At 33.7% G+C, this 72,089-nt stretch overlaps 3 protein-coding genes across 3 annotated transcripts in view; 2 read left to right on the top strand and 1 right to left on the bottom strand.

The window, feature by feature from the left end:
* The first annotated feature begins 22,432 nt into the window (after positions 1–22,432).
* LOC114386243 lies at positions 22,433–22,831 on the top strand. The gene has a single exon (XM_028346208.1). It carries the CDS (start codon positions 22,433–22,435, stop codon positions 22,829–22,831), a length of 399 nt encoding a protein of 132 aa, XP_028202009.1.
* A 24,435-nt stretch (positions 22,832–47,266) lies between these two features.
* On the bottom strand, positions 47,267–48,844 carry LOC114386242. The gene is made up of 3 exons (XM_028346207.1): positions 48,780–48,844; positions 47,765–48,107; positions 47,267–47,644 (listed from the first exon to the last, which is right to left on the bottom strand). The coding sequence occupies exons 1-3, from the start codon at positions 48,842–48,844 to the stop codon at positions 47,267–47,269; spliced, it is 786 nt and encodes a 261-aa protein (XP_028202008.1).
* A 19,639-nt stretch (positions 48,845–68,483) lies between these two features.
* The window catches only part of LOC114388328 (polyadenylate-binding protein-interacting protein 9-like), a 6,831-nt gene continuing 3,225 nt past the window's right edge, over positions 68,484–72,089 (top strand). Inside the window, exons 1-3 of the mRNA XM_028348749.1 lie at positions 68,484–69,145; positions 70,026–70,136; positions 70,446–70,490. Of these exons, the coding sequence (XP_028204550.1) occupies positions 68,894–69,145; positions 70,026–70,136; positions 70,446–70,490 (408 nt within the window). The 5' untranslated portion in view covers positions 68,484–68,893. The remainder of the gene's footprint in view (positions 69,146–70,025; positions 70,137–70,445; positions 70,491–72,089) is intronic.

The raw sequence follows: 72,089 nt of genomic DNA, 5'->3' as shown, positions 1-72,089 counted from the left end.
AAAGCCGGATAAGTTTCAAGTCATCTTGGAAATAAGAATTCCTAATAACTTGAAAGAAGCACAAAGGTTGGCTAGCCGAATAGTCTCCCTGTCAAGATTCCTGCTAAGAACTGTCAAGAAAGCCAAGTTGGTTATGAACCTCCTAAAAAAGACGAAGCACTTTAATTGGAGTGAGGAATGTGAGTGTGCCTTTCAAGAGTTAAAGTTGGCACTGGTTACCCCCTAATACACGCAAAGCTAGATACCAACAAGAAACTCATCGTATACCTTTTGGTATCTGCAAAAACCCTCAGCGTAGTCGGAGTCCAAGAATTGGACAGTGAATTGAGACCAATATATTTCATTAGCTGAGTATTGCAAGACCTTGAGACCCGATACTTATTGATGGAATATGTGGAATTAGCATTGATTAATGCCTCACGATGCCTCTAACAATATTTCCAAAGCCATAGAATTATTGTCCAAACTAATTGCTTGGTTGCTAAAATATTGCAAAAACCCGAACTGGTTGACAGACTGATGGCATGGTCCATTGAACTACCAGAATTTGAGATATAATATGAGTTGAGGGGAACAATCAGAGTTCAAAACTTGGTAGATTTTGTGAATGAATTCCATTCACCCCCGCCTGAGCCCATAGATGATTGGTGGAGATGGCTCATCTAATTGACACGGCAACGGAGTAGGAGCCATATTAGAGGGACCAAACAATGTAGCTTTAGCAAAGTCACTAAGTTTTGGATTCAAGGTCACCGATAACCATGATAAGTAAGAGACGCTACTTGCCAGCTAAGGCTGGCAAAGGAAGTGGGGGACTGGAGTGTCAAATGCCGAAGCAATTCTTTGTTTGCATTTGAACAGATTAACAAGGACTTCCAAGTGAGAGACTCTTAATTGCTGAAATATGACCATGCATTCTCAAACCTAAGAGAAGAATTTGATGAAGTACGTGTGGCACATATTAACCGAGATTGCAATGATCGACTGATGTGTTAGCACAATTAGCAAGCTCGCTGAAACCTGGACAATTGATAACATTCATATAGCAAATACTCCTCACTCCTAATGTATTGGCCAAAAGGTGCACACAAGTGGAGGAGGGGGAGATGGAAACATGGATGGTAGACATCACTAAATATTTGACCAAAGGAACACTCCCAATAGACAGAGGGAAGGCAAAAAAACTTAGGACCCAGGCAATTAGGTATGTCATGATAGCTGGAGAGTTGTATCGGCAAAATTTCTCATCACCATCACTCAAATGCCTAAACAAGGAGTAAGCTGACTATGTCCTAAGAGAAATTCATGAATGTGTGTGCAAAATGCATTCGGGGGGAGATGAATGGCGACTAGAGTGATAAGAGCGGAATACTACTGGCCAACACCAAAAATAGATTGTTTGGAATATGTCAAAAGAATGGGAACTTAATCCATCAACCAGCCAAAGAGTTGCACTCTATCACTTCCCCATGGCCTTTCGCCATACGGGGAATTGATATCTTGGGACTTTTCCCTATAGCCGCAGGGCAACGCAAATTCTTGCTAGTGGCAGTAGACTACTTCACTAAATAGGTTAATGTCGAACCCATGGCCATCATCAATGCTCAAAATGTCCAAAAAATTATTTGGAAAAATATCATTACTTGTTTTGGCATCCCATGTGTCATTATAATAGATAATGGTTTACATTTTACAAATAGAAAGCTCAATGAGTTCATGATAGGTCTTGGTATCAAGCATTGAGTTACATCCATCGAACACCCTCAAACAAATGGTGAAACTAAAGAAGCTAAGAAGGTGATTTTGGTTAGAATTAAAAAAGTGTCTTGGACAAGACAAGGGAAAATGGGTTAAAGAGCTTTTGGAAGTCTTGTGGGCATATTGGTGCACTCCCCATTCTGTTACACAATCAAGGAACTCGTGTGTCTCTAACTTCATGTTTTAAGAATAATAATACAAATTTAAACTAAGTCATAAGTCTTATGTTATTCACACACACGCACACGCGCGCGCGCGCACACACACACACACACACACACACATATTAAAAAGTCTTTGACTTTTTAAGTTAAAGGATATGAATAAAGCTTAATCATTAGATTTTATGTTAAATGGTCAAGTTTAAAACACATTAAGTCGTGAGTTTTTTTTAAAAAAATTATATGACTTTCTAAGTCATCACATAACATTAAATCTTGACCTTCATATATGTCTTACAAACTATTTTTCTCAATCCACAATTTTTGTCCTTTCATTTTAAAATAGAAACATTTGGTTCTCCTATTTTAGAAAATCTACAATTTTTGTCCAATATAATGTTCAATTTTGCCTATGTTTTATTTTTTTATTTTGGTTCAATTGAATCCTAAACCTAACATATTCTTTTGAGGTACCATCAATAAATTATTTAATTAATTAAAATGTAATCAATAAAAAAATAAATGTAGGAAAAATTGAGAATTTGACCAGAATTATAGATTTTTTTTTAAAAAAATAGTAGACCAAGTATCACTATTTGGAAATCGGAGGACCAATGTTAATTATGAATTCGACAAAATACGGAGACCAAAGTTGTATTTAAGCCTAAAAATAATACTTTATAATACCTTGCATATAATTGTTCAAGCACCTCCCATCCTTGGCATATTTTTGGAAGCTTAGATGTTGTTTCCCAAAACTAACAATATGAAAATCCTCTATTATTTTTCGGTTTTGCTACTTGTCCTTTCCATTGGTTTTGGTATGCATTGCTTTTTGCAAATTGAAGACATTTGGTTTGTTATGTCATTGGCAAGCATATCAAATTACACAAGTAATAAAAAGAAAAACTTAAGTATGATTTCCCAAGAAACTTGTCTAATATTAGGCAAATTGCACAAAATCACTATCTAGGCTAATAAATATCACAAAAACAAAAGACAAATTTTTTGGTTGATATTTTGGGACATAAAAACATAACAAAGTAAAGGAAATGTAGTTAAAATGCATTTTTGGTGGTTTTCTAGTTAAAAACAAAGCTTCAAATAGAAGGGTTTTCAAATGATAATGGTATTTTTGGGGTCAGACTTCACCAAACGTTAATCTCTTCTGACTTTATTGCATAAAATATACTCCATTGCAACTCAATATTAAAATCAGTCAAAAAATGCTTTCTTTACTTATATAAAGACCTTTGATGAAAGCAAGTTTAGTTTTAGGTGTTAGTGAGAAAAGATTGTTTGTTTGTGTTCAATCAAAATAGTTAATAGATCTATTCAAAATAAAAGCAAAGAGAGAAAAAGAAGAGCACACAATGATTTTTATATTGGTTCAACCCAACTTGGGCTACATCCAATCCTCACCCTTCATGATGAGATTTAACTATATGAACCAACCACTGTTGAACCAGCAACCACTAGATTTCAACAAACTGCAGCACTCCTACTGGACTTCAAATCTAGCCTCAACTAGGCCAGTTACACCATTGGATTTCAGCTTTGTCAGCCACTTTTTGACTTACAATAGTAAAAGGTATCTATGTTTTTGACCACACAAATTACATATCTTCACCTCAAAGAGGGATTCCACTCAAGAAGTGTTTTCTCATTTCTATCTAGTAAATATTATAGTTTACAAGCTTAATACAAAAGTGGGTCATTCTTAAAGAGTGTTGAAGCAGAAAATGCATAATTATCACTCAAAGATTTGCTCAAGTTGTTTTTTTTTCGAAATGCTTTGACTTATTCAAGATGCTCTTTGAAAAAGCCTCATAAAGCTCACAAGAAGATCGTTGAAGTGGGCTCTACTCAATGACAGACTTTTGGAGCCAGTAGGTAGACTTGACAGTTGTCATGAAGTGACAGCTTGCAAAACCATTATGAGGTAGTCATTCTGAGGAACCTTTCTAATGAGCATATTAAAGTATCATTAGAATAGTCATTGTAATGTTTGCTAAGAAAGAATCCATACTTGATATATTATGTTGATGAAGTTTAAGATGATATTCCATTCTAAAGTAGCACAACTTCCTCAAACTTAACACTTCTACCAAGCTCCAGGCATTTCGAAGTAGATTGCTTCATAAACATTAAGTGAAGGTTTAGTGCTAGTCTGTTAGTGTTTTGTCCAAGGTCAGACTGTGTAGTATCTTCAGTCTTTTATTTTGATGCTTCTCATTAGTGCTTTTCATGGACAAATTCAGCTTTCAACAAGTTATAATCTTCTTGTGTAGTTAGCTTTTACTTTTTGATGTGCGCTCAGTTTGTGTGGAACCATGTCGAAAGTAAAGTGTTGTCAAATTCAGTCTTCTGAAGTGTCCTTGTTAGGGAGATTCGAGGGGTACACCTGTGGACCACGAGCCACCACATAAGGAGACCTGACACCACACTCTAACCCAAAACCTTAAGGCTCAGGTTTATGGGTCTTCTCCTCACTTATATGATGCTCAACCTTTCCACTTTTACCCGATGTGGGACTTTACCTCACACTTGTACTCAACACATCTCCCCCTCAAGTGTGAGTCTCTTCCACATCGTAGCCTTCCCCTCAAGCGGAAGCTTTTATCATCCACAAGTATAGCCATGGCCACCTGCGGTACTTGCCCTGCCCGCTAGCCATTCTGGCCACCCCGCTTCACCTGCGGGGCACGCTGTGCCGCTAGCCATTCTGGCCACCTGCGGTACTTGCATACTCGTCTGAGCCGGTCACCAACTTGAACCATCGGCTCTGATACCAATTGTTAGGGAGATTCGAGGGGTACACTTGTGGATCACGAGCCACCACATAAGGAGACCTGACACCACACTCTAACCCAAAACCTTAAGGCTCAGGTTTATGGGTCTTCTCCTCACTTATATGGTGCTCAACCTTTCCACTTTTGCCCGATGTGGGACTTTACCTCACATTTGTACTCAACAGTCCTCTGTATGTGTGGCATCATTTGGAAGACTTAATGTTGTTCCTTGAAAATCATTCTGAGGTGGTCATACCATTTTTAAATCCAGTCTTCAAAGTCACGCTTCTACATCATTCTGTGGCAGCTTTATTCTGATGCTTGATGCTCTCTATGTGATCTTCTTGTTTCAAGACCTAGTTGTTCGATAAACTTATCAAGGATGAGTACTATGAGAGAAGTTTCCTTCATCATGCTGACGTGTTCAGGAAATCTCCTGAGTTCATAAATCACTAATAGTTGTTCTGAGCAAACCTTTATGAGCATCATTTTGAGAACATGTATAAACTTTTAATAATTTTGTCACTAAAACATTTGAACAAAATATTAGTCATTTCATAAACCCATCATCCTACCATTTTTCTTAACTAATGATTTGTCATAATTAATACTAGGGATATGGATTCAACAGATTTCAAACTAGGGTTAGCTCTCATCTCTCCCATAAATGACAACTAATCCATTTATACACATAAGCAGAGTTTGTATTTTCAGTGGCTCTTTGCTTAGCTAAAACAAATTGCTTAGCCAAAGTGCAAAATATCCTATGTAAAAAATATCCTATGTTCAAAATATTTTGTGTACCACTGCCTTGGAGATTGCTTCAGCCCACAAAGAGATCTTTTCAACCTACAGACAAAATTTTTCTCCCTTTCGCATCGCAAAACCTTCAAGTTGTTGCATCAGAACGTCTTCTTCCAATCTTCCATGGAGAAAGGTTGTTTTGACATCAAGTTGCTCTAAATCCATGTCCAAAGTAGTTATAAGAGCCAATAAAACATGTAATGAAGTGTGCTGAACTACTAGAGAGAAGATCTTGTTGTAGTCCACTCCTTCTTTTTTATTGTAGCATTTCGCTACCAAACGTGCTTTATACCCGATGACTTCATCATTGGACGACACAAATTTTTTCTTGAAGATCCACTTGAGCCCCACTACTCGTCTACCTTAAGGTAATTCAACTAAATCATAAGTCTATTTTTTTCTAAAGGGATTCCATCACTTCATTCATAGCCATTGTCCACTCTTCAGCCTCAAAAGAAGAAATTGCTTCCTAATAAGTGGTTAGTTAAAATTAACTGATTTCTTCTACTAACTGTAGAGTATAAGACACTATATTATCAAAGCCATACATATCTTTCAAATGTTTTGATTTGTCTTTGACACTTTCTGGGTGTTGTGGTTTTCAGCTGTATCGAATGGTTCTGACTCGTCCAGTCAGACTCCTCAACTGGTGCCAAATTCACATGTTGAGGTTGTATTTGAAGTTCTTGATCAGTGTAATTAATTGCTTCAAACTCCTTCCGATCACTAAAGTTTCTGATTATGGGGCATTCAAACTCCACCTACTTAGTGACATCCTTAGCCTTTCCTGAATCTTCTTCAAATTTAAAATGCAGCATAAAGAATTCATGAAAGATGACATTTCTACTCAAAATGACCTTTCTTTTCGATGGAGACCTAATTCCGAATCCTTTGAATCCATCTCCGTGGCCCATAAAGACACTCTTCTTAGCTCTAGGCTCCAGCTTACCTTCACTTACATGATAGTATATTGGACATCCAAACACCTTCAGTATTTAGTATTCAATAGGTTTGTTAGACCATATCTCAATAGAGGTCATGAAATCTACAGTAGTGGACGAGGAGCGATTCACGAGATAGCATGTTGTATTGACGGCCTCAGCCTAAAAACTCCTATTCAACCCTAAATTGGATAGCATCCATATAGCCCTTTCCAACAAGGTTTTGTTCATTCTTTCAGCTACTCCATTCTATTATAGAGTATAGTGTATAGTTCACTATCTTACAATGCCTTCATCTTTATTGAATTCATTGAATTTCGTAGAACAAAATTCTAAGCCATTGCCAGTCCTAAGACACTTTATTGTCTTTCTTGTTTGATTCTTCATAAGAATTGTCCAATGCTTGAAACATTTGAAAGCTTCACATTTTTTCTTCATCATGAATACTCATGTCATCCTGGAGTAATCATCAATGATGGACAAGAAGTACCTTGCCCCTCCTAGTGATGGAACTCTCGAAGGTCCCTAGCAGTCAAAATAGACATAGTCCAATATGGCCTTTGTAGAGTGCACAACCTTTGGAAAATTCATAGACATGGTGCTCACAAAACTAAAGAGGTCTCACGTTGTGATTTCCAACTAAGCCTTAATTATTAGAATTTTAAGTCATTTTTTATTCATGTGGCCCAGACACAGATGCCATAGAGAATTATTATTAGGCACATGGCTCCCAGCTTGTAAAACTGTTGAGACAGAGTCTGTCATAGTGGACCCTTAAAGGATGTACAAATTTCCATGCTTGATTCCCTACATTACCACAAAGTTCCATTTCCCTCTGTAGAACTCCACCTTTAGCCTAGCAAGAAAATCCTTTTGAATCGACGACACCCATAAATACTTGATTTTTCTTAAGCTCTGGAACATCATAAACCTTGGTTAAGGTTCTAACAATCTCATCATGCATTCTGATTTGTATAGAACCTATATCAATGACTAGCAAAGAGCGTTGTTAACCATCAAAACATTACCACCAGAAGTTTCCTCATATGTTATGAATCAGCTTCTGTGTGGGCACATATTTTAAAAACAACCTTAATCCAATACCCATTGTTCAAAATGTTGTTGTGGTTGTTCATCAATAGTTAGAACCAAATCTTTTTTTGATGAGGAATCATTCTGAACCACAACAGCAACAAAATCTTTCTTTGCTCTCTTTGGGAAATCTTTCTTCCAATGAACAAGTTCTTTGCAATAATTATATATGCCCTTTGGATCTGCTTTTCTCTTCTAGCTACCTTGGCCTTTCTTTTTGTTCTTCCCTTTAGCCGAATCAGTCACCGATAATTTGAACACAGAGGCTTCATCACCATTCTAGATGCTTTCAGTCAAAGCTCTCTAGAATAGAAACCGGACTTGACTTCTTTAAGTGTAATGGAGTCCTTTCAAACACTAAAAGAACTCACAAAATTCTCATAGGAAGGAGGAAGAGAGGCTAATAGAATCATTGTCATATCTTCATCTTCTATCTCAACATCAATGTCACAGAGCTCCATTAGAACAAAGTTTAACTCATCAAAATGTTATTTTAGTGGCATACCTTCTCTCATTCAAAGGCCAAACAAATGTTCTTTTAGAAGTAACTTGTTGCAGATTGATTTTATCATGAAAAGTTTCTCTAGCTTGAGCCATAATGTAAAAGCAATTTTCTCTTCAGAAACTTTATAAAAAACTTCAACAAAAAACAACAAGAGAATCTTGGAATGAGCTTTCTTATCTTGCAACTCAAAGACTGACTTATCAACCTTCATGGTTGACCAAAGACAAGTGCCTAGATTCCATGTTCTTTCAACAAGGCACGCATCTTGTGCGTCGGAGATTAAAGTTATTCTTCCCTGTGAATTTCTCAATCTTGATTGTGTTAACCATTTTCTTGATCAAATCTTGAAGACACAACACAAACAAAACATAATGGTAGATCTATGATGTCTTAAAGCCACCACGAAACAAAAGCGAAACCGATATGAACCAAAGCTCTAAATACCAATTTGTTGGGTTTAAGAAATACACAAAGAGATAGGGAAAATAGAAAATAAAAGGATAAGAGACATAATGCAACAATGGAAATTGTATTGCGATTAAAAGAAATAACAGATACAATGAAATTGGGTTCAGAAGCTCTCTCTCTAACTCACTCACTTGAATCTTGTTAACTATCTCTTCTTATACGAGCGCACAGATAACAAAATAACCGAAAATGGTTACAACAACTAAAATAGTTACAACACAAAACATTATTAATGAACTATCCAAACAAACTAGCTAAATAGACTAGACGATGCATAAGTAGACTAGATTGGACATGCGATTGGACAGAAGACAGATTCCCACACAGAGGGCTAGAGTGCACAATACAGATAATGTTGCCCAATCACCTCTTTCAGTGTCACCCACTCCTTCAAGCATGAGACACATTGGCTGAATTTTTACTAAGAAAGAAGGAATGTGATAGGGACATCATGTTGTGTCCTCGTTGTAGTGCTATCTTCGATAGACCTAATGCAAGAGCTTTCGAATCATTTGAAATTCAAAAGAATTTTTAAGTTCCTCAAGAATCCATTGTTCAAGATAAGAGAAAGCAACCCATTCAAATGTCAGTCAAACAAGTTCAGAAACCCTCACTCATTTCCTAGGGAAAACTACTTATTCGCCCAACACTCGAGTGCCTCCTAACTAGTGAATTAGGCAGTAATACATACCTAATAAGCCCAAGTGGAAGACTTTTGGTCCTGATAGAATGAGATGAATCGTCAAATGAAACCATTCAACCCTTATGGTTCATATTTTCCTAAGAAAGCTGAGAAATACATATGTTGTAGTGGAAGGGCGAAAGCTGAGAAAAGTCCTTAATGATGGAAGTGCTACGATAAAAATACTGCCTAGGTCCATGTTGAAGAGGTTTGGAAGGTTTGGAAAGTCACTAGAATATTTGATACCTAATAATATCATGGTTGTTGATTTCAGTGGAAAATCGTTAAGCTCTGATGGGATGACTGCTTTAGAAGTTATTTTTGGGAGTTGTAGAAGGCCCACAATATTTATGGTGGTTCCTTCCCAAGCCACTTTCAATATCCTTTTGGGAAGAGAATGGATTCATGGTGTTGGCATAGTCCTTTCTACGGTTCATCAAAAATTATTTTTCTGGAATGAAGATGGCCAAGTGGAAGTTGTCAAAGCTGACCAAAATATGTACGAAACATAAGTTTTAGTTGCTAAAGAGTCAACAAAAGCTTTGGCCATGAGTTCTTCGGTTTGAATTGAAGATATTTATGTTCAATCAAAAGGCAGAGACTCTCCTTATGTCGAACGAGATTCAAGAGAGGGCGTATATTGAAGAATGAGGTCGTCAAAACAACCAACATTGAGGATGACAATGAATGATGTATATTCGATCTATTATGCTCGAATTTTGGCATAAGCAACCGAAAGTAGGTTAGTAGCGACCACTTTTACCGCTTGTTCAAATAATGCATCGAACCTAGTAGAAAATACGACTTTCGAGGTTGATCAAAATAGAAATATACAAAGAAAAAAGTCCTGAATCATGAATGGATAACTTGGCTAATAAATAAAAACAAGAAGTAACTTTAGATGCCATCAAAAAAAGCCCCACGAGGCTCTAAGTTGGGACTAATCAGTTTGATAATGCTTTTGCAGGTGACCTCGAGTAAGGAGAGATCGTAGAGAACCCTCCAATAGAAGATTATGAAAGTTTTGATTGCATCTACGACAACTTGCCACTGTATTTGAGAAGTCCATGTCTCCACCAATAAAAAATATGAAGGCTCAAGACCCTCTTAATGAAGTGAATTTGAGAGACAAGACTAATAAAAAACCAACTTATATTAGTAAGTTTCTCAATAGAGATCTCAGAGGGAATATTATTGCCTTGTTGCATGAATATAAAGATTGTTTTGCATGGGACTATGATGAAATGCTTGGTCTTAGTAAAGATTTGTCACAAAACAAAATTGAAGAAACAATGAATTTAATCTTTTGCATGGGACAATCATGCCATAAGGCTTAAGAAATGCATATGTGACTTATCACAAAACAATGAATTTAATCTTTAATGATTTGATAGGTGATTACCTACAAGTATACATAGATGATGTTGTCAAATCAAAATTGAAAAGAATCATTTATATAATTTTAAAACATTATTAAAAGAATGAAGAAACATAGACTGAAAATGAATCCCACTAAATGTGTTTTTAAATGGTAGAAGGAACACCATTATGCCTTCAAAAAGATCAAGAATTATCTTATCAATCCTCCTGTAATGGTTCCAGCAGTTCAAAAAGGACCATTGAAGTTATACATTTTAGTATTTGATTTGACTATTGCTAGTATGTTGGCCCAAGAGGATGAGAATGGGGTCGAATATGCAAATATATTATCTTAGTCGAATTCTAAATGACGCAAAAAGTAGATATAGTCCTATTGAGAAACATTGTTTATGTTTATATTTCTCTTGTTGTTATCTTAAGTATAACAGGAAACCTCATGATGTATTGCTATTTTCCAAGAATGATATAATAAAGTTCATGTTATCCAAGTCTATTATGCACAATCGAATTGGCAAATGATCTTTAGCTTTGACTAAATTCTCTTTAATTTTTAAACCTTTGAAATTTGTCAAAGGATAAAGTGTTGCTTATTTTATGGTTGATTATGATGAATTCTATGTTGATATTAAACCTTGGGTGCTATATTTTGATGGATCTCAAACTAATGAAATTCATGAGTTGAAATTTTAATTATCTCTCCTAATAATATTCCTACTAAGTTATTGTTTGGAATTAAAACTGCATGTCCTAATAAGAGAATATGAGGCTTTAATAATAGGTTTAGAAACATTGATAAACTTGGGGTCAAGGAGTGTTATGGTACAAGGAGATTCCAAATTAGTTATTAATCAAGTTATGTGAAAGTACAAATGCATTAGTTAAAATTTGATGAAATATTTCCACTCAAGCATATAGGTTAGTCAAGAAATTCAATGATATTTCTTTTGAACATGTACCTAAAGATCAAATTGTTGAAGCCAATGACTTGGCTCAAATAGCTTCAGGTTACATATTATCAAAAAAGAAATTCAAATCTCTGATCCAAATATGAGGTAAATTACTTTATGAATATGAGGATCTTAATATTGATGCTTTAACTTTGGACGATTGGCATAAACCCTTAGTACAATATTTAAGAAACCCTCAATTACCAGTAGATCGAAAAATAAAGTACAGGGTTGAAAATTTTGTAATCCTAGGTGATTATTTGTTCAAAAGTAGCATTAATGATACATTGCTTCAATATTTAGGAGAAACAAAAGCTTATGTAACATTAGCAAATATGCGTGAAGGAATATGTGGTTCTCATCAAGCTAATGAAAAAATGAAGTGGATGCTATTTAGATTAGGAATCTATTGGCCTATAGCCTTAAAAGATTGTATTAATTATGCAAAGTCTTGTGAAGAATGTCAAAAACATGATCCTATGCAACAAGTCTCAGCAAGTGAATTACATTCAATTTTAAAACCTTGGCCTTTTTTATGTTGTGCAATTAATCTAATTGGTCAAATACATCCTCCTTCCTTGAAAGGACATAAATATATATTGGTAGCAATTAATTATTTCACTAAGTTGGTAGAAGATTTTCCTTTGAAAAATGTGAACCATTATATGTTGTTATGGTTCCTGACAGTTGACACTTGTATCTCCACACTCTATGTCGAAAAATCATTGACAACTATCTTTATGCACTTGATAAAAAATTATGTCTTCAATGATTCTTTGTTTGCTCTTTGAGGAGTTTATAACTTCAACCATTTGTCCTCATAACTTGTTTTAATTTTCACAATGTTGTTATCTCCATCACACAGTCGAATCCATTTAAATCCATATCCCTTTCGATCAAGCATCAACCATAACATTAGTATTATGTCCTTTGAATTAATTCCACTTCAATAAACTTTCTAAGTTCTCATACTTAGAAAATTTTAATTGCACCCCTAACACTTTCATATCAACTTTTTATTTCAAAACCTCAACAAAAGCAGTCTCTAACTATTTGTTGTCTTCCTTAGCCTTTTCAACACTCTTTTGGTTTTGCTCAAGTTTGAGAATTCCACTTTGCGTACTCCGGTTTGCTTAAACAATAACCCCTTTGGCAAAGTTTTGCCTTTGTTTCAGTTTGTACACTTTGTTGAGAAGTTCAACGAACTCTTCAATTTCATCCCTCAAATATTACTTTTTTAGTATAACTAGCGGTGTCAAGATTTACCTCAAGAGACTGAGAATACGCAAGCTTTTGAAAATCTATGATTGCTTGTTCAAGAATTTGATTTGAGGTAGGCTTTGGCACACTAGTATTGGATCCTTTGGAGATGTTTGAAGCACTTGATATAAACTTGAGAAGTGAAAAGGGATTCTTTGTAATCTATTGTACTATAGTTGTTGCTCCACTACTGGTATGAGCAGTATTCAAAGGTTCTTCTTCTGTTGGCTTCGATTGAATTGCTGAAGTGGAAGGAGCATATGTTCCTTTTGGAAGAATGGGTGAAGGATTAGATTGAGCTTTCACGTTAATTATTGGAATACAAGTATGAGATGAAGTCCCACATAGGGTAGGAATGAGAAGGTTAAGAACCATATAAGTAAGGAAAGACTCATAAACATGAGCCTTAAGATTTTGGGTTAAAGTGTGGTGTCAAGTTTACTTATATGGTTGTTTATGGCCCATTGGTGTAAATCTCTCCAATATATACCCCCTTGATTTCCCAAAAATTGGTATCAGAGCCTGGTTCGACTTAATGACTGGCTCAAACAAGTAAAAAGGTGACGATAGATCCATGGCCTGTGGATCTCTTGTATTGAAAGTGACGATAGATCCATGGCATGTAGATCTCTTGTATTGAAAGTCTTCTTGGCAATGGGTCCAAGCGACGTGTCCCATGGGTGGAGTCATGGTGCAAGTATCTAGAGCATGAGGACTTTAATAGCCACCATGGAAATACTCGTGGATGAAAAATGGTTACTGCTCGAGGGAAAGGCTATCATGTGGGTGAGACTCATACTTGAGGGGGAGATTGTTGGAGTACAAGTGTGAGTTGAAGTCTCACATCGTGTAGGAATGAGAAGGTTGAACATCATATAAGTGAAGGAAATACCCATAAATATGAGCCTTAAGGTTTTAGGTTAAAGTGTGGTGTCAATGATATCAATTTTTGTGCAACCGAGGGGGTAAACTGGGGAGATTTATGCCAAGGAGTCATAAGCAAACTTAAGACTCATTATTTATTTCTTCTTCACCTTCTTCATCGGTCTCGTGTTCCTTTTCCTCCTCTTTTTCCTTAGAATCTTGGGGTGAAATAAAATTTTTTAGGACGAAAAACTTTTCAAATGGCATAATGTTGAGCTCTTAGAAATTGCAGGAATCTGAGTAACTCATTCCTACTACTATTAACCATGAAAAATCATAAATAGGTTTTTGAAAGTATTTTATATTTCTAAGAAGTCACTTTTAACTAGTGGTTCTATTAGCAAATAAATCTTTAAGAGTGAGACATAGAATCCATATTTGATTGTCAGTTCTTTTTAGTCAAAAAAGCATTTATAGTTTTCAACTTAAGAGAATTGTCTAAATATTGATAAAAATGGTGATATTAATTTCTATAGTAATATCCATTGTAACAATTCTTATAAAAGTAATTTCAATAGCAATTCAAAATTATAATAGTTTTGATAGAAATTTTTTTCGATAATAATAATATTGATGATAATTTAGTCATACATGTTATAACAATTCTAGTAATAATTTTGATAAGAATAAGCAATAGAGATTGGATAAAAACATAGTTCAAAGAAGAAATGGAGATTGGATAGATGTCAAGTTCAGAGAAGAAATGAGGATTGAAAAAGGTTAAGGGTTCAGAGAAATGCAGAAAAGTAAACGAAATCAAATTTTATTAAAAGTGGGATGAATACATACACTGCGACCTTCAAACTAAGAGCCATTTTTGTGTGTGGCATTATTGGTGTATAAGGATTTGAGTGGTAGTAATTCAATCCAATGAAAAAGGATGTCAGAGGTCTTATTTATGGACTTCTAATAATAACAGACGAGTTATATGATTTTGACATGTGTACAAATATATTTCTAATTGCTTCAATCTAACGGCGTCTAATGTCCTTGAGTAATCCTTTGTCACCAACTGCTTGTAACTTCTATCTTGAATTCTAATTCAAACTTCTTATCTGAGAATCCTACCCCTTCTATGTGCGCATTGCTTTTATTGAAGTATCTTCATCGACATAACAACATTCAACCATGTAAGACAACATTGAAATGAATTTCATCAAAACAATTTTATTTAGATGCACACACTTCCCCATCGAAATGTCCTCATAGAAAACGAACTCAATTTCTCATAACTTGGAAAATTTCTCAAACATAGATATCAACTAGCTTCATCCAATTCAATTTCTGTTGTTGGTGAAGGATCCACATTAATCATATTTTCTATTTCTACTTCGACCATATTTTCCATGAGATCTTCTGCAATGGGATTGATGGGATTCTTTAAAGTAACATTAACATCTTGAAATAAGATGAAAATCACAGCATAAGGAAAAGTTGTGGGAAAGCCAAGTTCTTTATTGTATCAAGGTTAACATATACCCTATCTTGATCACTCTCAACCTCTTGCTCTTGAGAAGAAGAAATGTTCACTACACTTCCATCCTAAAAAAAAAGAATATAATTAAAGAATGATAATTAAAAAATACAACGTACCAAGCCAACGAGTCATTCGAAGTACATCTGATGGTTGTGGATTTAATGGCTTCTTAGGAAATTTGGAACGAGTAAGATACTTCCTGGTAAGAATATTTTGACACATCAAAAATACTAATTTGAGAAACTAAGAAGTATTTTAGTGAATCTATGGAGAGTAATGAACATGTTTCTTCTACTTTTTCTTCAAGACTTGGACCTTGGGTATACTCATAGAATCTTCAGAGACTTTTTCTTTAGAAGTTTTGATGTTCTCAACTTTACATTCCTTTCCTTGATCAAGTTTCAAGGGAGGATTAACTAGCTAATGGTGCATAGTAAGAGGAAGTTGTTGACTCATGTAAAATAGTGAATAAATGACTTAAAATAAAAGTTACTATTCTTTCAGAGGAAGAATCAGATTCCTTTGATTTACGCACCTCGCTTGTGTGAGGGATAAAGTTTGATGCACTGTGCTTTGATTCAGAGGCAGATGATGTAGTTTTCTTTGAGCCAAGATTTCTCTTGACTTTATAGGCACATTTTTTCGATCTAGCGATCAAAGATGTTGCTTTGATAGATTGGACGTATAATGAGTATTTTAAGACAACTATTAAGAGGTAATGGGATAATGGGTATTAAAGAAATCAAAGGCAGGTAATACCTTAGTCATAGTGCTACTCTTGGTCTTTTTAGGAGGCTTCACTTTCTTGCCTTTGCCTTGTTTTGGTTCTTTATCACCACTTTCATCATTTGAAGCATCATCATCCTCTGAAATTTTCTTAGGCACTAAGATGAAAAAAATGAAAGAAATTAGTAAAATCAGAGTATAATAGAAAAGCAAAAGGGAAAGGGAATTAAATGGATAAATTTGATGAGCCTTACCTCAAGGAGTTTCAGGAATCAAATTTACTTTATGAATATTGACAAGCCAAGGGGGTAGATCTTCATCATCAAGGTAAAGGTAAGGGTCATATAAGAGTTTTGTGGGAAAAATGCTCTTATGCTTAGGAGGATCAGGTTTGTTTAAGGCAATTAAAGACCAATTTTTTTTTTTGCCTATTTTGGTTGTCTAAGGGATTTCATAAGACCAAATTTGGCTGAAGGAAAAGTAGGAAGATTATTCGGACAAAATTTATCAAAATCATTTAAGGCTTGGGGGTTTGTTACTTTTCGATTAAGCCTATTTTGTGTAATTTTTTCTCTAAGGGACAAGGCTTTTACTTTAATTATAAAACTTATATCATTTATTCTATAAAACTCCTTATAAAAGCTCTCGAATTTGGTAATTTGTTTGCAGTGTTCGAGTTTATCTTTCTTCTTCTTGGTTGTTTCCTTCTAGAAAGATGGAAAAGAAGTTAACTTCTTGTAGTAGTCTTCAATTGAAATGGTCCTTTTCGAATAGAAATGTTCCCCAATTCGTGGAAGTCTTTGGTTCAGTAGAAGCTCTTTTCAAAAGATATTGTTTGAAATGGTATTTTTCTCTTAGGTAAAAGTTTCTTAAGTTCCTTTGGCAAAGATTCCTTAGATACTACAAAGTCTTCAGGATCTAGAAGTTTCTTCATCATCAGATATGGTTTTAATTGGCTAAGACCAGATTGTTGACACTACAGTTATGGTTGATAAGCAAAAAAATATGACATTTTGATGTTGGGGCCAGCCACTAAGATATTCAAAGTTAGGAAACCAAACCAAAGTTCGATTAATTCAACTTGTTTACCTGGAGTTTCAATAAGAAAAGTCTTCTTCAAACATTCAGGTCGAGCAATCAAAAGGTGGACGACTGGTGCTAGATCTTTAGTAAAATCAATCATCTTCATAAGCACTTTAATATATTTCCTGAAGCTTTGTTCTAAAGGTTTTCCTGTTGAGGTATAATAAACCAATCTTGCACCTTCAAGCTCTAGGGCAAGTGAAAATCTAGCATCTTGCCTCAAATGCTTCCTGAAGATCGAATTGAGCCATAGCTTTGTAAACCAAAATGGTCCTGAAAGACTAGTTATTGGTTCCTTTTGATGAAGGCTATTAGCCGCATCAATGAAGGCTTGATAAACATTTGCCAAAAGAAGCTAGGAAAGACAAAGTCGAGTCTCCCCGATATGAAGCAATTAAACAAGGTTGTAAAAGCTAGTAGGAACTTGAATAGACTTGGTACGGATAAAGTGAGTACAAATCCAATATAGCATGAAGGCTAAGTGCTATCTTTCAATGATTGGATCCTTAGTCGTATCATCTTGACTACCCTTGTGATTCTCCATAAAACCTCCATAAGTCTTTTTCTCCCAATTGAGAATCTTAGGGTCTATATTATTCTCAAAAGAACCTACTAAATACTTTTCATTTGTAGGCATTAAACTTTTAATTGTTGTAACATAGAGAAGTGTTGAGCCCCAGAACCACATGGTAGTTCGAGGGCACATGTGTTCTAATTCCAAAAAAGAGCGACAACCATTACCATTGAAATATCGATATTTGAAATGTCGAGTGTGCTCAATTGAAGATCATAAATCCTAATCTTCTTCCAGTGATCCACATAATTGGTTTCAAGTCTTTCTAACCAAGAGATATCATTTTTTTATAAGAGGAGGGGTTGGGTCAAGAAAATTTCTTGTGCTATTTCATGAAGTCCATTCTAATTATGTCATCATGAATGTGAGGGATTTCTTCTTTAGTGCTAGAGAAGAAATAGAAGGATTCTACTAGTGGGTTAGTATGAATGGGACCTACAAAAGTTCTTTTCAACCAACGAGAAAAGGGATTATTACCTAAGTCTCCCAAAGCTTCTTTGTCTTTGCTTCTAGGGCTTGGAGAAGGGGCAAATCTCTTTCCATTGAACTCCAAAAGTACAGTAGCAGCAACAACATTTGGAAGGTTGCTTCCTTGAGTCAAGTTTGAAGAAGCGGTCATAGTGAAAGGAAAAGGAAGGAACTTTAAGAAGAAGGATTTGGAGTTGTAGAGTTGTTGAGTTCAGAGCACAACAGTGAAAGGTGAAAGAGAAGAAAGTAAAGGAAGGTTCTAATTTATAGAGAATTATGTTCTTTGTTTGGTTGCTAAAAAGACAGAACAATTGTATTTTTGAATATGATAATGATAATACTCTTTAATGTAATTAAAGATAAATTTTTTTTAATCATTACCATTATAGAGATACCTGATTTTTTCCCATGATGACAAGTTGGTTATGCCACATTCTGGTAAGTAGTGGAAAACGCGAGTATAGTAATTGACTAATTTATCCTTGTACATAAATAATCACTGTATTGTTCTAATCAAATAAAAGGTCAAACGTATATGTTTTCGAAGTAAGTACAAAAAGCGGTTGCTCTCAAAGTTCGAACACATATTTTTGGGGGGGAATCTGTCAAGGGTGCAAGTAAAATTTGCTAAGTGTAACTTGAAAAATTTATAGAAGTAGAATTGATTCCAAGGGCATAATACTGATGTTATGTTCAATTCTTGATCAAAGGGTATTAATTTAAAAGGATTTGACAGTGTGATGGAGATAACAAAGAGTCATTGAAAACATATAGCTTTCAGTAAAATGCAAAAAAATTGTTATCAACAATTTTCCAACATGAAGTGCAAAGATACAAGTGTCAACATCTTATATAAGTAGTTCACATAAGTTGTATACTTGTACATATCTTATAAATCCACCGTTGAGTCAAATTAGGTTATAAATAGGCAGCTGAATTGCAAATTTAGTCCCCCTATTTGTTTCAGATTTCGAATTTGGTTCCACTATAATTTAATTCACAAATTTAGTCCCCTAGTTTTTTGAAATCTCGTTATTTTAGTCCACAATCCTGAAATTTGACGTTGACTGTAACTTGCTATTATTTGTTATTCATGAGTTAGTTTGGTATTGAAAATTTGCAAGGAAATAGCAATGTGCCTCCAATTTATGGTTCTTTTTGTAGAAATTGTACATATTTTCTTTATTCTGTGATTTTATAGAGTAGAAACTCCAATTTTGGGACCTAATGTTGAATCCAACTCCGTTTCAGGCTAAAGAAGAGAAGGTACAAGCTACTGATGACTCGCTTAGCGAGGCAGATTAACTAAGCGAGATGCATTCGCTTAGCGAGGCATCCAGCTCGCTTAGCGGATGGGAAACCCTAGAAGATGATAAGTTAGAGATCTGCACGCCCAGCGCGCAGCCAGCCCGCCCAGCAAGGATGTTGTCTCTTCTCATGCTTAGCGCGCCCATGCTCGCTTAGCGGATTTTCACTTACTCTCGTTCAACAAGACATGCTCGCTGAGCGAGTCTTCGAAAGCTGAAGAGTCCAAGAGCCTTTAAAACACCGAGGTTGGCAGAAATGAAAACAAATGGACTTTGAGCAGCAAAGAGAGCTTGTCTCCATGAAAAACAGAGAGATTTAGGGTTGAGAGGCTAGAGAAGACATTCTCCACCATTTTCTTCCATATTTCTTTCACCAAAAATAGTTTTCTTCTTGAATTTTGAAGCTTTGATTCTAATGGAAGGCTAAGCCTCTTTGTATGGGAGTTACTACTGAACCTCTTGATGTAATACTCTTACTACCTATTTAATGTTATTTCTCTGTGTTATTTGCTTCTATCTATGCTTATTTTACATGTTTGTGGCCTGATCACCCATATGTATGTGTAGTTAGGTTTTTTTAGTATTGGAAAATGCTTTAAAACCTTAGAACTTGATAGAGTAAGCTAGAAATCCATATGTCTAGGAATGAAGTGCAGTGATCTAGTCTATTTTACAGTGTAGGCTTAGTGCAACTCTTTTAGAATAAGTTTGTTGAGGAATCAAGAACAAAGGTTAAAAAGAGTTAGGCTCATTCATGTGAGGAATCATGGTTTGAGTAATTTCTCAGTGTAAGAACACTAGAATAACGTTAAATAGAGAAAAATACATTTTATATAGCAAGAGATATTCAGTAGGACACTCCCCAACGCTTTTAATTTGATAGTTGTCACTTTTTATAGCTTTGAATATTTTGTTTTTGTTCAAATAGTTTAATAGTGCAGAACTTAATATTTGCTCTATTTCAAACCTTATAAGTGTTTACATATTGAATATACATAGTCTAGGTGAAACAAATTTCTTGTGGATATGATACTCGGTCTTATCATTTTATACTACTTGTGCAAATCGGTACACTTGCCATAAGTAATCAATAAGTTTTTGGCGCCATTGCCGGGGAATTTTTCTTTCCACTTAGATAGTATAATTCAGTTTGGAAACATTTATTCTAAATTCTTTGATTATTTATTGTGAATAGTTAGAATTCAATTTTTTCCTCTTGACTTGGTTAACTGTTGCTCTGTTTAGTTGCTTCTTGTATGCGAGGTAATTCTTCAGCAGGGATTTAGCTCCACTAGATTTGGAGATTGAAGCTACTTGCAGGAGAAACAACGCAAAAAAAAAGGAGAAAGGCTTTGCAGGATAGAATAGTCAATCCAAGCATCGAGAGAACTCTTTTATCCGAATCATCTTCATCATTTCTAGCAAACTTGAGGGAATCCGAAGTTGCTGTATCAGAAGCTTATATCATGGCGGACGAGCAACCACAGAAGGTTACTCTTGAGGACTACTCCAGCTCTACCGTGCCGCAATTTTTCATAAGTATTGTGCGACTGGAAGTCCAAGCACATAATATTTGCTATCCACATTCCTTGATTTAGCTAATTCAAGGAAATCCTTTTCATGGTCTGCCCAATGAAGACCCTTATGCACACCTTGCAACTTACATAGAAATCTGCAATACAGTGAAGATCGCAGGGGTGTCGGAATATGCAATAAGGCTAAGCTTGTTTTCATTCTCTTTAGCTAGTGAAGCAAAGAGATGGCTGCATTCTTTCAAGGGGAACAACTTGAAGACATGGGAGGAAGTAGTAGAAAAATTTATGAAGAGATACTTCCCTAAATCAAAAACAACTGAGGGCAAAGCGGCCATTTCTTCATTCCATCAGTTTCCAGATGAGTCTTTGAGTGAAGCATTAGAACGATTCCGTAGCTTGCTGCGGAAGACACCTACTCATGGGTTCACAGAGCCTATCCAGTTGAATATATTTGTTAATGGTTTGAGACCACAGTCCAAGCAATTGTTAAATGCTTCTGCTGGAGGAAAGATTAAGTTGAAAACTCTAGAGGAAGCAATGGAGCTCATTGAGAACATGGTTGCTAGTGATCATGCTATTTGGTGTGATAGAACACATATACCCACCAAAGAAGCCTGTTGGAACTCTCTTCAAAAGACGCATTGTTGGCACAGAATAAGTTGTTAGCCAAGCAGCTGGAATCACTTATAGAAACACTCAGCAAATTGCCAACACAGTTACAAGTAGCTCAGCCCTCTATTCAGCTATTATGTAGGTTGAAGGCTGTAGTATTTAGGGAGGAGCTCATGAATCTGGCTGTTGTATACGCCAAGATGATTCAGCCAAAGAGTTAAACTACATGGGTAATCAAAACAGACAAGGATTTCATTCAGGCAGTTTTTCAGGTTATCAGCAAGGAGGGAATTTAAATCAAAATCAAGGGCAAGGATGGAGATCACATCTAGGGAATCAGTTCAACAAAGATCAAGGAGGACCTTCCAACAGACCTCTTAATCAAGGGCCTAACTTGTATGAGAGGACCACCAAGTTGGAAGAAACTTTGGCTCAATTTATGCAGGTCTCAATGTCTAATCATAAGAGCACTGAGTCAGCCATCAAGAACCTAGAGATCCAAGTGGAGCTAACACTGAGAAAAATCCCAAGGAAGAATACAAGGCTATTATGACCAGAAGTAAAAGAAAGATCATTATGGAGAATGATAGTAGGATTAGTGAGGAGAAGAAGTTAGGAGCTGAGGGAGAAAGAGAAAAAGAAGGAGATCAGATGGAGGAGAGAAAAATAAATGAAGATAAGGAAGAAGAAAATGAGAAAAATGCAAAAAAAAAAAAAAGAAACCGTGAGGGGGATGAAAGAAGAGAGAATGGAGAGAAAAAGACTAAGAGTGAGCTAGTGAAAGGGAAGAAGAAGGAGGTTGTCCCCAATTCAGGAAAAGAAGCACCATATCCTTTGGTGCCATCTAAGAAGGACAAGGAACGAAACTTTTCTCGTTTCCTTGATATTTTCAAGAAATTGGAGATCACTATTCCTTCTGGAGAAGCCTTGCAATAGATGCCACTCTACTCCAAATTTCTCAACGATCTGCTGACCAAGAAGGGAAAATACATCCACAGTGACAACATTGTGGTGGAAGGCAATTGTAGTGCTATCATCCAGAGGATCCTTCCAGCAAAATATAAGGATCCAAGAAGTGTTACCATTCCTTGCTCAATTGGTGCTGTGTCAGTTGGAAAAACGCTTATCAATTTAGGGGCTAGAATAAATTTGATGCCTCTATCCATGTGTAGAAGGATTGGGGAGTTGGAAATCCTACAAACAAGAATGACATTGCAGCTAGCGGATCGCTCAATCACAAGGCCATATGGTGTAGTGGAGGATGTATTGGTCAAAGTGCGTCACTTTACTTTCCCTGTAGATTTTGTGATTATGGACATTAAAGAGGACACCTAAATTCCATTGATTCTAGGTCATCCATTCATGTTGACATCCAATTGTGTGGTTGATATGGGAAAGGGTAACCTTGAGATGAGGATAGATGATCAGAAGGTTACTTTCAATTTATTTGATGCAGTGAAACATGCAAATGACCAAAATGTTTGTTCCAAGATGGAGAAGATTGAGAATAAGACAGCTCTGGTGGCCAGGGCTAAGGTGTTACAGGACCCCTAGAGGTAACATATTGGGAGGCAACCTAGCTTTTTCTTAATTTTCTCAATCATTTTTCTGTTAATCAATGCATGCAGTTAGGTTTTGACTCATTTGAGATTGCTAGAGTAAGGTGTTAAGCATGTTTTGTATGATAAAGGGGTTGGCCAAAAGCTTATCTGAAGTATGGGATGAGGAAAGAACTTAGAAAATTTTCAGTCATCCAACTCGCTCACCGCGCCCCATGCGCTAAGCGAGCCATAACCTATGCGTTGAGCGAGTAGCATCTCTCGCTAAGCACGCCAACCCCTCGGGTTGTGCATTTAATAGAATAGGGCTAAGCGAGGCAACTCGCTGAGTGCGACGTAGTCTTTCACTAAGCGCGCCTATGCGTTAAGCACAAAAGGCTCTCTGCCTGGACCTTTATGATAATTGGGCTAAGCGGGTCATCCCGCTAAGCCCAAATCCTTCTCTAGAATGGCAATAGCACTAAGCGAGACCATCTCGCTAAGCGCGACCCCACTACTACATCAAAAGGCATTTAATCCGCTGAGCGAGCCATATCCCGCTTAGTGAAAGTTGCAGACCAATCAGAGCTACATAACTCGCTAAGCGCACACCTGTGCCCTAAGCCTAAAAACCTCTCAGGTTTACTATTTTTTTCGAATTGGGCTAAGCGAGTTAGTCTCGCTAAGCGCATGAATTTAAATTCTGAAAATTCAAACGTCATTGAGTGCTCGCTTAGCGAGTCACTCGCGCTTAACAAGCAGATCGAAACTACCAAAAATAAAACATAACTGCCTTAGGGAAGTTACCTTTGCATCCTCCTATGATTGCACACTATCAGTTTGCAATCATTTGCATAATCTTGCACTATGCTCATCTTTCTCTGCTTCTTGTCTTCATTTCACTCACCTCTGCAATCCAAGTAAGTCTCCTTTACTTTTTGTTTAATTTAAGTTATGAACCCTAGGGTAGAAGACTTATGAGTTTTTCTATGATTTGATGTTGTTGATTTGTAGTTATTTGTTTAGTTAGTATGTTGTTAGGGCTTTAGTTTAGGACATAATGCAGGTTGTTTGCAGGGCTAAGCTTCAGGCTTCCTATGCCTGAAAAGTGGCTAGGGAGTTGAGGCTTCGAAGCCCTATTTTCTAGAAATTTTGATGCACTCTATAAGCGAGCCCTACCCGCTAAGCGAGTTCATCCATTGTGGTTGAATTTATGGGTTTTTGATGAACATGCTAAGTTGGCCCTGTCCCGCTAAGCGAGTTCATCATTTTTGTTTGAATTTCTGCATATTTGTATGAACTCGCTAAGCCATTGCACTATGGCTTAGCGAGCCTTTAAATTTTAGTTTTTAATTTCTGAGTTCGTATGAACTCGCTCAGCCAGCATGTCGCGCTTAGCGAGTACACTTAGTTAGGACTATGACTTAGAGGCGTTTGGTATTCTGGTTGCGGCTAAGTGAGCCACACTCGCTAAGCCCAACATGCCTTTGTTGTGAATAAGCCTGGGCTAAGCAAGTCTGTCTCGCTAAGCCCAAAGTAATTTAGTTATGTAGGCTTTTGTGCATGCGCTAAGCAAGCCATGCTCGCTAAGCGCAATTACCTCTTTGTCTTAGAATAAGGCTTAGCGAGTCTGTCTCGCTAAGCCATTAATGTTGCAGTAGTCAGTCCTGCTAAGTGCCCACTGGCTCTAAGCCTGTGTAGTGTGTCGCGCTAAGCGAGCCGTGCTCGCTAAGCGCAATTAGCTCTCTGTTAGAGAATAAGGCTTAGCGAGCCATGCTCGCTTAGCCACAGTGTTGTTTCAGCTAAGCGAGGGTGTCTCGCTTAGCCAGAGTCTATATTTGTTCTATTGTCACACTAAGCGCGCCTTGCATGCTATGCGCATGCATGTTATTTTCTGAAGGCGCGCTAAGCGAGCCAGTCTCGCTAAGCACCCAACTCTTTTTCCTATTTTGTTTTTCTGTTATCTGTTTTCAATAAACCTTGTCTAACTTCATTCCTTTGCTTGTTTTGGTGCAGATGGCCTCTAGAAAGAGAAGAGCTCCCACTTCTCGACCTCAGGAACCCTATGACACCTCACGGTTCGTTTCTGAGGTCGCATGGGAGAGATACGAGCAGAATATCCATGCCAGAAACATCCTCCTAGAGAGGAATGTTGAGCTGCAGGTTACTTAGTACGACGAGTTCCAACAGGAGCTCGAGCGGTGTAGGTGGCATCGGGCCTTGACCAGGCAGCCAGATAACCACATTGTTGTGGCCCTGGTCAAGGAATTCTATGCTAATCTCTTTGATCCATAAGACAAGTCCTCTAGACATTGCAGAGTGCAGGGCAAGCTGATTAAGTTCGATGTTGCAACATTGAACGAGTTTCTAAAGACCCCCGTGGTTTTGGAGCCAGGGGAGCGATATTCAACATACTCCAGATTCTGTCACACTCACCCAGACCCTCAGGAGCTCGCCGCCAGATTGTGCATTCCAGGGTGGGGTTTTATGCTTAATGCTAAGGGAGTCCCCTGGAAGCTCCTGAGGAAGGACCTCACCACATTGGCTTAGACCTAGAGCGTCTTATCTTATTCTAACCTCGCCCCCACTTCTCACATGTCTGATCTGAACATGGATATGGCAAGGTTAGTCTACGGGCTGGTGATGAAGATGGACATGGACGTAGGCTTCATCATTTCTAGACAGATATCACAGATGGCCCAACCCAACTCCTCTCAGCTCGGATTTCCTGTGCTTATCACAACCTTATGCATCGCCAGAAGAGTTGTTGCTAATTCCCTCACCTTTGAGTCCCTGAGTCCGACCATTAACTTGGCCTACATCAGGAAGAACTACTGGAACCCATAGGATCCGACGATCACATTTCTTGGGTCCCACAAGGCTAGGGCTCGAGGTCCTTCAGATGCTTCTAGTTCTACCCCTGCTCCCACTCTAGCACCTACACCAGCACTAGTTCCTTCTCTAGCACCCTCCGGCCCCTTCACTTCGAGCACAAATGTGATAGTGCCAATGCTGCAGAGCCTCCACCACGGCTTATGCCTGGTGATGCAAAGTATCTATGACCTGGCTCAGTAGAGGCCCATCATCAGCATAGAAGCCTTTATGGCCCAGGTGGCCTGGCCAGGAGTCCAACCTTCTTCTTCTGGGGAGGTGAGGCTCCTATAGCCCAGGAGCCGCAGCTAGAGGCAGAGGCAGAGGAGACGCCAGATGACACACCTGCGACCACGCCCATATAGGTCACTGATGAGGATGGCGCAGCAGAGACCGGCGTTGATACAGACTACGTAGCGGATGTCGCTGCGGCACAGGGCACTTGGGATCCTTGGCCCACTCCAGCACAACACACTCTGATGCCTGCTCAGGATGCCCCCACTACACCTCATGATGACCCAGCACCAGCCCAGGATGATTGATGATAGGATTCCATTTTATTTTTCTGCTCCTTAAACAGTTTTTAAATTTTAGTTTAGTTATTTATTTACTTAGCACATTTTACAGCTTTTTGAATAGTTTACTGTTTTTGGATTATGCACAGTGGTTTTTGAAACATCTTTTGGTTTTAATTCCTGGTGTTTGTTGATTGGTTTGAATTGAATTGATTGCATGAATTGAGTGATTTGCGTTTCTAGATCATTTGCCTTGAATAACTATGCGGTAGTTAGAAGAGAAAGAACATGAAATTAGGGGCGTGAGTGAAAATGTTAGTTTGTTTGGCAGGTAAATAGTGAAGGTAATCATTTGCTATAACCCGTTGAGATGTGTGAATCTAAATTGTGAGAGATCGACTAGCATCAAGTACCAATTTTTGCATGAATCTCTGAATGCTGAATGAATGCATGATTTGGAAATGATGAAGGCCATGATTAATCTGATTTAGCCAGTTAGCCAAACAGCCTTACCTTGTTCATGAATGATTAAACCCTTGCACCCATTTTGAGCTTGAATATAATTGAATGAGTTCTTGAACCCTAAGCCTAAATGCAATTTGATCTCTGTTTACCTTTCCTTAGGTTATAGGAGAGCATTATGGTTTAGGACAAATTTTTCCCAAATTTGGGGGAGTGTGTTTGGGTGATTTTGATTGCAGGAATGAAAGCAACAGCCACAGAAAACCATATATAGTAGCAGTAATCATAAGCTGCTAAAAGAAAAAATAAAAAATAAATAAAAAAAGAGAGAAAGATGAAAATTTCAAGAATAAGTGAAACTCTGCATGTTGTTGCTTAAGTTGAATTCTATTATGCTTGTGGCATGCCAATAGAAGCTGGGAATTAAAGAAAAAGGTGATCTAAGGATGAATGCTCTCCTAGAACCTAAGTTTTGCATCCTAGAAAAACCATTAATTGTTTGTAGCCCAGCCTCATTACAAGCCAAGAAAGTCCTTCAAATTCATTTTTGTGTGTTTGTGATTGTATGGAATGAGATGAATTGCAAAAGTTGAGACTTGTGTTGGTTGTTTATTCGAAGAACTACCTTAAACACTTGTGCATATGAGAGAAATAGTGGCCGTGAGGATTAAGCTTGGTTAACCTTCCTTGATACCTGTCATGCTTGCTAGCTTATTTTATTTGTACTGCTTAATAGACATGTTCATATCTCTGAAATACAGCATATCATTGTGAAAGGTTGTTGGTTGAAGCATTGCTTCATTTCTCTATTCATGTGATTGAAACATTTGAAACAAACACAATTTTGGCTAACCACTGTTGATTCCTGTCACTTGAGGACAAGTAAACTATTATCCTTTGCTTGAGGACAAGCAAAACTGTAAATTTGAGGGAGTTTGTTAGTTGTTATTCATGAATTAGTTTGGTATTGAAAATTTGCAATGAAATAGCAATGTGCCTCTAATTTATGGTTCTTTTTTTAGAAATTGTACATATTTTCTAACTTTGTTGAATCTAACTTTGTTTCAGGCCAAAGAAGAGAAGGTAAAAGTTGTTGATGACTCGCTTAGTGAGGTAGATTGGCTAAGCGAGATGCATCCACTTAGCGAGGCATCTAGCTTGCTTAGCGAATGGGAAACCCTAGAAGTGGATAAGTCAGAGATCTGCACTCCCAGCGCGTAGCCAGCCCGCCCAACGAGGATGTTGTCTCTTCTCATGCTTAGCGCGCCCATGCTCGCTTAGCGGATTTTCACTTACTCTTGTTCAACGAGACATGCTCGCTGAGCGAGCCTTCGAAAGCTGAAGAGTCCAAGAGCCTTTAAAACACTGAGGTTGGCAGAAATGAAAAAAAATGGACTTTGAGCAGCAAAGAGAGCTTGTCTCCGTGAAAAACAGAGAGATTTAGGGTTGAGAGGCTAGAGAAGACATTCTCCACCATTTTCTTCCATATTTCTTTCACCAAAAATAGTTTTCTTCTTGAATTTTGAAGCTTTGATTCTAATGGAAGGCTAAGCCTCTTTGTATGGGAGTTACTATTGAACCTCTTGATGTAATACTCTTACTACCTATTTAATGTTATTTCTTTGTGTTATTTGCTTCTATCTATGCTTATTTTACATGCTTGTGGCCTGATCACCCATATGTATGTGTAAGTTAGGTTTTTTTAGTATTGGAAAATGCTTTAAAACCTTAGAACTTGATAGAGCAAGCTAGAAATCTATATGTCTAAGAATGGAGTGTAGTGATCTAGTCTATTTTACATTGTAGGCTTAGTGCAACTCTTTTAGAACAAGTTTGTTGAGAAATCAAGAACAAAGGCTAAAGAGAGTTAGGCTCATTCATGTGAGGAATCATGGTTTGAGTAATTTCTCAGTATAAGAACACTAGAATAACGTTAAATAGAGAAAAACACATTTTATACAGCAAAAGAAATTCAATAGGACACTCCCCAACGCTTTTAATTTGATAGTTGTCACTTTCTATAGCTTTGAATATTTTGTTTTTGTTCAAATAGTTTAATAGTGCAGAACTTAATATTTGCTTTATTTCAAACCTTATAAGTGTTTACACACTGAATATACATAGTCTAGGTGAAACAAATTTCCTGTGGATATGATATTCAGTCTTACCATTTTATACTACTTGTGTGAATCGATACACTTGTCGTAAGCAATCAACACTTGCCAACGTTGACTGTCACGTGTCACATTTTTATTGGACGTTGACCACCACATGTTGCCTTTTTATTAGACGTTAATTTCGTGCACCTAATTAACGTCCACGTTCAATAAAAGTGTGACATGTGACAGTTAACATCCAATAAAAGTGTGACACATGGCAATCAACATTGGCAAGTATAGTCGATGTCCAATTTTGAGGTTGGGGACTGAAATAATGAGATTGCAAAAAACTAGGGGACTAAATTCGTAAATTAAATTATAAGGGGACCAAAATCTAAATCTAAGACAAATAAGAGGACTAAATTTGCAATTAAGCCAAAATAGGTAAAACGGTAGTTATTTTTCCTTGATTACAAAGATCACACAAACTCCTTTACACCAACACGCTACACAAGGAAATGGCTACTAGTTACCAGAAAAAGTGTATGTTCAAACCCATACTTTAATGCAATTTATAATTTCTATGCTTTTGTTTCATTGATAAATTTACGTTCATGCAAATCTCTCCTTCTATATTTCTTCTCTAAACTCTTAACTACTTCTAATTATCATTTATTCTCTGAACTCTAAACTTATTTACTTATTGTTCTTTATTTTTTGCAACTCTTATATTGTTCTGCATTTCATTTCAATTTATATTTCAAAAGCATTCTACATTTATGTCATTTTATCTTTGGTTGCATTTCAATTTGATTTACTTTCAAAGCAGTTTATTTTACAAGTCATTTTCTTTCTTTGTGTTTTAAAATCATTTACCAATCAAATTTATCCAATTTTTACTTGTTTTGAAAACATATTTATTATAAAAAAAACTATAAACTCATTCAAAAACTACTTTTATAACTACAATCAAAATAAGTTTATTTCTGACTTATAATTTAAGCATCTCTTAATTATAGCAAATAACTTTAGTCACAAAAACTAATTATCAGAATGATTATTTTAGTATGATACTATAACACATGAGTATGTTAAAATCTTTTGTGTATTTGATTGAACTTACAATTACAATTTTGTCACACTAAATAAAATAAGTTATTTATGATTAATAAGAATCAAGTGTGGAAACATGTGAAACTATATTTCGATTACATAAATGAATTTTCATCATAAATATTATTTTTAAAAATAACAAATTTATTATATATGATTATTTGTTATTGGATAACATCAATGCATTTCAATTAAATTTTATTAATTATATAATTTGTTGATTGTACTAATATGACTGAGAATTTCTCGATCATGTCGTAGACTAGAAAGGATCTCGAGTTAATATAAGGTCGAGTACATGTTGGTGACTCGAATACATCTCGGTCTCATGAAGATTAAGGAATTTAATTTATTTTATCATAACCCTATATTAATTAAGAGGTAAAATTATGGACCTTGAGGCTCATAAATATATATATATAAAGATTAAATTCTCAAGATAACATACTATTCATTCTTATTTATTACTTCTTTTATCATATGTATATTAATCAAGAGGTAAGATTATTGACTATATTAGGGAGATTGGAAGAGGAGTGCGACGAAGACCGGCCAAAAATATTCGACAAAAGGGAGAAAATTACTTAAATACTCCATACAGATACATTAATTATACTAGATAAAAATAAAAGTTATATTTTGTTAACATATTCATATTATCTCGATATTAAAAAAAGGAAATCCTTCGTCATATTGCATAAATTACAGGGGTAAAAAAAACTCTATTTTTGTCGTGTAACGAGAAGGTATTTGCTCCAACGGAAGGATGTTATATATTCGCACATCTTGAAGCCAATTACCCGAACTCTACAACGGTTAAATATCCACTACACGAACCATCGAAGAAGGAGGGAAGAAACATGATGAAGACCAATCCCTTTCAACTTTTTTTTCTTCATTGGATTTTGTCATTACGTGTCGTAGGTGTAATTAAAGCTGAATAAAAAAAACTAAACAGTAAGACATGTGGAGGTATCATAGGAAAATTGCACATCAAGAAATGTCCTCGTCCATGCGTCTAAACTAAAGTGATATAATTTGGGCAATGAAGAGACAAAACAGGTTTTTGAGTCAAAACAATTCGTTGCAAACCAACCGCTTCGCAAAGTTAAAAAGTGAAAACTGCCGTCAAAGACCACAAAGGCCGTTGAGTTCACGACACGTTGCCACACCAGAATTATCCTCGTTAAACCGTGTCGTACGATTTTGTCAGCACCCACTTGGCATGCACCACGTGTCACCGACAACATGACCTGCCGTCAAAAGGTGGAGTAACCCCACTTCTCTTTTGACGAAGCGACAGCTCAGGCCTCTGGGACATCAATGTTTCAGGAACTATGAGAAAGATACGTGAATCAAATCTAATCGATGTTATGTTGCATTTTCATGTGATTTAGTAGTATTTTGTTTTGTTATTTTAGCTTTGGCTCTTACCTACCAAATTTGACTCATCTTTCAATGCTACCACCACAGAAAGACATTCATTCCCGCATGCTTAACGACGGTGGAAATTTGCAAGATTATAAATTGTTCTTAATAAAAGAAATTTCACGACTTGACATTTGTCACTTGGTTGTTATTATAAATTAGAAGTGGTTTCTTGTAAAGTTCTATGGATGTTGACACACTAGTCATTTCATATGCACCATTGCACCAATGTCTCAACCAATATTGCTTTCTGAAAGTAACTCCTAACGCGATTCTATGATAACAAGGTTGACTTGACATGTACATAATATTTTCTGGGTGCAATGTAACTTAATCATGACAGTTTTTACTTTTTACTCCTAATTTGTTAGATAGGCAGTTAATTAGTAAAAAATTGTAATTATTTAATCAAAAGTTTATAATTGTACTGTGTTTTTTTTTCTTTTGTTGTCAGAATAGATGCTTAATATTTCATGAAGAAGATAATAGATTAAGATACAAATATGTTTAAATTAAAAAACCTAATGTTAGGTTAATTACTTTTGAAAAGGTTAGAATGTTTGGCTGTTCTATTGGGTGCAGCATTTGGCCGAAAGAGATGTTTGCCCAAATCGATCACTGCTTCAAAATATCATGATCTATTATATATAGTTCTTAGATTTGTTATGATTCGTTCTATGTATGCATCTAGTTTGACCCTATAATCTCGATAAATTAAAGGTGGCATTGTGCCCTCACTAGTAAAATATTGTGTTTAATTATACTATGATATAGATAAATAAATAAAAACAAAAAAAAAAACGGAATCTAACTAGACAAAGGTGACATTTAATTTGTTCTCCCTGGTAAAATATCAATTTTTTTTTTTTTTTGCTTTGTGTAGTGCAGGGCCGTGTAACATCATAACATGCAAGGCCATTAAGAAAAATGCCTTAGGCCCCTCTTTTTTTTCCTTTGTGAATAGGCCCCTATTTTTTAATGTTTATTCAGCTGAAATGTATTCATTTTAACAGAAAGATTAGTGTAGTGGTGTTCCAAATCGTGAATGGGCAATTTGTAGCCTATTGACTAATTGACTACTTTAAATATTGAAAATTTTCATTATTCAATTGCTCTCTCGTGAAATGTATGGAATAATAACGGCCAGAAATTAAAACTAACAATTAAATATAGTGATTTTTAAGATAATTTTATTGTTTTAAGATAATCTAATTAAAAATAATAATAATTTTTTTCTATTGAGATTCGATTTGAACAATTTTTATAATATATATGAAACTTTTTTTTATTTTGAATCCAAAAATTTTAATTTTAGGTGAAGATACTTTTAAAAAATATTGTATCAATGTTAATTTTTTCTAAGATTTGGTGAACTTATAGAATTTTCCTGAAAGATGGTTTTCAAAATTAATTGCTTAAATTTTGTCAAAAATCAGTAATGTTACAACAAAATAGATTAATGAATTAGAAACCTTATCTATTAATAGCGAAAATTTGAAATTATTTTTCAGCTCAAAAAGCATATATATATATATATATATATATATATATATTCTATCGTGGTAAAATATTATGTTTGATATACTATATTCTGTCTTATATATAAAAAATAAAATAATATTTTATTGATCTTAATTATAAGAAACATAAAATTTTATTTTTAATTTTTCTTTTTATCTCTAATTAATTATAACCTTTATTAATGATATATACTATTTTTTTTCTTAAAAATGGGCGTATTTATTGATCTATCAACAAAATAATATATGGTCATTGGTTAAAAATTATCTTTTAAAAATAAAAATATCTTAAATCAATAAATGTCATGGGTAGTCTTTAAAAAAATTAAAATTTATGACAAATTAATCCATCTAACCATTTTTATTGATTTTGATAAATTAAATAATTATTTCTTATATATCATATCAAAGGTAGAAGTAATATATATATATATATATATATATATATATATATATATATATAAAATTAAAAAAAGTTGCAGACACCACAAATTTACTTGACACCTAGTAGAGAAAGAGATAGAAGAGCTAGAGAAAAGTGAAATATGATTGATAAAACTAGTTGATAAGTTAGTTGAAGCTTATTTTTGTTATGAGTTAGTTGAAGCTTATATAAGCAATTTATGAGTTGAAAATTGATAGCTTATAAGCTAGTAAATTTAATTAAAATTATTTGATAAGATTAACTTAATAGTTAGCTAATAAATGTAAAAAAAAAAGACACAATTAATATTTCTAATGTTTGAATTTATGTTTAATAACTTATCAATTTAAAAAGTAGGACAATAATTTTATTATAAATTAATAGTATAGATTTGATGATTTTACTCATGTTTAAAATTAAATTTTTAATGAACTAATATTGTTTTAAATCAAATTTCTCCTTTTAAAAAATCCAAATTAAATTAAATAAACTTATATTGTTAAAATCATTTTTTTTATTAATAATATTATTTTAAAAGACAACATTAATTCTTTGGTAAGAGAAGAATATAAGTAGACCACTCAGACTAAAGTGGATACGTAAGAGATCAAAGAACCCTTTTGACGATGAGACCATGAAATGCATGATGTAATTTTGATGTGATTGTTATATTTAGTAAGCATGTATGATCCTTGTTTTAGTGTAGATGATTAATTGTATACCTAATTGATAAGGCGAGTTCAATTAAATGCAACCTATAACATTAAATGAGGACGTGTGTAAGCTATACATTATCCAAAGAGATATGCGAAGGGGACTTTGGCCTATAGAAAGGTTATGTGTAAGCCCTAGTTGGGCTAGTAAGAAAGGATAAAGGAAAGAGGAAAGACATGTTCTATTTGATGTGATACAAAGGTAAAACTTAAGTGAGTGGTCAAGGTTTAAGGTTGAGATTTAATTTTTCTAGTTATGAGCGACCTTAGGTTTGGCCATAGTGGTTAATCTTTAAATGCCAAAGAAAAAGGTATGATATAAGTTAGTAAAATAGCGATAACAATATTTTCAGGTAATAGTCGTGAAGATGAGTAGCATTAGAGAAGTGAGATAAGAGTTAGGTAAGTGATTCTTGTATGGTATGGATAGTTAATTCTTAAAAGTCCAGTGAGAAGTGAAACTATGGGAGTTAAGAAAATAATTCTTAGGATAGTAACACTACTATAAAATAGGTCTTTTACATCAGTTCTTTCGGCCTTTCTACATCGGTTACGACACGTAGTTGTAGCCGGTGACGTTGAAAACCCAAGGCCCTACAAATCGGTTCAATGATCGACTTAGAAGGGTATGGGTACGAAGACGGGCATAGTATCAAACCCATCTTAGAATCATGAGGGTTCTACATCGGTTTTGAAGGTACAACCGATGTAGAATGTAGGACATTCTACATCGATTCTTTAGGAGGACCATCGTAGTATTTGTGGGGGTTCTACATCGGTTATCAGTCACTGAGAATTTCTTATTCCTTTATATTTACATGTTTAACAAGTTAAGTAAATGGATGTCTCGAGGAGTAGGTTGGGTTGTTTGCAGGGGAGAAGATGTTTGAGCTTGTTCTCTTCTGAAGTGTAGGGTATGAATATAGTTTGTATGTATCTTTCTCGAAGATATACAACATTCCGTGCCAAAAGTTGTATTAAGTTTTGTGTTAGATTTGTGATTTTATTTCACTTAACTCCTGTGTATGTATATTCTAAATTTCCGTGTCTTAGAAATCCAGGCACAACTTAAGGCAGCATCCCTTAAGGTGTTCCGCCTTGATATCCTTTTAACCCTTGATTGCACCATGCTCCTTTATCAAAGTTATTTATTAGGTAATTTTGTTATTTAATATTTTTTAAACGGAGATTACTTGGGGTATTTTACATTACTCAAATTGAAAATAAATTAAAAGCTTTAATATTAGATCTAAATTTGAAATATTTTGTCTATATTCCTTATATATAGATGGGGGAAAGATAGATAGATGGAAGGTTTATCACGTGACAAATGTCTGATAAAGTACTATTTTGTATTGATTAGTAACTCATTTCAGACATGTTTTGACATTATTTATGATTATTTTTTACCTATTAATTGAGTTTTGTGAGATTGAGTCTCATTGGACCAAGTGTCATGATTTGTTAATGTTCAATATTTTTCTCATCTTGACACTATTTTACTGTACAAGTCATAATTTTTTACACATAGCTCCGATTTGGATAATTTTAGTCTTTTTTGAAAGCTAAGGAGGAGCTCCACATTTGTGTCTATCACAGGATTGGGTTAATTTAGAGGTTTCAGGTATCAAAATTGAGCTACAAAGTGGCTTCCCTGCACTTGGAATTTTCAGTTTTTGCATTTTGGGTTTTATTTTGTAATTAGTGTCCCAATTAGACTTTTGTAATAGGTTTTTAGGAATTTAATGAGTGGATTTTAGATGTGTGAAGGGGGGCCACGAATTTTTATAATTATTTCCCTTGTAATAAAACACTTTGCGACACACATACACACACTTTTACATTTTAGAATTTTGAATTAAGGGTTTTTTTTTTTTCTCTCTTCTTCTGTGTTCTTCATTAATTTTCGTTTAATCCCTTCAATGGAGGGCTAAGTTCCAGTTCAACTCAAGGAATCCAATTATGCGGTAGCATTTGAGTCCCCTATTCTTCATTTTTGAATCTGCGACCTTCTCCTTTTCTGTTTTTATATTTTCTGAAATTGAAATCGTGATCATGAATTTACGAAATTGAATTTGGAATAGGAATAGGATTTATTAATCCTAATGTGATCGGTTGATTGCTTGCTAATACGATTTGTGCCTAAATTCGTGATGGATTGGGAAATGTGATTATTAGTGCTGCTTTCACAAATGCATGTTAGATGATGATCCTATAGATTTGTATTGGGGTATGTGTATTAAAACTTGAAGATATAATTTTTTTTTTGATAAATTAGATTTTTAAATTATTGTAATTTAATCCATCTCAATTTAAAATTAATTTTTGGCATATCATATAACTAGAATTTTGTGTTTTAAATCAAATATTTTATTTCATAATCTTCGGTTTTTAAAGTATTATTCTTATTTAATTTAATAAAATAATCATTTTTTAATTATAATAATAAAACCTGTATTTTTTCTTTAATTTATTTTACTTATGAAATTTACTTAAATTTAAAATATTCATACAATATAAAACATTTGTTACTGTTTTTTTTTTTAATCATGTAATTGATATGAAGTATTCATCAATTTTATCGATGATTAATTTTTATCAGAAAATATGAAAGAAATTAACTTTAGTATCACCTAGACCAATGACTTATTAGTACCTATTAGAGTATCTAGATTTCATTCAACATAAAGCTTGTAGAGTGACTATGCATATAAACAAATATAACTAAGGTTATGTTCCATAAAACTAGTTGAAAAGTTAGTAGAAAATTAAAAAGTTAGTTAAAAGCTTAACAATTAATAGAAAATTAAAAAGTTAGTTAAAAGCTTAAAAATTAACAGGTAACTAAAAGTTAAAAACTAAAAAATTAATTTATTAAATTATAAGTGTTCAGTAAAATTATTCGTTAAAATAGTTAAAAAGTATAAATGACATAAAAATGATAAAATCATGATTTATTTAAAAATATAATAAGAAAATTGAATAAATGCATTGAAGATAAAAATGAAAGAAAACTTAAAAAGTTAGAAGTTAACATTTTATAAAATACTACTTCAAGTAGCATTTTAAAAACATTAAAAACTACTAAAAAAATTATTTATCAAACAGTGAAATAACAACCACTAACAAAATTAAAAACTAATCAAAATATTTAGTTCAACATAACCATAATTTAAAACATCAGATCCTGATTGGTTGTGTCCTTCATCTTTTGTTTTCTTTTGTAGAATTGTTGTGTCCACCAAACACCAATGAAAACAAAATCTAACACGTTTTCTTTTTAGACTTCTTATATGGCAACGAAAAGAAACATTTTAGCTTGAATTGGCCAAGTAGAATTTGTCCTCCAGAAAATGGGGATCGTTGTTAAGTCCTTTTCGTCTTAGGCCCACTTCTACCGCCTTTGTCATGTGAATTTTCAGTGTGGTATATCAATTTTATGGAATATTAATTAAGTAGAAATTCAAAACAAAAATAAAAATAAGGAATCAATATATATATGCAAATTTATGTGATTGTTCTTAATAATATTCTTTTACATATTCACATAATTTTATTTCTTTTTAACATTTGTATGAGTATATTAAACTCAACCGAGTGACATGTATTGTCGGTTAAAAATAAAATTAAGATTTATATAAAAAAAAATTAAGATTTAAAAAGATAACATTAATAAAAGATAGAAAGTTGTTTGTAAAAAAGAAAAAAAGATAATAAGTTCATTATACAGAGTAGGTGAGAAAATTTTAAGAAAAAAAAGTTAAATCTTATTGCATGTACATGAGAATTCCAACTCTTTAAAGGAATGACTATTCTTTGTTCTATAAAATATGACATGAAATGCAATCACCATTTCATGATTTTTTCCTCTAACCAAAAACAGAATATTCATTTTATGGCATTCAAACAAACAAACAAAAAAGAATATTCATTATTTCATGACACAAACATAGAATACATTGATCGTTTCCCAAATAAACTTTTTCGGTCAAATCACAAATCAAATTTATCAACAAAGTTTATTATGCGCGGACAACTTTTACGGTTGTTTTTTGGGTCCAAAGACATTTTTTCCGTTTAATCAGAGCAGACAAAAAAACTAAGATTTTTACTTTATGCACTTCCAAAGACATGAACGGACAAAATTACCCCTACCTCTCGAGACATGCTAGGTGCACCCAATAATTAGATGAATGGGAAAAATTATCCTTGTGTCAATCTGTTCATTCTTCCGTATGAACTCTCAGAAGAACAACCTTCTCCCGGAAGGTGTGTTTTTTATTAGAAAATTTTTCTTAAAAAATTAATGGCCAAGACTTGAACCCATCATTTTGAGGCTATTATCACAACGCTCTAACCAACTAAGTTAATAAATCAATTACATTATAAAATAAATAATATTAGTATACATAAATTATTAATATACATAATTATCACTAACATTTCTAATGTATATTTAATGTGCATGTAAATTTGAATAATAAATTTTGTGACAATTGAATTTAATTTAAATCATATAAATTATGTAATCCATATATTTTTTAAAAATAAAAAAGATTTACTATCACAATATTTTATTTGTATTACAAAATTTAATATATATTAAACAAATTATTTATTTTATAACAACGTGAATTAAATATGCATTAAATTTTATAATAATAACTCGAATTAAAAAATATTTAATGCATATTTAATGACCTTTGTTTCACACTTTCACTGCGCCTGCTTCCGGTTTTACGCTTCCTTTGTTTCACTTTCACTTTCGTCCTGTGCTGGGTGGTTTTTGCAAGTTTTGGTGGTTTTTGCAAGTTTGTTTGAAGTAGCTGTTCGGTGAAGGTTAAATATTGGTGGTTTCTGTCGTAGTTGCTCTTCTTATTCCGTCGGAGGTACGCATTTTATGGTTTTTTTTTGTGTTCATCTGTTACAGAAGAAGCAGTAAAAGGTTGAGGGAGGTGATTCAGTAAAAACTTCTTCCGGAAGTAGTTTCTAGAAGAAGTTTTCCGAAAAACTTCTTTCGGAAACTGTATTTTTTTAATTTTTTTGGAATTGTGTTTTTAAATTTGTGAAAAAATTAATATATATGAATATTATAATTTATAATATTTGTATTTCATATTTTTGAAATTGTGGATAATTGGTTTAATTAGGTATAATATTAAATGATTTAGGTAAAATAATTGTATTTTGTTGTAATAGTAAAATGTTTTATTAGTTGTTAGTTATAGTGTTAACTTTGGTTAAAGTAAATAATTTAGTTTTAATTTAGTTTTAACTTTTGTATTACTTGTGTATGATGCATAATTTAATAATATGTCGTTAAGATGGACGAATATCAATGGAAGTATGACTATACGATGTCACAAGAAGTTTATATGGATTATGATAATGAAGAAGAATGTGGTGTGAATGAACCACATGTTGATTGTTCGAATGCTTTCAATACCTGTCAGGTAATCATGTTCATTAGTTTGAGTCATTTGGTTGAACATATGTTTCATATAAAAAGTAATATGTCGGAGTTGTGTTGTAGGTCTTTGGTACTCGAGATGATGTTTTGCAGTGGGCTCGAATAGTTGCCCATGAAAACAGATTTGTTGCAGTGATTATGAGGTCTGACATAGATACTGGTAGCAGAGGAAGAAGTTCATTTGTGTTGATTGGGTGTGAAAGGAGTGATATGTACAAGTGTAGGAATAAAGATTTCGTTAGAAGAGACACTAAGAGTAGGGAATGTGGTTATCTCTTCAGGCTTCGTGGGAAACCAGTGCATGGAGGGGAAGGTTGGATGGTGAAGTTGATCTGTGGGATTCACAATCATGAATTGGCCAAGTCCTTAGTTGGACATCTACACGCTGGGCGATTGACTAAGGATGAAAAGAAAATTATTGCTGATATGACAAAGTCGATGGTGAAACCAAAAAACATCTTGCTAATGTTAAAAGAGCACAATGCCAACAGTTGCACCATGATCAAGCAAATTTACAATGCAAGAAGTGCATATCGTTCTTCAATAAGAGGAGCTGATACTGAAATGCAACATCTGATGAAGCTTCTCGAACGTGATTAATACATTCATTGGCATAGATTGAAGGATGAAGTTGTGGTGCGTGATCTGTTTTGGTGTCACCCAGATGCAATAAAGTTATGCAATGCATGTCATCTGGGGTTTTTTTATAGATAGTACTTGCAAAACAAACAGGTACAGACAACCACTACTTGACTTTGTTGGGGTGACACCAACGGCGATGACATTCTCTGCTGGGTTTGCATATCTAGAGGGTGAGCGTGTTAATAATATTGTATGGGCTTTGGAACGGTTTCAAGGTCTATTTTTAAGAAACGATCGTCTCCCTGTTGTTATTATCACTAACAGAGACCTAGTACTGATGAATGCAGTGAAAATTGTGTTCCCGGAGTATACAAACTTGTTGTGCAGGTTTCACATCGATAAGAATGTCAAGGCGAAGTGCAAATTTTTAATCGGTCAAAAAAATGCTTGGGACTATGTGATTGATAACTGAGGTACTTTGGTTGATTGTCCGTCCGAACAACAATTCACTAAGTCCCTTCAGAAATTTCAAATTACTTGTTCACCTTGGCCAATGTTCGTTGACTATGTTAATGACACATGGATTATCCCCCACAAGGAAAAATTTATTACAGCCTAGACGAATAAGGTCATGCACTTAGGCAACACAACAACAAACAAGTATTAAAATCTTATTTTTTTTCTAGTAAGGATTATTAATAAATGGTATTTAATTGTTGTATATTTTTCATGTTTGTTGTGTATTTTAAATGTAGGGTTGAATAAGCTCATTGGGCTCTAAAAAGAGTATTACAAAATAGCCTTGAAGACCTATGTAGTGTTTGGGATGCCATGAACAACATGATCACGCTGCAACACGTTGAAATTAAAGCATCCTTTGAAACCAATACGCATGTGGCTGGACATGTATTTAAAAAAACCTTATACAAGAGGCTTGTTGGAATGGTTTCAAGGAACGCTTTAAATGACATTGCTACCGAGGTTGAGCGTCTACATTATCTCGGTAACGATCCCTTTTCTTGTGGTTGTGTGATGAGAAGCACACTCGGTCTTCCTTGTGCATGTGAGCTTTCTAGGTATACTGCTGGCAGCATCCCAGTGGATTCAGTCCATATGTTCTGGAGGAAACTTTGCTTTTCAGACCAAGGGTTATGTGAGGTCGAAGTCAGCATCAAGGAAGAGATTAAGACCATATCTAAAAGATTTGAGGAACTTGATGTGTGTGGCAAACTAACTCTCAAGAGTAAACTTCGAGATATTGCATACCCTGATCATAACTCTATGTGCCCTCCTCCGTCAAAGGTCAACACTAAAGGTGCACCGAAGAAACCGATGAAAAGAAGTCAAAGATCCACAAAGCGTGATCCGTCTTACTAGGAGTATGTTGATGCTTTTCATTCTGTTCAAAGCAGCAACTCTTCAGTGAAACGTAGTGCATCATCTTCTGAACTGCCGAAACCAACAAGGATCATCCTGATGTTGGATCAATTTGCGCCATTTATACAGGGTTTCATTCACAACGTTGTGGATGTGAAAGCGGACGGTAACTGTGGATATCGGTCCATTGCCGCTTTATTAGGTATGGGGGAAGATTCTTGGTCGTTGGTGCGCAACGAATTGATTAAAGAACTTGGCAGATGGTTGCATGACTACACCAACCTCTTCGATGGCACAAAGAGATTTAAACAATTAAGGTTGTCCCTACTTGTTGATGGTTTTTCCAAGGTATGTTTTTAGGTTTTTTTTAAGAACAAACTTTAAATAACTTAGATGTGTATGCTTTCTTGATTCAGGTTAGTGTGGACAAGTGGATGGATATAAAGGAGATGGGATATGTCATTGCATCACGGTATAACGTAATCCTTGTGTCGTTGTCCCGACAACAAAGCATGACATTTTTTTTCTCTTAGAAGTCAACCACCACCCGATTCTTCTATGCACCGCATGATATGTGTCGATCACGTGTTTGGAAATCATTTTGTTCAGGTACATTGAAGGTAGTTAGTCTAAGAATTATGCAATCACTTCCCTGGTTCATTTGAGTTAATAATGTTTGTTCATGCACAACAGGTTTATTTGAAAGACCGTTGTCCTTTACCGCCTCTAGCGTTGTTGCGGTCAACCAATTGTTATTCTCAGGCAAAGCAGTGGCCAACTTCATATATTAGTAGAATGCAACAGTACACAAGCTTGATGTCATTCAAAAGAGACTATGTCAACCTAAATGAAGACTGAACATGCATTGTTTATCTAATTGTATTCATTATGCGATATAATTTTTTGTAAGCCATTAAAGGATAATTATTAAGTACTCGTTGCGTTAAGAAAAAAATTAGTTGGTGAAACCAAAATCAATTACGCATGTACGATACATCATTGTCATAATTGACAACACATAATGATATGCATGCGTATTAAAGTTTGAGCGTGACACGACATTGACTGACTTGACAACACATTTTGATGCACGACATTGGTTTAGTAGGAAACATAAACACGAAACATGTTCACGCGTGTTCTTTTGTAAAAAAAAGTGAAGCAATCTGTCGGTGAGAACCATGTATATATATGAGACACGACAAACGCTAAAAAATTACACATTATCTTGCTTTCACATACTCTTCCAATTGATACACAAAGTATGGCATTTTTAGGAAAAACTAGCAGTCAGACGATTGTCAACTCAAGGTTGGGTTTCATTTTTCCAAATGGATCAATTATTCACAATGATAGTGGGGTTTACTTCCAAACTTCCACTCCGGTGGCCATTCGAGTACCAAACAGTTGTGATTTTGCAAGCCTAAAAACCAGAATGCACAATACCCTTCAGCTAACCGACAAACAATTTTTGGATGAAATTCACTACCGCCAGTCATTCACCCATACAGGTAACCAAATTCGCTTTCAATGTATGCAATTGATAAATGATGACGATGTCAACACAATGTTAATGTGTAATGATCAATTTTCGTGTGTTGGTCCGATTGAGTTATTATGCACCGTTGGAAGAACACCAGGTGAAGTAATAAACTTACTTGAACGCACTACAACCCCTACTCATGACGTGCTCTTGTATTACAACGGGAGATGGAACATACCACCCCAGAACAAATTTGTAGGATGCGCGTTCACAGGAAAAAAAATTGAAATTCGTTCAGGATGTACCCTCGATGAACTGAAGGATTTGATAAAGTAAGTTGCACCTAAAGGGATTCCCCCTCATGGAATTCACGAATCACAAGCGGTAAGATGATTGTTTTTTTGGCAACCAGGAAGTTTTGAGTATTAAGATAAAGTTATAAAATATGAAATTAATGATCTGAAAACCAAAGATGAAGTGCTGAAGGTGTTAGTACAATCTAACTACTGGAAAAAATATGGGCCAATAAAAATTTTAGCTCTTTTTACTAAACATGGTATGGAGTTTGAAGATGATGTGGATGCCACGTCGCTAAACGACTGAATGCAACATTTCTTTTTTTGTTTTTCACATAACTTTTATCTGTTTATTTACAGCGTGTTTAAATTCCATAGTAAAATTGAATGTGTTGTTTGAATGGTCCAAATATAATTTATTTTAATTGTTCCACCTTCAGACCTTAGGCATACTTTGAAGGGTGGAAATCTTTTTTTTTTTAATTTTGTGGTGTGTTATTCGGTGGAACCGGCTGACGATATTATTTTTTTTGCTTCTTTGACGTCCAAACATAAGAAATAGAACCCCTTGAATGTCTTAGGCGACTCGGGCATAATTTTATAAAACCCCCAAACATGGGTACTTGAACATGTTTGAAGGCTCCAAATCCTTTTTTTTTTAATTTTGTGCCTGTTTTTTGAGGTGTTATTCAGTGGAACCGGCTGACGATATTATTTTTTTTGGCTTCTTTGATGTCCAAACATGAGAAATAGCACCCCTCGAATATCTTAGGCAACTTGTGCATAATTTTAAAAACCCCAGAACATGGGTACTTGAACATGTTTGAAGGCTCCAAATCCTATTTTTTTAATTTCATACTTGTTTTTTGAGGTGTTATTCGGTGGAACCGGCTGATGATATTATTTTTTTTTTGCTTCTTTGACGTCCAAACATGAGAAATAGCACCCCTCAAATGTCTTAGACGACTCATGCATGATTTTAAAATACACCCGAACATGGGTACTTGAACATGTTTGAAGGCTCGAAATCCTTTTTTTTTTTTAATTTTGTGATTGTTTTTTGAGGTGTTATTTGGTGGAACCGACTGACGATATTAATTTTTTTGGCTTCTTTGACATCTAAACATGAGAAATAGCACCCCTTGAATATCTTAGGCGACTTGCACATAATTTTAAAAAACCCCCGAACATGGGTACTTGAACATGTTTGAAGGCTCCAAATCTTTTTTTTTTATTTCGTGCTTGATTTTTGAGGTGCTATTCGGTGGAACCGGCTGACGACATTATTTTTTTTTTACTTCTTTGACATCCAAACATAAGAAATAGTGCCCCTTGAATATCTTAGGCAACTCGCGCATAATTTTAAAAAACCCCCGAACATGGGTACTTGAACATGTTTGAAGGCTCCAAATCCTATTTTCTTAATTTCGTGCTTGTTTTTTTGAGGTGTTATTCGGTGAAAACGGCAGACGATATTATTTTTTTTTTGGCTTCTTTAACGTCCAAGCATGAGAAATAGCACGCCTAGAATATCTTAGACGACTCACGAATAATTTTAAAAAACCCCCGAACATGGGTACTTGAACATGTTTGAAGGCTCCAAATCCTATTTTTTTTTTAATTTGTGCTTGTTTTTTGAGGTGTTATTCGGTGGAACCGGCTGACGATATTATTTTTTTTGGCTTCTTTGGCGTCCAAACATGAGAAATAGCACCCCTCGAATGTCTTAGACGAGTCACACATAATTTTAAAAAACCCCCGAACATGGATACTTGAACATGTTTAAAGGCTCCAAATCCTTTTTTTTAAAATTTCGTGCTTGTTTTTTGAGGTGTTATTCGGTGGAACCGGATGACGATATTATTTTTTTGGCTTCTTTGACATCTAAAAATGAGAAATAGCATACCCCGAATGTCTTAGGCGACTCGCGCATAATTTTAGGAAACCCCCGAACATGGGTACTTGAACATGTTTGAAGGCTCCAAATCCTTTTTTTTTTTAATTTCGTGCTTGTTTTTTGAGGTGTTATTCGGTGGAACCGACTGACGAGATTTTTTTTGGCTTCTTTGACGATCCAACATGAGAAATAGTGCCCCTCGAATGTCTTAGATGACTCACGCATAATTTTAAAAAACCCCCCGAACATGGGTAGTTGAACATGTTTGAAAGCTCCAAATTTTTTTTTTTTTTAATTTTGTACTTGTTTTTTGAGGTGTTATTCGGTGGAACCGGCTGACGATATTATTGTGTTTAGCTTCTTTGACGTACAAACATGAGAAATAGTGCCCCTCGAATGCCTTTGGTGACTCACGCATAATTTTAAAAACCCCCCCGAACATGGGTACTTGAACATGTTTGAAGGCTTCAAATCCTATTGTTTTTTAATTTCGTACTTATTTTTTGAGGTGTTATTCGGTGGAATTGGCTGACGATATTATTATTTTTTTGCTTCTTTGACGTCCAAACATGAGAAATAGAGCCCCTCGAATGTCTTAGGCGACTCGCGCATAATTTTAAAAAACCCCCGGACATGGGTACTTGAACATGTTTGAAGGCTCCAAATCCTTTTTTTTATTAATTTCGTGCTTGTTTTTTTAGGTGTTATTCGGTTGAACTGGCTAAGGATATTATTTTTTTTTTGCTTCTTTGACGTCCAAACATGAGAAATAGCATCCCTCGAATGTCTTAGACGACTCCATAATTTTAGAAAACCCCAGAACATGGGTACTTGAACATGTTTGAAGCCTCCAAATCTTTTTTTTTTAATTTTGTGCTTGTTTTTTGAGGTGTTATTCGGTGGAACTGACTGACGATATTATTTTTTTTGGCTTCTTTGACGTCCAAACATGAGAAATAGCGCCCCTCGAATGTCTTAAGCGACTCGCGCATAATTTTAAAAAAACCCCAAACATGGGTACTTGAACATGTTTGAAGGCTCCAAATCCTTTTTTTTTAATTTTGATCTTACTTTAAAACATAAACATTTAGTTATCTTATTTTTAAAAATTTATAATTTTACTCTCATTGTTATGAAGGAAAGTCATGATTTTCGGAATCATAATCGGAACGTCAGTTAATCGAAATCGAAATCGATGTGTCATATACAATGTGCAAAAAGTAAACTATATTAAACAAAAAAGTGTAACAAATACAAAAAATGATGTCGACTACAAAACATAACAAAACATCATCAATGCTCTGTGCGCCATCCTTGTCAATCCCTAACACTTCCATTTGCGCTAGCACCCCCCCTAACGATCCTCAGGCAATCTTGCAAGATATCATGTAACTCTGTCCCTGCAGTGACCATCCTAAGATTGAGCACACACTCCAACCTTTCTGCGATCGCCTCATAGCCTTTGTAATCATCATGTGACAGTCATAAAAAACATTTATTACAAAATTTAAAATAAATAACAATTCATCAAACATTAAATACACAAATAATCTTACCACTGCATGTCGAGGGGGATCAAATGCCACTAGAACCTCTAGAATGTCTGGCTGCATATAGTCCTCATGGTCTGGGTTAACATAACATAAAAACATGTTTACATCATAATCCAATGTAACATATTACAAACACAAAATTTACCTGTAATAAAGTAAGGTACCCCCCAATCTACCGTGTCGTGGTCCTAGAAGCTTCATCTAACTGATCATACATATGAACCAGGGTCGTAGCTCCCCAAGCATAGCCCCCACTCTAACCCAGGTCGCGAAAAGCCTCTAGATGCACCACATAAACATTTGTTGCACTCTTGTTAGAAAAAAAAAAGTGCAACCGACCAGCTGCAGGAGATAAGCACGAGCTGCTACAATCCATCGTCGTGTCTGGCATCTCATCTCATAGATATCCTGAACCCATGAGAGGCATACCTATGTCCCGCGCGCTTGTACTGTCTCGACTCTAGCCTCCTCACCGGACACCTCAAGCAACTCCATCAACAAAAATATTGCCTCGTCCATGGAAAGAGCCTCGAAGTTGTGGAAGGCGTCACTGATAGAGAGATAGAGGAGCGACAACACATCATCTAGTGTGATCGTCAACTCTCCTACTGGAAGGTGGAAGGTGTTGGTCTCCCTGTGGCACCTCTCCATAAATACGGATATAAGTCCAGGATCGTCGGTTACAACTGAACACCCGATCAATGGACTTAATCTTGTGGTGGTAACCAGCCCTTCAATCTCAGGCACTGGCCTTCCAATTAACACCACCTTCCTCTCGTGCGACACCAAATTCAGCTCAAGACACTCCTGAATTGAAGTACAAATCATTCCAAATATACAAATATCAAAAAATTTTAATGACAAAAAAATCAAGAAGAAAAAAGTAACAAATTATAATAACTGTCCAGTCTAAATGGCATGTGCGACATGCTTCGCAAATGAAGTCAGAACTGATGGGTCATGGAGCCCACCAGGGAATCCCTCATCAGCATGTGACCCCTTAGCACTATCACGACCTAAGTCCTCTGCAACAGTCGCATCTACGTCCGAAGTCATCTGAGGCGCATCTTTACTCGTCTGAGGAACATCGTCAGCCATATGAAGGACATCCTCAATCACTTGAGGAACACCCTCATCAACCACAATATGTACATGTTGCCTACGGGCTGATGCAGTAGGCCTACGTCTCCGGGCAACATCAATTGCATCATGCTTATCCTGTCTACCTCGCCCTATAACCCTAGCTAAAGCACGACCTAAACCTCGTGTTCTAACCATGATCTGTAAATCATGAAGAACACATATTTTTTTGGGTCAAATAAACTATTCATATAATTAAAAACCTACATATATTTACATAAATCTTCAGCCTTACGTTATAAACCCTAATTACATTATCCTAAGCATTGTTGACTACCCTAAACTAAACCCTACACACTCAACCACTAAACAAAAATATAAACAAAAATTTAACCTAATATATAATATTTAAGTAATTTTTTTACATACCACCATGCAAGCATAAATATTTCTATCATTAAACATACACAACTTAATTTATAAAAAAATTAAAACTTCATTTAAAAAAAAAACAAAACTAATTTTAAAAAGAAAATTCCTTCTTCCAGAAGAAGGTTCTTTCGGTAGAACAATGAGTTCTTTCGGAAGAACCTTCTTCTGGAGAAGCTACCGGAAGAAGGTTCTTCCAGAAGAACTCATTTTTCTACCAGAAGACCCTTCTTCCAGAAAAGCTACCGGAAGAAGGTTCTTCCGGAAAAACAAATTGTTCTACCAAAAGAACCTTCTTCCGAACAAGCTACCAGAAGAAGGTTCTTCCGGAAGAAAAAGTTATTCTTCAAGAAGAACCTTCTTCCAGTAGCTTCTCCAGAAGAACTTCTTCCGGTAGCTTGTCTGAAAGAACTTTTTGTTCTACCGGAAGAACCTTCTTCCGGAGAAGCTACCAAAAGAAGTTCTTCCAGGAGTTTCAGAACCTTTCATCTTTGCCATTTTCAGACAATTTCCATGTCTTCTACCCTAAAGCCATCATCTCCTAAACTAGCTAAACAGTGAACCTACGAGGGGAGGGAAGATAGGGGATACTAACCTCGACGCCAGAAACACAGCAACGACACCACAGAGGTTTCGCAAACAAACGGAAATAGCAGCTTGACGCCAGAAAGGTGGGGGAAGAAAAGAAATAAGGCAGCACGTTTTGTTTTTAAATTTTAAGCTAAGGGAAATTTTGCCCATTCAAAAAATTGATGGGTGCACCAACAATGTTGCTAGGTACACCTAGCATGTCCCCTACCTCTCCCATGTAAATCCACCCTCCACCCAATGCCACCATCGACCCAGACATTGCTGCCCTAACCACCCAACACCACTGCCAATGACCCTAATGCAAAAAATAACATCAATGGAGTTGAGAATGAAAGAAAGTTGTAAAACTTGATCCTACTTCAAAAAGGTCTTTCTAGAATACCTTAATTTTTTTATACTTTCAGAATGACATTTCCTAAAGTACAAAAACATAATTTTGAAAAAGTCTTTCTTAAAGTACAAAAAGTAGTGTATTCTGAAAAGATCTTTCTGAAAGTACATATATTTCAAGAAAGGTTATTTCATAATACAATATTTTTTTATACTTATAGAAAGGTCTTTCCATAGTTATATTTTTATACTTTCTCGAAAGGTCTTATTATAAGTAGAAAAAAAAATTAGTATATTCTGCAAAGACCTTTCCAAAATTATATTTGTATACTTCTTCAAAAACCTTTCCGAAAGTATAAAACTAAGTGGATTTTGGAAAGAAATTTCTAGAGTAAGGCAACTTTTGCACCTCTCTTTGGTTTCCAACTCCATTTGTGCCTCTACGCTTTCTTTCCTACATTAGGGTGGTTCAACGGTGGTGTAAGGTGGTTGCGAAAGTGGTGTTTGGGTAGACGGTGGTATTGGGTGGAGGTGGAGCTTGCTTGGGAGAGGAACAAGTATTTGTGTTCATTTAAGTCCCTTGGAGTGTAGGAAACAAATAGAAGGTGGAGGAAGTAAAATTCGAACACTAAACCACACTAGGCCAATCAACTTGCTTATATGGATAGTTACTACGATTATGTCCTTCAGTTCTACACAATGAGCATTTCTTAGGCCTATTTGGAATTATTTCATTCATCTCATTATGTATACGACTAATGATTGGTCTTCCCATTATGCCTCATCACTTCGAAGGATCAAGCATAAATATATGGACCCAAATATTGATATCATTTATCTTTGCTTCCAAGGTAATGAAAATGATGTTGATAAACTTTGTAAATGTTTTCCAACTTGTATACAGGGTCAACAAAGTCATTGTATTCTAAATTGCAAGAAGCTCATGCTACAATTGCATGCGAGCAAGGAATTCAAAGTGCATGAAATTCTCCACAATCACACCACCATTTGTTCAATTTGATAGTACATGTCATTGCTCGTCGCCCAAGTCAGGTATTTGCAATTTCTTGAACCTCAAACTCCCCTACCTCCAGAACATACATCCGAATGTAATGTGAGGTAGCAATGTGTCGATTTTCTTGCATCATGACATATACCTTTTCAAAGTACCCATATCCCGCCTTTATCATATTCATGATTTTCATCCCATTAGTAACAAATGAGTCATTTATTTTATTAAATGTTTCCTTGACTAAGACAGTAATAGCCAATGCTTGGGTTTCTTTCAAAACAGAATTTGGTCTAACCAATTTGTTACTCGTCAAAACTCTGATCACATTGCGAGCAACTTTGCCTCAAATCGTGGTTTCCTCATCTCATATCCTATGACAAAAAACAAAAACATAATGAGTAATAAATATGTTGAACATGTAATAAATAAATTATTGACGCATGAAGTGCTTAGAAGTTTACCCATATTGATGACTTGTTTTTTTTAAGTCAACATTTTTAAACTCTTTATTAAAATTTGATGCAATATGGAAAATGCAGTACACAAAAGTTACATTCGACCCAATCCACCTAACTCGTTCTAATCTCAAAGCTACTAGCAAACCAGCTCCCATGTCTGATATAATACACAAATTTGGCTGAGGTGTGATATATATCCTCAAATAATGCAAGAACCACATTCAAACTTCTTTTCCCTCTCTCTCAACAATTGCAAAAGTGAGTGGAAAAATGTTTTGATTACCATCTTGTCCAATGGCAATTAACAAAGTACCATGATAGTTTCCAGTTAAAAATGTGTCATCTACTTACACAATCGGCTTCCAATATTGAAAGCCTTCAATGCATGGCTTAAAATCCCAAAACAAACAATTAAGAATCACCTTAGAAGAGTCATCCTCACCATCCTTCATTGAATTGGATGTTTTGTATCTAACAATTGTATCTGGTACAAAGTGTTGAGCAGATGCCCTCCATAAAGGTAGATATTTTGACTGCTTTCTGTTTAGTTGCCTATGTCTTTTTGTATGTCACAATATAACCAAAGTGTTGTAGCATATTGACAATCAAGGTTTTGGTTTGGATACCAAGATTTGTCTTCACTAAGTCAACAATATTATGAGCAATTACAGATAAGTCTATCCTTATATGATCTTGTGATATGAGTGAAGTTGTGCAAGTGTGAATACCATTTATTTTCTTTATCTCCCACCTCCTATATATTTTATTGAAGGATACTCTTGCCCTCCAATGACATTCATTACCATATTGTATATACTTAACAACATACTTGTCACTCTTGTTCTCTTTTACGTCATAATTAAATGAATGTAGAAAATGAAATTGCTTAATGACATTCACAACTACATGTTTTGATTCAAATATCATCATGTCTTCATAAAGATCATAGGATACATTCGTATTGTCATTCCTTTTAATATGACAAGGAATTGAGAACTGTAGATCTTTTGAAAGTTGGCTATTAATAGTTTCAAAATATGAAGATAACCTATACTGACTTTGATTGCTTGGTCCTCAACTTTCGTGAACATCATGCTCTTGGTCCTTGTCACTAAAGTTGCTAACATTATCCTTTATTATAGGTTCTTCACCAGAAATCTATGAACAAATAAAAAGTAATTTAGCAATAAAAATATGAATAATTTATGGAGATCTAATGTTAAATAAAAACATACCGAAAAGATCATAAAAATGACTACAATGACTTGTAAGGAAAAGGATAAATAGTCACTTTTGTCCCTGAATATGTAATTCGTTGACAAATGCGTCTCTCAAAGATGAAAATACAAAATTAAGTCCCCAAAAGTGTAAAAAGTGCGACAAATATATCCAGACATTAAATTCCGTTTGTTACTATTAATAAAATAGTCAAGATTCAAAGAAGTGTAATATGTGATATATTTATCTTTTATTTATAGTAGATTGTGACTAATTATTATAATTTGGAAAAATTTGTAATGATTGGTATATTGTTACAATGTTTATTTTGGTAAATCGGTACAATGTTTATTTTAGATAATTTCTATTGTGATAGACAAATTATGATTGATAATCAATATTATCGTTATTGTTATGTTTGTTTTAAATTATGTTTGTTAATATTTTTTTAAGTGAATATTGTAATATTATGTTTGTAACGATAAAAAATGACGAAAGTTTACCCTTAAATTATATTTTACTCTTGAATGAAATGAAATTTCAGGTCTAACAAATTAATCCAATAGAAACATACTGATATTTATGTTCAATAACAAATTATTGACATTTTTGTCCAATAATGGTGGTAACTTATTGACATTTTGGTTCAATGGAACGTACTAACGTTTTAGGTCAAACAAATTACTAACATTTTTCTCCAATAAAAAATATTGACATTTTTCGTCCAACAAAAAATTACTGACATTTAGTCCAAAAATGATACCTTATTGACATTTTCATCCAATCTAGTCAGCATGGTCTCGTTGACAATCATTTCAGTGACAAATTCGTCTCTATGTGTCATGTATGCTATTTTATTAACGATGACAGACAGAAGTTAATGGCCAGATATATTTGTCGCACTTTTTACATTTTTGGTGACTAAATTTTGTATTTTCATCTTTTAGAGATGCATTTGTCAATGACTTACACATTCGGAGATAAAAGTGACTATTTACCATAAGGAAAATGTGAGAAGATGGAGAAGATTACGAGTGAGCTCGAGTGTTAGGCATCATGTTTTATAATGGAGATGAAAGTCGTAGGGTTAGCATGACTTCAAAGTAACTAAAGCCCTCTACGACTTTGAATTCATTTATAGTATATTCGTTATAAATAATTATAACTTATAAAAAATTTAAATAAATAAATAAATAATAATAACGATAATAATAATAATAATAATAATAATAATAATAATAATAATAATAATTAAAACCCTAATGTTTTTTGCTATAAATAATTATAACTTATAACTTATAACATTTTTAGATAAATAATAATAATAATAATAATAATAATATTAACTAAAACCCTAAAGTATTTTTGTTATAAATAATTATAACTTATAACTTATAACATTTTTAAATAAATAATAACAACAATTATAACCTTAATCACGACTTTAAAGTTGTGCCCTTACTCATGATTTCAACACTTAATACACCTAAGGTCGAGGCTATTTTATGACTTTAAAGTCAATCCATGTGCTATGACTTCAAAGTTGTGTGAAACATGCAAGAAAGTAGATGAAGCTCATGATAATGTAGTAGAACATGAATATGCAAATGAAGCTCGTGAATAATGCATAAGAACGTGAATATTGCAAACTCTTGCATGAAGAATCTTAGCTTGCATGATATGAAGTATGGAAATGACTATATATATCAGATTTTAGTATGTTGCACCTTGAAGAATCTTCCCTCCTTCAATGATGAAGCTTGTGAATGACAAGTTGAAGAACCCCAAAGGTTACACGTTCAAGAAAAAGCAAACCTACACGTTCAACTTACCATTATCATGCGCCATGAGTTTCTTTACGTGAAGTCCAATCAAGTACATTGCAAAATACATGAGATCCTTTTTCACGTGAACTCAAAGGCAAAGGCATGGGATTCACTCTCACTAATGACAAATGCATGACACCAAAGCCTACTTCATGTGAATGAGTCATTACTAAGGCTGTTTCTCTCATGTTGGAACTTCTTTTTCCAGTCCCTCTTTCATTCTTCTTTTGTTGTTGCGGAGCTTATTTCTCTTTCTCACATCCCACCTTTTCCATCCTTCTTGCAATCTCTTTTTTTTTTTTGTGAAGCAATAGAACATGCGCAACTTGGACCTATTGATGTCTCGTTGTTGCGCTTATAACTCGATCATATTTCCAATCAAGTGTGGGAAGGCGAAGAGAGAATGATTCGTCCAAGGTGTAATTTTGTCTAAGCTTTTATGCATTTGAATCATATAGATAATCACGTGAAAAACATAATAAATGAAGTTGGTTTTGGTTGTGTTATAATTGTTGGGCAGATTGATATTAACCAGCATTTGATCACTGCATTGGTTGAACGTTGGATGCCTGAAACTCACACATTTCATTTTCCACATGGGGAGGCAACCATAACTTTAGAAGATGTGACCTTGCAATTGAGCCTTAAGATTGACGGATTGCCTATAATTGGTGCCAGTACTAGTGATGTATGTGTTTCTTGTCAGGCTTTATTAGGGGGCATTGCACCTGATAAGTATATCAATGGAAAAATGATTTATCTAACTTGGTTGCGGGAAAATTTTCAAGAACTTCCTGTTGATGCTGATGATGTTGTGATTGAGCAAGATGCTAGAGCTCATATCATGATGCTAAAAGGTGGATGTTTGATGTCAGATACATCAAGGGCAAGAGTTCATTTTATGTATCTCCTTTTGTTATCAAATTTTACAGAGGCAAGTCATTATAATTGGGGTGCAACAGTATTATCTTTCTTTTTACGAGCTTTAGATCAGGCTGTAAATCCTTTACAAAGTGATATTGGAGGATTTTTGTTGCTACTATAATAATGGGCATGGGACCGTATTAAATGCATTGCCCCACACATAGATGACATATCTGACAAAGAAGTACAACAAGGACTTGGATTTCCTCTTTCATGAAGGTGGTCTCCACCGATGAGGCAAACAAACATTTCCACCTATGCAATCAGACTTTTACGCATCATATTTGATAGACTACAATGAATAAAGTTCATTTTTTATTATTTATATTAAGTACTTATCTATGTTTCTTATTCGTTAATAAATATGTGATGATAATAATGTCTTATAGTTCTTGTGGACACCTTATGAGACACTTCAATTAAGGTGATTAATTAATAATGTTGAAGTATCTATGATTGTTCATGCAAAAGTACCTCTCATATGTTTTGCAATCGTGGAATGGCATGTAGTAGATATGGTCATGAGACAATTTCGACTGCAAGAAAATATTCCAGATGACCTACTAAACCTAGATGAACTTTACGACATTGATTTGAGAAGAAGAACAGATATTTTTTGGCCTTATCATCATCGTCACTGAATAAACAAATGGAATCATTGGAATGATTATATTGTTCAAGGTGAAGTTCACAATGGTGTTTTGCATGAAAATTCAGAATACATACAATGGTATATACATCAAACTAGACAATATATATCACGTGAAGGGACACCATCTATTGAGGTTGTAAATTTACTTAAGAATTTTGATAAATTATTGCTATTATTATTCATTATTATTTCTAACTTGGTAATTATTAATTTTCAATATTATCCTGCCCATCACCACCATCAATCACATGTTGAACTCAATTTACCTCCAGTGCATGTTTCTGGATATATGCCCCAACATCATCAATCACACGCACAATCTATTTATCAATCAGTGGGCTTCTCTTAATATATGCCTCAAGGATGTGAACAAAGTTTTCAAACACCGAGAGTCTCATCATATATGTCTCAATACTCATTTCAAGTTCATTTTACCTCATGTTTTTTAAGGACACTCACAAAGGTTTGCTACCACTATCAACACTCCGTCATCTACATACATCCCACCATCATCGAGCTCCTGTTATTGTTCATCATTACCTACTCAGATGCATGGCAAGAGTCATGAGGATAAGGAGGAAGATGATGATAACAACAACACCAACAATAATGATGATAATGATGGTGATTTTGTTCCTCAACAACAACAAACAATTACACATGATCATCCAAGAATAAGAAAAGGAAGAGGTCATAGAACAAGAGGACAACAACAACCACCAACAAATCAAATACAACAAGATGAAAAACCTCGACGCACATCTAGAAGAACTCGTTGTGACACATCATTTCTCTATTAATATTTTTCTTAAACAAATATGTGTAGTACATTTTAATATTTTTATTTAAATTTAAGTCTTTTATTTACATTATTTTTCTAATTTACGAAACAAATAATAATCCTTAACATTAGTAAAACAATATAGAAAATATTAAATAAAATAATATAAAAATAAAGAAAATATTAAATAAAAACAATATACAAAAATATAGAAAATATTAAATAAAATTATAAATTAAAACTAATTTAAATTCGTTAATAATTAATTTTTAAAAAGTACGACTTTGAAGTTGTAAATATGTTTATAACTTCTAAATAATATTTAAATAAAATAAAATATTTATGACTTTAAAGTTATAATTAAAAAAACAAAAAGTTATTTACTTTTTTACAACTTTAGTAAAAAAGAAAAAAAAAGTCGTAAATTAATTTATGACTTTGGCTTCAAAAGTGTAGGATATCCTACGACTTACATCGTTATGGATATTAATTTGAAATTTATTCCCATTTGATAAATTTCAAAAATAATGATCTCTTTTGGTAGTTTCACCAATAAAGGAGTTTCTGTTTACATCTCCTTGTTTTACTTTTCATGCCCCTTTTCCCATTCTCTTAATAAATTTAATATAAATACCCTTATTAACATTGGTCAAGTAATAATTTGATCCCCGCAAAAGGAAAACCTTTAATCCTTTCTCTAGAAATACCTGCTTCAACTTGTTAAGTATTATACTAAGTATTGAATGCCTCTCAAAATGTGTATACTCTAAATTTTTTCCCCAGGCATAAGCATATATATTCAGCTACGTCTTAGAGGAAGTGTATGTGTATTTTGCTTAAATTTTTTTATTCACCAATCATAATTGTATAGTCTTTATCTTCACAACTCATAGTCTCTCAAGCAAGCTCCCAAATAATACTTTCACATCACTAATTTTTTTCAATGGTTCAAGTGATTCAATGGACCTTTAGTCTACATATTCAAGTATCCTTGGTGAATCTTTTCAGCAACAAATATATTTCTAGTAAAAAAACTAATATATTTCGAACGTGGTCAGGGGAGTCAAGGGGAAATATTAGGGCTCTTACTATTTACACCTCTATTTTTCTAAGCACGCCCTCATACCCCCTTTCTATCTCTCAATTATCCATGATATCCTTTTTCTTTAAAAACTACACCCCTTTTGCTTTTCGAAAATATATTTCTAGAATTACATATACCTATTTCGAAAATGTATCTCTGGAACTATGATTCATAGTTCTAGAGATATACTTTTGAAATAGGTATATATTTTTCAATAAAATATCACTTAAGAATTAAGATGATTGACGATAAATTAAAAAATGATGATAAACATTTATCTTATATCCATGTTTGTTGGTCTTATTTTCATCCTATCATTAGTGTTCTTTAAATCCTATCTAAAATCTTATTTTCATCTTAATTTTATTCTTTTTTAAATCCAAATTTTAAACTATATTCACCATATATTCATTATATAATACTTTGTTTTCATCATTATTATACAATATTTTGGGTTTTCCTTCATGTGACAATGCGTTTCAAGGTATACTCATCACTAACTTCATGTGACATTGAATTTAACGTAAACTTGAATTAGAAAATGAATGAACGCACTTAAAAAGAAAGAAACCATGTCAAAAGCTTTGCTTTGTAATTAAAGTGTATAATATATGAAGTTATTGATAAACATATCTTGAAACGCAGTGTCACATAAAGGAGAAGACAAAATATTATATAATAATGATGAAAACGCAGTATTATATAATGAATATATGACAAAGATAGTTTAAAATTAGGATTTAAAGAATAATAAAGATAAGATGAAAATAGGATTTCAGATGGGATTTAAAGAATACTAATGACATGATGAAAATAAGACTAACAAACATGGATATAAGATAAATATTTATTATCTTTTTTCATTTCTCGTCAACCATCTTAATTCTTAAGTGATATTTTATTAAAAATATAGGTTTAAATACATCTTTTGTCCCTATAATTTAGTGTTTTTGTTCGTCTTTATCCCTGCAAAAAAATTCATTTAGTCCTTACAAAATGTGTTTCTTTGTTTTTCATCTTAAAACACTTTAGATAACATTTTTTCATTGTTCAGAGCACCTTTTTTATTGTTCAAAGCACTATCTAAAGCGCTTTAAGGATGAAAACAAAACAAAAACATTTTGCAAGGACTAAAACAAAAAATAAATTGTAGGGACAAAAACAAAAAGGTGCTAAATTGCAAGGATGAAAACTATATTTAAGCCAAAAATATATACCTATTTTGGAAGTATATCTCCAGAACTGAATCATAATTCTGGAGATACATTTTCAGAATAGGTATATGCAATTCCATAAATACATTTCCAAAAAGCAAAAGGGGACTACTTCTTTAAGAAAAAGAGTATAATGGGTAATTGAGAGATAAAAAAGAGATACAAAGGTGTACTTAGAGAAAATGGAAGTGTAAATAGCAAGAGCTAATATTAGAGACAAGCCCTGAATTACTGGCTATGTTAAACCCACCCTTCCCCTATTGGACTTCCTCATTTGCACCATTCACTCTCCTCTCATTTAATATTTTTTTCCCTTAATACAAAACCATCTTTGGTCATCTCTACCTTATATTCTCACTTTTTGACTGTGTTTGTCATTTTCTATGAGAATCAATTCTCTTTTGCCTTTTGTAAATCTTGTGAAAACTATTTTTTGTAATATATTATAATATTTCAAAAACTAAATTTTGTAATATATTTTATAGACTCATGTAAATGAGTTTCCAAAGGCTTTAAGTATATTTCTTAACATTATAGAAACTAGTTTCTATAATACTATTTTTTACCATTGCAGAAATTAGTTTCCACAAAAAAAAAACTACATTACAAAAACCAATTTTCATAATGTATCCAAAAACAATTATATTACAAAAAATAGTTACTAGAATGTTTTAATATGTAATGACTCTGGATGCTACTACATGAAACACAGAGACTTTAACGCGAAAAGATTCACTTTTTTACTCCTTATAAAACTTGAATTAGTTTAAATTAACAAAAATACGTAATGTTTTTCGTGAACATAATCATGTTAAATAAACCTCACCCATAAAAGGTCCTAAAGACATACAACATAAAGGTAGGTGTGTTTCAAGACACTACATCTTCAAAACATAACAAACAAATCTCCAAACAAATCTCAAGGGTCTCACTAAGGGAATAAATACAACATAGACCCAAAATCATATCTAAACCATAAGTTGATCTGCACTAAGACAAAACATAAATGAATGACTAAGGGACAAATCTAGCCCTTTAGTCCCTCACCATGTCCACCTTAATCCTGAGTGACATGTTCCTCAAGCTACATTATAATTTGCTCTCATATCAAATAACACGATCATCACAGTTTGACAGAAAATGCAAGGGTAAACTCATTTGGAAAGAAAACATCATTTAATCAAAAACAACATAAGATCACCATTTCATAAGCTACATAGAAAATCCTTCACGTTTCCAATATCAATGTAATTATGCAACTCATCAAGCAACACGTCATTCATAAGTTACAAATATCAATGCACATGCTTAACTATCATGTTACATTATGTTGACTCTTTACTCCCGGAAGATTTCACCTTTGAGGGATTAACCCAAGTACATCCTTTAATATAGTCGTACTCTATGATCTGACCATCAAGGGAGACTCGAATTAACCCTATAAAGGAGTATGATTTTATGAAAAATGGATGAACATGGGTAGTTGCTTACCTTGGTAAGGCTTGCAAGGACCTTAATCTATTTAGGGATTCGTCCACCCATTCATTCTATAGGTCCGTTTGGTGTTAGCCACCATGAAAGCCTCTAGCACTAGATTGAGGGTCCATAGGCTACTCGCAATTTATGTGTCTACTCACATGCAATGTCATTCATCAACACATGCATGTTATGATCATTCAAATCAATATCATACCTCATCACACATTCATTCACCAATCTCAACACCATAAAAAGTTATAATATCATAGATTCACCATTCATATGTTTATCATGCTCATTAACTCACCTATAGTTCAATAAGCATAACAAGACATTCCAACATCTTGAATTCTTGCAAACAACTCACCAAAACTCATATGAATGTGTATTTATGATCTCACATCAACTATAATTATAAAAAAACATCATCTCAACCTCATCTCATATCATCATCAAGAAATCAACCAACAAAACCCAAGACATTCATCAATCAACATAGTTATTTCGTCATCAATATAATATTTTCAACAACATGATAAATAAAGATATACCAACTCAATCAAGTTGGTTATTATCTCATTTGAAAGCTATGAAGATTATCTCCAACTTTTATGTTTTTCTGAAAAGCCTAAATTAGAAGCATACTATGCATAAAATTACAATCCATACAAAACTTTTACTCATTATTGATAACTTGACCATTGTTCACTAATTTAATCATTTAAAGAGTTACACACAACATTTTTAAGTGAAATAAAAGTAATTAGTTAGCTAACATCCAAGGCTACAACTTTCATGAAGACCATGTTTACAAAATAAAACTCTATGACCAAGTTTTGGCCATTGTAACTAATTATAACTTATTGTAATCGATTACAACAGAGCTCAGGTAAACAAAATAGTCCTTAGGCTCGAATTAATCGATTAAAAACCTATTTAATCGATTACAATCAGCCTAAAATCCAAAATCAACCTCTAGAGCTCATTTTAATCGATTACCACATGATGTAACTAGTTAGAATGATTCAAAGCTACATAAAGTTATGACTTTTAAGCCAAGACATCATCTTTCATCAATACAAAATCATTCCTTTCAATCCAAAATATTCAACAACATATTTAAGCTTCAATAAAACATTTTATAACATTTAAAAACATCCAAAATAAGAAAGAGGTAAGCTTCCATTACCTATCAACTCAATGAGTTAGCTTTAGGATGAAAAAGATGAATAAAGGAAGAGACTTTGAGTCCAAAATGAAAGCTTTCCTTCACTCCTACAACAATTCTACATCATCCATACCATCCCAAACCCCAAAACCAACATAAAACACATTAAAACCTTACAAATGAACATTTTCATGGACTTTTGAAGGGTGTTCATGGAGAAAAATAAGAATGAACACAGAGAGGAAAAGAAGGGTTTACCTCACCTAAGGACAATCAACAAAAATTAAAGGGGGAGAAAAAGAGCTTCCTTTTTGCATAGCGCCAGAGCTCTAAACTTCTCCAATGGTGATTTCTTGGAGAAGACGAAGTGAGTGGAAAATGAAGAGTTTCTTTTGTGAGAAGTTTATGAATATGAGGGTTTGTGAGAGGTTTCTAGTGACTCTCTAACTTCTCTCTCTCCACATCTTGGCTTCTACTAAGCATACCTACCCTTTCATACATCAAAAGTCCATTCCTCTAGGCCCAAACACACCAAAACTCACCAATACACATAGAACACATGATCAACATCACTAACTCATCAATTAATTAATTCATTAAAGCATTTTACTTAAATTTAATTTCTTTTGTAATTTAATTAAATCACTTAAACAATCAATTAATAAAACATAACCTTACATAATACATAACAAAAAATTATTTTTGGAGTGTTAATGTATTGCATGGTCAAAATTTTTCAAAAATATGTTTCAAAATTTAATTTTCAAGATAGGTATTTTTTGTCCAAAAAATGGTTAGAGAGTACAAAGAAAAAAAAAGAATACAAATAGAATCCCTCAAACATATTATCCAAGTCATACCAAAAGACTATCCAACAAATTATGAGGACCAAGTCCACAAATAAGCTTGGATGAAACCAACAACAACAAATATGGACCTTTTGGGAAAACATGTTTAGTCCATGTTGCATGAACTTCATAAGTCATAGGTTGATAAATGTCTGCCAAGGGGTAATTTACTATAGGCCACTATAAAGAAGGGTTGTTCTTATAATTGGAACTTATTGGCAAATGTGACATTTCATTTGTTTATATGCTCATTGGCTTGATGAAGGACCTATTTGTGAACAATTAGGTTACGTTCACATAAGTGGCACACAATTGCGTATCAAAGATGTTTTGGTGGAAGGAGTTGGAGTTGGGGTCTTATTTACTCGAATATTTCCAACTACATCAAACAACAAATGACGAGTTTGGTTCTTCATGAACAGACCAAGAATTTGATTATTTGAGACACATCTCATTCAAGAACTTACATTGCAAAAATTCTCTATGATTTGTTAATTCAAGAGCTTGCCATTCACTTAGCCTTTACAGTGAGCTAGAACTGTGTTTGGAAGCTAAATCTTCCAAAAAGCATAAAACATTTCATATGGCTTATTTTTTTAAAATAGCCTTCTTATTAATGTTTTCCACTTCAAGTGACATATTTCTTTTGACCCTTTTTGTTGTAGGTGTGGCTTAGAGGAGGAGGATGTCATTCATTTGCTCAAAAATTATCCCCATGCTAAACAAAATTGGTCTTCTCTTGGCATGGACAATTCACCAGATTTCTATACAATGGCAGCAGATAGATGGTTCTACAACCAATTTCAATAGCAATAAGGTGTTTTGTTTGTGTGTGCTTTATGACACATTAGGAGAGCATGAAATGTGGAGGTTTTTTAGGGAAAAATTTGGACAACGTTGTGTACTACTAGTCAGATCTAGTCAACACATGACATTTTGTGTTCTAGTCATACTTCAAGTGTGGGTCCAACTCATAGATTTATTGCTTGGAATCCATGGAATGAAGATCATGTGAAGCTAAATGTAGAAAACAATAGTATTGAAAACCCAAGTATCTATAATTTTGGTGGACTTATATAAGATGCATGCTTTGTGGAAAATAGTTATTGAGCTTTTCTAGAACTTGTGGCTTTACCACAAATATGCAAGTTGAGCTCTTGGTAATCCTCAATGGGTTACATGTAGTTTGGGACGATTATTTTAGGAAAATTATTTGTGAAACCAAGTTGTTAATAATGTCTTATATTCTTCTCACAAATGGTCATCCTCCTTGGCATACACATGGTGCAATCATCAACACTATCAAGTTGCTTGTAGTTCAACCATGACAGTTTATGTTTCATCACATTTTAAGGGAAGCAAATCAACCTGCAGATAGCTATCGAAGCAAAGATCGTCTTCTTCTACTCCTTTTGTAATATGGGAGGCTTATCTTCCTGAATTCAGTCCACGTATTTTGATTGATGTCATGGGTGTGACTTTTGTTAGATCTTAGTTTGCTACATATCTTTCTCATTGAACAATAACAACAATAATTAAATTTAGCTAAAACTATGGACCATAATTTTTAAAATCGAATTGATCAATTCAATTAGAATGACAAGGAATTGGTCTAGTGAGTGACCAATTAACTTTTAAAAAGCTAACCATTTTAATTAGAACCAATGTGGTTGGTAAAAAAAATTAGTGTAGTCAAGTGATTTGAAATTGTATATTTCAAATTTTTTTATTAGATATTTATTTTTCATTTTTAAATTTAATCAAAAATATTTTAAGATAAATAAAAATACATATTTAATAAGGTTTACAAATAGGTATAAATTATTTTATTAATTATATTAAATTTTTTTTATAAAATATATAATTTCAATTTCTGTGTTTGGTCAAACTTTGTTTAATCAAGGACAAGTAAGGAAAATCTCCTTAAATGAACCAAATTTGAGGTTTCTTTCAACTAACCCAAATATTTGTTTTGTTATTGTTCTACAACTATTCATTTAGAAGGTTAGGAGAGCATTATTGTTTGCCATTTGATGAAAAAGGAGTCTCCATGATCAAATGTTTGGTTCTAATGAGGTTAAACCCAGTTGACCAATTTGTCGGTAGATTACTCTAAGCACAATAAGTGATTAGATTATTTGTATCAATTGTTAGAATAACTTGTTTGTACATTTAGAATATTGAATATTGTATGTTTCTTGGAGATTTTTTTTGTTAAATAGTCAAATTGGACGTACATATTATGATTGCTTGTATATATAATTTATATAATGGCCAGAGAGTATGATTAAGTTTTGTTGAATTAAGTGTACATTATTATATTAGGAAGAATGTATATGTAAAACTTAAATGTTGGATTATACTTTATCTAGTGATTAATTTGAGAAAGCTTCAAAGTTACTATTATTATTAATTCTTAAAGTTATGCCTTGTTGCTTCTTCTTTATGACTTTTACATGTAAAGTGAGCCCCTAAAACTTATGATTATATTCATAAACTTCTTTTGTGACGGTTGCATTACTTTTTAGTGTAGAAATGTGTAGATTTACACTAAAGTTTGATTTCATTGACCTTAATGACATCATAACCAAAATAGTACAACATCAAACAATTATAATGCTACTATAAACTAGCTTCAATTCTTTGGATGTTGGTCAGGGATTAAAGATATGTCATATAATTAGGCGGATTCAAAAAATTTGTTTAGTGGGAAAAATCATTTGTAATATGTTTACATAAAAAATATTAGTAATATAAGTTTTTATAAAATACATAATCTCGTGACAAAATTCTAAATTAACTAAATTTTTACAAATTACAATTGGATAAAGTGTGTATTTATGTCATTGACTCATTTTATGTACATAATATTAGAAGAGCGAAAATCATAATTTTCTATGTTCATTTTAAAAAAAAAATCTTATGGGGACAAATCCTATTTTTCTATGGAGGAAATTTATTTATTTTTTTATCAATATGTTTAAGTAAAAAAATTTCTTGTGGGAACAATTGTCTCCATACTCCATAAGGGTGGAGTATTTATATCATCAAGGAACGCCTACATAATAACAAAAATTAATCAACATTTTTAGAAATAAAAAATAAAGATATTGCCTTTTTTTTATTTTTAAAGACAAATGATATATATTACCATAAAAAATTTCAATGAAACTAAATTAACTTTCTAATGTTTAATGGGGCTTATAAGTTGGAGTAGCTGAAAAGATATCATGTTGGGTTAACAACTTCTTAATTCTTTATCCTAAAGTAAATATGAAAAATTAAAATAGGTGACCATACATAGAGGTAGAAAATATTAAAAAGCAAATTATATAATTGAGATCCTTTATTTAGAGTTTCTTTTTGCTCTATTGAATTGAAGTTCAACCCGACCAAAGTATAAATTATATAAGTGGATGAGGTGATGAATTCAAACTTCACAAGTTATATACATATAAATTGGTTGTTCACTCGACCAAAGTAAAAATTGACATGTTTAAATTCTTTAATTTCGTGCAAGACTTTGATATATTTCTAACACTTAAGTAAGAGGGATGAATACCTACAAAATATACCCAACACTTATGAATATTCCATTAGGATAATATTGTAAAATAACGATGTATCTTATTCAATGATGTTAGTTGCATTTATAAAAGCATCAAATGAACTGAGTGTTTACGTCCTGAATGTGAATTTTTTCGTGGGATAGAATAAATATGATTAACAAGTACAATTGCCTTTTCTTTTAGAACTTGAATATGTTCACCTTCTCACTTACATACAAAATCACGAACAACTGTATTTGATGTAATTTTTGTATATAAGTATTGAAAAATGAAAAGGTTATGTAATTAATTTAAAAAAGAATAAATCAATTTATAGTATTGAGATTTAGGAAACTTATATAAAAAATTAACTAGAAAATTAACTTGGTTATTTCATAAATATAATTATTTTTAAGAAAATATTTGTGATCTTAAGGAAAAAAAAAAATTATTGACATTGTGACCAAACCAAGAGTACACGGGATTTAGTTATGCTCAAGGATCGGCCATTTAAGTTTGTGGACCTTACGAAAATGATTTTTTTTTAAAATTCATATAGTTATATTAAGTTTTTGAAATCTGGCCCGTTCAACATGCGGACCTAACATACTCTATCACTTGTGTACTATTTGTTTAATATGCCTAAATTTATTGTTAATTTGTTACATTAGGATTTTTCTATTTAATTTAAATTTTTATTATTAATTTGTTATATTTAAAATGTTAAAATATTTTAGTGTGATTGATTTTAATTTAAAAAATAAACTCAGTTTTTTTTGTTGTTGTAGTTTTATATATTTTTCAACTTTTTATTTTTTAAATTACTACTTAGACTTGCGGATTGATCTTTTATCCACAAACTTCTAGGAAATTTAAATTCACAGTCTTAAAGAGAAGTTTATTTATTTAGCGAATTAAACTTATGCGGTCCGTTTAAAATACAAACTTTCGCAAATCAGACCTTAAATTAAAAAATATATTGATGGTGACGAAATAAACATGTGCACTTAAAACTACACATAAAGACAATAAACCCCTTACCCCACGTAGCCCCACCCTTGCCATGTTTATTGTGCCTCGCACCAAAATGAAAAGGGTGCTAAACTTTTACACACCTACATTTAATTAAAATCAAGTACATTCTACAATTTACAAATAAAAAAGTAAAAGTGCAACAATTATGAAAGTGATTTTTTTTATATAAAAAAAACTTCCCTTTAATTGGGTACGAAAGATAGGGGAGAAAATTCAATACTAATGAAGAGAGCAAAGAAAAAATAGGATAAAATCAATTTGAGAATCCCAATAAACTAAAAGCAATTATGCCCAAGGTGTAGTTAGGGGTGACGTATCCAATCGATGGAACACAAAATCAGAAAAGGAACAAAAGCATGCACTTGAACCATCAGTTGTTTTTTAATTAATTAAATAGCATTAGCTTCCCCTCTTTTCAAACACACCTGCCCTCTCGATTTTGACATATTATATATTTTTATATAAACACACTTTATATATATATATAAAATTTCACACTGCATATTTTTAATAATATGTTTACTATAAAATATTCTCACTTTTTTCTTTCACTTATATTCTACCCCTAATTCTATGGTGAATAATGCATGATAAATATAACGGAGAGTTTTACGTTAGCGGTGGAGGACCTATCACAATCTCATCTAATCAGTTGTTTAGTGGGATAAAACTTTGTTGTGGTATATTTTATTCTAATTCTCTTAATTTATTTTTTGAAAATTCTGGGAGACAACAAATAATAGTTACGTAACGAAAATAATTTTTTAAATCTTTGTCTAATACTTTTATTATTATTTCTATTTATTATACGAAACAGTAAATATTATTTTATTTTGTTAAGTTATTAAACATATATTTTTATTTAATATGCTTTTAATAAAATATTAAAAGAATTAATAAACATTGTTAACGTGTAAACAAATATGTAAAATAAAAGTAAAGTATATATTATTAATTGAAAAAATTAGTTTAAAATTGTAAGATATTCTAATTTAAAAGTTTGATCAGCATAATTTTTTTTTTGTCTTGAATAAGAAATTACATATATCTTCTAACTCATTGTGAGTACACTAAAAACTTTCCCCATTTTGTCAATCCTATGGATTGACCAATATAACTTCTTTTTGAGATATATATAAAATTTTTATATGATCAATTAATTAAAATTTTTTAATTGTGACTTTTAAAATAAGTATTACAAAAATTAATAATTTTATAATGAACCCAAAGTATCTCCTATCCAAAAGTTAGAGATGATTTTTTTTTTAAGTATCAAGATCTATTTAAGATACTATTATTTTTTAACAAATGTTCTTTTATATACTTAAACCTAAAATTTAAACTCCTTACCATATATTTAAAAAACATAATTATCCGTTAATTATGTCACTTTTTCTTGATTAATTATATATATATATATATATATATATATGATGATTTATAATTAAATCAGTTTTTTTACAATATAAGTACATTCTGATTAATTTCTTAATTTAAATCATTGATAGGTGTATTCTTACTTTTTCACTTTTTATATCTACTAACTTAAAAATAAATTAGAGTTTGTTTTTATTTCTTTATGCAAAATTAGTAGAACAAATAGGCACTCTTAATACTATTTGACATGTTAAGATTATTAGCAGAAGCCCAATCAAAGAATTTCCATACCAATCTAAGAATTTAATTTCAATATTATTATATTTTATCTAATCAACAAATTAGAAATAACTTTAAATATAATTTTTAGACTAATTATTATTACTATTATATTAATAGCGAAGAATCTTAGCATTTATAACAATAAAAAAAAGTTCAACAAATAAAAAAACCAAATATTAAAAGTATTTATACAATTAATACATTCTAATCAAATTTAATAACTAAAAATCCAAAGACTTGTATTTTCAAAATTAAAAAATTAGAAAGAAAAAACCCACACAGCACAAGCAAAGGCCAAGACAGAGTAGCTAAAGCCAAAGCCTATGCTATTCCAAACACCACCTCTACTCTCTCTCTCTCTCTCTCTCTCTCTCTCCTCAGCTGTGTGATGATTCATTTCTAAACCCTAATTGTCCTTGTTTCCATTGCTGCTTCATTGTTTTTTAAGCAATTCCGAGCATTGATCAAATGGGTTTTGGTTCACTTCCAATTTTCTGAAACAGCGTACTCTCAAAAAAAATATCTGATCACATTTTCTACTTCTGCAAATTCTGCATTTTTTTCCCTCTCTTTCTTTCTGGGGTGTCTGCAGAACAAGGGAATCTCACAGATTCCTTGTGTTTCTCTTTGGTTTCCGGTCTCAAAATATCAGCTTTTGGATTTTTAGTGTTGCAAATTGTTGAGGGTTTTTGTGGGGTGGTGGCTTTTGTTTGATTTTCCATGGCTGCGGTTGCTGAGATTCCCGCTGATGCCAACAAAATGGACTCAAAACCTAAGGCTGAATCTGAATTCAGTGTGCAGAAGCTGGTTGACATGTTCACAAAGTTGAATCCTTTGGCGAAGGAGTTTTTCCCTTCATCATATTCTCCCAATCATGATAATCGCTTTCAGGGCTTTAATCAGCTCTCACCAACCCACTTTCTGGTCAGCACTAAGCCCTCTGCTGATGAGAATTTCCCGAACAATCGAAGGGTAGGATTGTTCTGCCTTTGATCTCACATTTTTCGGTTTTAGTGAGGGTTTTTGCAGGGTTGTGTCGTCAATTTTGTGTATGGAAATTTGATACTTAATTAAAATTTTCATGTGACAATGTTTTTGGCTGGTAAAGACAGAATTTTAATGAATTTAGTGAAAGACCGTGCATGGGAAACCAAATAGCAATTACTGTTAATCCAGAAAGGAAAAAAAATTCACAAAGGAAATTCCAATTGCACCACCTAAGAGAAACGGCACCGTAGCGGAATGTCAATATTGCTTTGAAACAATCTTAATTATTCAGTGAAGTGCCAATATTTTTGTGTGGCTATAAATTCTAAATTGGGATGAATTGAATTGAGTCTCTGGTATTTGATTGTAGTTATATACATCCTATACGAATGGATGTTGTTTTTCCATGTTATATTTGCATGTTTTGTGTTTATTATAGTCATGGCTGGCAACTAAAATTGTGAATGCAATACTGCAGTTTGGAAGCTTTATGCAATGCATTGTGACCACAATTGTGGCTGCATTTGCCTGCAATCTTCTACAATTTCAGTAATCACAACACAGCTAGACAAATTTTTGTTTTTCTCTTCAATTTACATTGTAGTTTAGTATGTTTTTCAGATTTGTGGCACTACCTACAAATTTTGTCGTGTCTGTTATCCGTCCTCATGTTGTACAATTAACTCCAAATTGATTATATGACACGTGTCATGCTACGATGGGCCTATAACATTTTATTTATGCGAAGATTCCAGTTTCTGTTGAAATGATTTGAATGATATCATTGATGTGGCATTTTATGTGCAAATTAATCCTGATGCCAATTGCGTTTACTGAAAATTTTCACTTTTGTCATCTCTTGCAGAGAAGAAATAGTTTTAACCAAGGAAGGAGAAAGGTGAGTGGAAGATCACTAAAGGCTCAGAGAGAAGATAGCATTAGAAGAACAGTATATGTTTCTGAGATTGATCAGCATGTAAGTGAATTGAGAATGGCATGAATAAAATTTTATCTTGATTTAGTGTGTTTAGCATTCCATATAAGGCATATCAATGAGTTTTACGTTGGCTGTTGAGGGTCTAGCACAATCCTCCTCCTTTACCCGGGCTTGGGACTCACTATGATTTGGTCTTTAACCAAGTTGAATGGCGTCATGTGAATTGTGATCCATATAGCCGATCTCACCTAATGTGATTTGGTCTTTTGTTGTTGTTGTAGTTTGTTTAGTGTTCTGTTCCAATCATAGATAACAGAATTATTTTAACAGTCTTTTGTCCTGGTGTAGGTTACTGAGGAGCGGCTTGCTGCTTTATTCAGCAGCTGTGGACAAGTAAGTTATCAGCCTTGATTGATAGCTTGATTACTCTTTCTTAGTTTAAAGTTAGGTACAAATATTACATTGGTTAATAAATTTAAACTAGGGTATTTGTTTGCAGTATTTTAACTTTTTCTGTGCAACTATGTTTTGTGATTGTCATATGTTACCATTATCTTTTCTATGGTTCTCACCTAGCTTTATTTGTCATTTATTTTTAAACTCTGCAAATCCTAGGTTGCTGGAATTTCTTTTTCCCTCACATTGTGCCATATGCTAAGCATTGCCAACATTTCCCTATCCATCTTGATACTCTCTTTTGTGAGATTTTAGCTCTGTCTACTTTCCACACAGTTGGCTGCACTATGCCTCTTAATGGAGCATGGATCAGACCTATTACATGAATGAACTCTTCACTCCATTTTCTGCTTGATTTTTGCTGTCATTTTCTTCAGTCGGCTATCCAAAGCACTTCTTTCTCTTTCTCTTGTTTCAATTTACAGCTACAGTTATTCTTGACTATGCTAATCTGTGTTAGTTATGAGGTTTTGGATGCTGTTATTGGTATATTTTTTCCATTTAAACCCATTCAATTTGTTTGGACCTGATATAACAAGATCATAGAACTGATATGAAGATTTTTTCTTTAAAAAACTGCCTCTGGCTTGTTTGGGAATATTTCATTGCTATCTAGAAATAAATTTCTTTTGCAAAATCATCTGTTGTAAATGGTACATATATGCATTCACTGAACATATATATATATATATATATATATGACTAGATTATGATATTAGTTAGAAATCTCAAATCCTTACGAAAAAGGAAATTGTAATCTGTTCATCTGAAGGAATCGTAATTATTTATTGCTTTCTTTGACCTTCTCAATCTGATTATGATTCCTTTTGAGTTTGTGTTCATATATTTATCTTTATTTAGTTGTGTAGAATTAAGAATTCCACCACATGGAGGATAGTTTTATTAAAATAGGTAGAGGAAGACAGAAGAAAACTTTGGTCTTTGATAGAGCCCAATGGTTTTGTTAATCCATGACTGTAGTTAATAGTGCACTATAGCACTGCTATTGTTGCATCACATGGCCTGGCTGTGATGAAAAGGGGCATTGCATTCCATTTTTTGTGCAGTGACAATAGTAGCCTGAACGGAGAGCAGGTAGTGGACTAATTGCGACCGTCACTATTGTTAGCAGACCATTAAATCCCTGTTTTAATATCATATGCTCAACTACCCCTGATTGTTAAGGTGAATTTTGAATTTTCACATGTTTTCCCCCGACAGAATAAGTATTGGACTCAACACTCTTCATTCTTTGAAGCTCTGTTCCTTTTCACTACCCATCTCTGGAAGTTGATACACTTCCTGGCAAATCCCTTGCTTCTCCAGTATTGCCCTAACATGTTTTTTGGATGCCATTTAACCTCTGTTGAGTCTTCTCCGTCTTGACCCTGGTGACAATAGTTCTTGCTCACAGGCCACCCTTTGTTTTTTGCTACAACTTCTTCCAGGATTCCAATCTGTGTTTCTTTTTCACACAGACAAATTCTCTGTCTATCCTCTATCCTGTTTCTTTTTCTTTCGATTGTAAATTCTGTC

The sequence above is a fragment of the Glycine soja genome, chromosome 15, assembly GCF_004193775.1.
Source record: "Glycine soja cultivar W05 chromosome 15, ASM419377v2, whole genome shotgun sequence".
Classification (NCBI taxonomy): Eukaryota; Viridiplantae; Streptophyta; class Magnoliopsida; order Fabales; family Fabaceae; genus Glycine; species Glycine soja.
Note: the sequence above shows the minus strand (reverse complement) of the source record. Positions and strands in the feature narration are given on the sequence as shown.

Bases quoted from the DNA above. Each gene is read 5' to 3' on its own strand.
- LOC114386243 (XM_028346208.1), top strand. From the start codon at position 22,433: ATGCCACTCTACTCCAAATTTCTCAACGATCTGCTGACCAAGAAGGGA.
- LOC114386242 (XM_028346207.1), bottom strand. From the start codon at position 48,844: ATGGCAAAGATGAAAGGTTCTGAAACTCCTGGAAGAACTTCTTTTGGT. The intron at 48,108-48,779 runs GTTCTTCCGGTA...GATCATGGTTAG, and splicing joins GGTAGCTTCTCCGGAAGAAG to AACACGAGGTTTAGGTCGTG. The intron at 47,645-47,764 runs GTCGCACATGCC...ACTTCAATTCAG, and splicing joins TGACTTCATTTGCGAAGCAT to GAGTGTCTTGAGCTGAATTT.